The following is a 69,375-nucleotide window of genomic DNA, read 5'->3' on the forward strand; positions in this document are numbered from 1 at the left end:
CATTTGGTAAAAAGGCTTTAAAAAAAACAAAGAAAAGGTTCTACATCTCTTAGAACAGCTAAAGATGGGAGCAAAAACAAGTGTATTTAACAACAAAGCTTTGTGTTATTAGTTATCAGGATGAACATTTCAGCGTTTTCTCCTTGCATTGTGCCTTTCTGCTCTACTTTCCTATTTTTCTTTGGTTTAATTTTATTTCTATGTGCTAAAGGCTAATAAAAAAACAAAATGTGATACACAAATGGTCCCCAGGCCGCACTTTGGACACCCCTGCCTTACGTTAGGCATGTTTGTTACAGAGTAGCCTTTGGTCCCATGAAAAAATACCTGTGCAAACACTCAAGAGAACCAAAGCGCACAAGTATCTTTTTTTTTTGTGTGAATGCAATCCTAAGTGACACCTGTCACACAAGCTTATAAGTGCTGTGAGGACCTCCAACTAATATTCAGCCATCGCAGGAGTTAAATTATTCATCGTCAGCCCTACAGAGATACTGTAGGTGCAGGCCGTACTGAGAAAGTGAAATATAGAGAGAGAAAACTGTACCTTTTTTCAAGGACTGTGTGTGAGGCGCTTCATTGGTACATGTCCATATTGGTGACGCCGCCTGTAGAGGTCCAACCTGAGCAGCCAAATAATGAGCCTAATAATGGAGTCAGATGTGAGGCCAAAGGTGGTGTGGGTAGACACCACAAAAACCAAGATGGACAAAGCAGGAAAGGTCAAGCAGAAAGACAAGCTACATACTTGACTTGCACGGAAAAAAAACAAACAACGCTTCCAATCAAAACACCATCGCATATGTTGAGAAAACTGTAGCTTTATTTATGTTACCAATAAGCACACAAGGCTTTGGTATGACGCAGCAGCTGAATGACACATCTGCTCCTGTGTGTGCCGCATCACATGCAACTGGGATTGAAGAGGCTTCTTCTCATCTCTGCTTGCAGGTGAGCGTGCAGGTGATGATGGCCCCCAACACTGAAGAGAGTTGGTTCAACTTAATGGTGCATCCAATATCCAAGCCCTCTGCAGTTATTACATTAGAATGCATTGGAAAAGGCTCACAACTGTCCCTGTAGAACATTTCTGCATAAAACATGCATTACATTCCTCACTGAAAATCTTGTAGGAGACTGTTGGCTGTGAGAGGCAGTGCGGAAATAGCATTTAGAGACCTAAAAGGAGTGAGTTAAAGTAGTTTTCATGACTGTGGCTTACTTGTCTGTCAGTTTTAGACCAAAATAAGGTGTCCGAACTAATACTTATCATTATAAAACATAAATGACACGTCAATCCTCAAGAGTGGCAGAGTGGTCACAGTGCTGTGTTTAGATTACACTTAGGCGGGGAGTATAAAATGAACTGCAAATGCCCGACTTGCCGCCATCACGAGGCGCCGATGGCCGCGCTGAGATGAGCCTGCTGCTCCCCGGGAAGTGCGGTCGCAGCCGCTTGGAAGTCCGCCGCGTGCTGCTGAGCGACTTGTTTCAAAAACGTAGCCAGCATGCTCTTTGTTTCTGTCCACAAAAAGAAAACAAAACAAACAAAAAAAAAAGAGTCAGCGTTGACAACGCTTCAAACATCCACACAGCACGAAAACTAGCTTTAACGTTTACCTTGATCAACCTCCTTGTTGCCAAGCACGTGACATGATGAGCTGACGATGGGTTTCATCAGAGTCACAATCTGGAAGGAAGGCACCAAAGATTAAGAATTCATGTTGTTCATGTGACGCTATAGCTCATCGAAAAGCAGCATATAGTCTTTCCACCTTGTGACAAATAACTAGGATTAAAAAAAAAAAAATTGACTGCATGCTACCAGAGCAGGGCTGTGTGAGTAGAGCATGGCCAGGCAGCTGAACACGGTCTTGTTCTCCTCCATATCCTCTTTGAGAGGAAGACGAGCAACCAGAGCTGGGACAACCTGTCAGAGACGACATAGTGACATTTTAATGTTTAAAACTGGGAGTCAGGTGAGTCGAGAGCAGAGGACATCGAGTGGGGACTTAATGTGCCGTCTGTCCGACACACAGCTGCAGATATCTGAGAGAAAACAGTGCGCCATAAAAAGAGAGACAGTGTCCCACTGCTGCAGGTCATGTCGTCATGCTTAAGGGAATTCCACGTACAATGAAGACTCCCAGGTACGACAAAGAAGTGGACTAGGAGGTATTTCATACCTAATTACTTGCCTAATCGGCCGAGGCTGGGAGATTATTCAAAGTTACGAAACACTGGTTTAGAGTGTCACAAATAGCAAGTTATTTTTTACATTTTTAGGGCTTTTTATGGGTGTGTCCATTATTCGTCTTTTTTTTTTTTCCTCCACACTCTGGGACCTACTATACTGGAAAAACAAATCAAAGCGCCGCTATATCAGTCCCCAACCACTGGGCTGTGGGCAGGGCTGAATCCGGCCAAGGGAAACTTTCAAGCGCAATGATTAAATAAATTAAAATATATATGTATATATATTTATAAATAAGTACATCACATTTTATGTAAATATATATCAATTTTGGAAATGTGGACCATTATTTTATTTAAAAAAATAATACACAGAAATCCCCCAGGTTTTGCATGTTTATGTTGTTTTGTTTCTGAGAGCACTTTGTTAGAGGCAAGGGTAAGGTTTAAAGACCGTACTGAGTGCTAATGTGCATATTTGTTCAGTGCACAACTTCAAATTAACACTGGCTATTACCCCACACATCCAACAGCGACATTATAATTTACTCAACAAAACAAACTCCAGGCTCGTACTGGTGGATGGTGGTTCTGTATTGATTTTGTGCTTTTAACTTGTTGCTGTTCCTGTCTTAATTTGACGTAATACATCAATAAATAGCATTAGATTGCTATAATGTACAAGTTTTGAACTGAACTCGCGAATGCCGGTGTGATGTCATTCACAGGCAAGATTTGGCCTGCAGGCCACCGGTTGAAAAACCCCAGTCTAGAGGTTATCCTTGTGATGCAAGGTCACCTGCTCCAGCGGGACCACTTCCACGTTGCTTAGGATCATCCTACAAAGGGCAGCACACAAGTTGTCGATCACTCTGCGGTCTGACTCTTTCGCCAGCAGGTTGGAGAAGACTGACAGCATCATGGGATAATCTCTGGGGATGTCCCCACTAAGGAAAACATTATCTGGGGACGCAACATTGCCCATAACCATGCACTTAGTAAAAAAAGAAGGATACGGGACTACGGTAGAACCAGCAGCTTGGGCAAGACATCCCAGTCCAAACACGCTGTTGTTGCGGACCTCCGGGTCACCGTCTTTCACTCCGGTTACCAAGACTGGGAGGAGTCTTTTGTGGAGTTTGCCCGCCAGTCGCTGACCTTCAGGCGCGCTGATGAGAGCCTGCAGAATTTCTCCAATTGTGCCCAGAGAGAAGGATTTTTCTGCCACGGTGCATGATGATTTCTTTGGAGAACAAACAAAAATAACATGCATTGAATATTTATTTCTTATACTGTATTGTATTAAGCAGCTCAACTCTTTCCTATGTTGCATTTCTGCATCTATGGTTACATCATACATGCCCTTCTTACATTCCTGGTACCCTTCTGTGTTGTCATCACAAAAAGTCAGTCCAGACTCACAGTTTTGCTGAGGATGAGAGGCAGCAGGTCATTGAGGAAAGGTGCAAAGCTGTCCGCAGGCACGGAGGCAGCCAGTAAGGGGATGCCTTCACCAGCAAACTCTTGGAGCATGGCGTCGTACTCCGCCTGTCAAATCAGCAGGAAGTGTTTAAACATGCATTGTGAAGAATGAAGGGCAGTTTTTTTCCATGTTGTTGTGGTAAATTATAATAATAATAGCTAGATGTTGTGAATGGGTTTGTGGTGAAATCCCTCACTACAAAAAATTGACAACCTGTTGCTCTTCATCATCAGCGTCATCACTGTCTTGACATGCAGTCTGGATGCAGATAAAAACATTAATTTGATTGATATTACAGCACATTAACATTTGCTCCACCAATGTGGGAATTTCTCTTAGCCTCACCTTCTTCTTGAGCACGTCACAGATAACTTTGCTGACCTCCTTGAGGCGCGTGGGGTCCTCAAAGGCCTTCTCCTTGCAGGACTTTATGACACCGTTCATGGTTTCCAGGATTCCCATCACAACCTGGCGCTCGTGCTCCGTGCGCACCGTCTCCAGGAAGCACGGCAGCACCACATCTAGCATCTTCAGTAAGGCTGGAGTAAGGGTGGATTTGTTTACTGCTCACCTTCATAGCACTTTTCATATCTTTATTTGCTATGCACAGTGGTACCTTGGTGATTCATGTCAGTGGGATTCTCTTGCCACACTTTGTGCTGTCCTCTGCAGAATTGGCCCATGGCTCCAAATGCTGCTCGGCGAACATCCTCATGTGGATACTGGACAAGGGGGGTATTTTTTGAAAAAATATATAAAGAATTAAAAGTCACACAAGTAGAAGGTGACACAGGGTGACTTACGTCTCTCATCTCAAAAACTTGCTGAAAGCTTGACTGCAGGTAGGGCTGGAAAACAGCACTGCCAAGGAAAAGCATCAATAGCAATAAATACTGTTTAAAAAAATAAAAAAAAAAACACCTGCTGATATGTGACACATATGGAATTTAGGCATGCAGTCGAGCTGGAGATGATAGGTTCAAGCTACCCTATTATACCGCATATAAGACGACCATTTTTCCACAGAAAACATTCAGAAAAAAACATGCCTTCTTATCTTAGGGGTCTAGAGGTTTACTGTATACATACTGTATGTTTATACTACGTTGTCCCTCGCTACATCGTGGTTCAAACATCGCTCCTTAACTCTATCACGGGTTTCCAAAATAAATGAATTCATAAATGACCGCTGTTTCGTGGTTGACTATGACCTCTTATTGGTCAAAACATACTGAAAGACAAGTTATACACTAAGCAGTACTCAGGTCACTCGGTATCAGTAATGCTACAGTGGTGAGACATGACATTAGATTAGATTACCTTCACACTGCATCAAGTCAGCCATGGCATGTCTGACATGATAAGAGTGAAAAAAGGTTCTCCTCCCATTCCGTGTGGAAGTGGTAAGGTTTTAGCTACTTACTTTGTCCTTCTTCCGCACTCCGTTTGCAACCCTTTCTTAACTTTATCATTAATACACTGGAGGCTAACTAGTTAGGTCAGTAGCATGTTATAGTTAAAGCAGTCTCGTGTCCCTGCAGTGATTCCATAGCCTGCGTATTACTGTTGAGCAATGTGGTGTAAACAAAGCATAACAGGAGTGTAAAGGTGACTATAGGGGTGTTACTTCATGTCTACAGGGCTCTAATAATGTTAAAAATCATATTTAGAAAGTCATAAACTAGTTTTCTATGCTCCAAGTATGAAAATATTAAATTTATTAACATTGAATCCTACTTTAATTCACTTATACACAACGGACGACTGTACATGCCAACCAACTGTTGATTAGCTATGAAATTGCAAGGAGTGAGACAGGTTAAGGAGGAGGGAGTCTCAATAATGAAAGCACTACACTTCTTATCATGTTATCGCTGTCCATTTCACAGGAGCAGATCCTTTCACATGTTCAAAGATACCATCTTTATGCTTCATGATGGTCACTGCCTGTTTCAGCATCTTAGATCTGGCATGCAGCCAATGTTGATTTCTCCCCTGAGCGTCTTTCACGTCCACTTTTATACACTGTCGCCAAACAAGTCTGCCTCACTGCCTTGGGAGCCATAATGGAGATTAAATTTAAGTAACTTAAGCTCCTGCGACCCAACCTCGGATAAGCGGAAGAAGATGTGTGCGTAACCACAAAAAGGCGAAACTCTGAATGCTGTAAACCAAGGGACCATCTGTATTGAGGCATGTCATCTACTTAAAGCAGAGGCCACACCGTAGTTTTGTTGAGTGCACTTGTTACCCAGTGTTGAAGGCAATCTCTCCTAGTGCATCGCAGGCATCCTCCTTCTCGTCAATGTAGGAATTCTCCACACTGAACCTGATGCATAAGAGGTGAAGAAGTAGACGGTGAAACTGTTTTAAAAAAAAAAAAAAAAAAAATTACATTCATGTTAGAGCAACATATACCCTGCAACATCATGGACATCCGTCTCTGGTTCATCTTCCAGAAATTCATCCGCATCTTTTTCCTCTCCCTTATCATCTTCATCGTCGTCCAGCAGGACAAATGTCTTGTCCTCTTCAAGGTGTGCCTGAAAACAGCAAACTGGTACATTTTTGTTTCACCTTTCATATGATTTCAATGTATATTACGATGGATGCTTCATACCGTGATGCCTTCGTTGGACTTGAGGGCAAGTAGCATGATGGTTGTAATGGGAGTGAGGTGAGGAGTCAGACAGTCCGGGCATACTGTGGATACAGCCGAGTAAAGACTGTACCTGATGGAGTGAGAAAGTGCGTTACAGTCAAGGTAAGAAACCGGGAGTTGACGACAACAACATACGTGCAGCGTCTTAGGTCAGGGTCATCGATAGAGTCGGTGAGTTTCAGTCCCAGTTGAACGCACTCTGCAGCAAGAGGGCTGAAGACATCTTTGCCAATAGTCCGAGCCAATACAGAGAGCGTGTCTAACAACAACAAAATACTAATAAACACAAATAAAAAAAAGTGAATACTGCTAATGTGGAGTCCACCTACCCAAAGATTGGGTTTGCAGAGACCTCATTTCCTCCGTGGTGGTGGTCAGGAAGCCCTTTAGGCTTTCAATCACTGGAGGGAAGTAAGGAACCAGCAGCTCCTTGCCAGCATTGGCTAGTGACATAACAGATATTAGGTGAACGCCACAGAGCACAGTCTGACCATCAGTTTATCCTAAATACAGTCATGGAAAAAAATATTAGACCATCCTTGTTTCTTCAGTTGATTGATCCATTTTAATGCCTGGTCCAACTAAAGGTACATTTGTTTGGAGAAATATAATGATGATAACAAACATAGCTCACAAGAGTTGGATTTAAGAGCTGATTTCTAGCAACTTCCATGGTTTTCTTCATCATAACCAAAACCACTTATGGTAGGTCCTTACATGAATAGCTATAGCATTGTACTGCCAAAATATTTAACTCCTATGAGCTATTTTTGCTGTCATTGTTATATTTCTCCAAACAAATGTACCCTTATGGTTCTTGGTAACAAAGCTAACTACAACTTATAATTTCTTAGCACATTGAATTGATATTAGTCTTTTTTACAAAATAAAAAGTATTAAAATGGCCCCCTGCGTCCTGTTGTACAGTATAGTGTACAGTACAGTGTGGTTAGCATGCCTTATTTTCTCTTGCATAATGAGAAATACTGTGTCTTAGAGATGTTGCTTTCATAGTTTCTGTACACTCACCGATGGCGCCGATGGCGGACACAGTGAGCTCTTTGATTTTCATGCTGTCTGTGCTGTTGAGGGCAGACAACATAGTGTCCATCAGCGTGGGAAGGTAGGGCTCAATTTCAGCTCCTGGTTCACAGAACACACAAGGAATTAATATAGTAAACACACACTGGACATCATTTTTAGACATGAATACCTGAATCTAACATGACCCTTAATAGGGAAATTGTCTCAGGACTTTTCCCATGTCAAACGTATTATCACGGTGAGCATAGCTTACCTAAATTCTCCAAGAAGTTCTCCAGTGCGTAAAAGGCCTTAGTGATATGACCAACCTTGGCCTGGTCCAAGGAGGAAAGGTAGCCGAGCAGCAAAGGCATCAATTCTTCACAATATTTACTGACGTCAGGCTGGTAAAAGAGGAGAAACATGTTTAAACACTGACATAACTGGAGCGTAATGAGGTAAAACATAGTAACTTAAAAAAAATTGTTTATAGTGATCGAACACAGCACATCACCTGTAAATGTTCAGAGAACTGTCCCAGGGCGAATAGGGCGGCGCTGCGCACCACCTGATTACCATCAGAAAGACTTCGGCAGACTGTCTGAAGCACTGACGACAGCATCCTGCCATAGTATTCATGTAAATACACAAGTACATGCATTCACTTCATGTTTAGCACCACATTCCTCACAGAAACACATCAGGCCTACTTGGTGCGTATATGATCTGCACATCCTTCAGCCAGCACAGCGAGACACATGAGGCCCCCCTTCCTCTGATAGGGATTATCACTGGCAAGGCAGGTCTGAGTCAGCGGCATCTATAAATTAAACAAATAAACATCAAGCTCTCATTTTCTCTGAAATCAGCCCAATAATTATCTGATAATTATCATGCACCCCTAGAAAATATATGATATATTCTATTCAGGTCAATATGGTATTTCAGGAACAATTGAAGAATTTAATTCAGGGTCACCAACCAGATGTTGGAAGAGTTTCTCAGGAGGCATACGGAGCGCCATCGTGTCAATAATCTGTGAATTAACAAAAATAAAGTCATGAATAAGTATGCTTTATTAAAGTACGCTAGGGAGCAGAACATATACTTGACATACCTGAGCAGCACAATGTTTAGGATTGTCATTGTCTGCGCTGTCTCCATCTTCCGCATCCTCCGGGTCCTCCTCTCCAGGCGGTGGCGCTGCAGTCAAAATGGGGAAGATGGCCTGCAGAATGGGAACCAGCAGCTTCTGCTTCAGCACCGCCTACAGCGAAAAAAGGCAACACAATAATGAGGGGAGTCATTTTTAATGAATTACTGTACGTACTGTTACTGATGTTGGGCCGAACCTTGCTCTTTAACTTGATGAGAAAGGAAATGCAAGAGAGAGCTTTAACTCGCAGGGAGTCAGTCAGCGTGGTGTCACTACCAACCTAGCGCAGAACACACATTAAAACTCATTTTTAAACTAAAATTCCTGCAAATAAAGTCACCGAGCGCTCACCTCCAAGCAGAAGCGAACCACGTCTGCGACGTGAGGCACAATGATGGACACCTCGCTCTCCATCAGCTCGTTGAACACCTCCATGGCCTCGCTGGCTTGGCTCTGACGGAACACGGGACACACGGCACAGCCATGTTAAATAAAAAGGCAATAAATACTCGCCACGTGAACGACTTTACCTGATCTGCTTTAATGAGATGTTTCAGAGCGACAATCAGACTGGGGATGATGGAGCGCATCTGGTTCTGAAAGGCAGGATGCTGCATTTTATTTGATTTTATTACAAGCATAAACATAATACTAAACATAAAGTGCACCTGCACAATCTAAGGATAATCATAACACAATAGCTGTATGAAAAATAAGTGGCAAACAACAACTATATACCCCTCTTGCTGTTTATAATGTATAAACTGTTTATAATATGCTGTACATGCACCTTAAATGCAGAAGGCATCGAAGCTGCAGTAATGTTATTATGCATTATTATACGTTATTACTAACGTAATTTGTAGCAGATGACACAAGAGGAGCCTTTACATTGATCCATTAAATTTAGTTTACTTAAAGTTCCTAGTTGTAGGTTGTTGGTTTTTTTAAACATTCTATTTTGGCTAGTCACCCAACCCACTGGCAACCTGGAAACTCCAGGAAGCACCTATAATGACTTCGAAGCAACATAAGAGAAAACAACCCGAAGGCCCTCCGAGAGGCGGTGTGGAAGATGAGCCAGATAGGACAGACCAAGCGTGAACGACTGGAACGGTTAACGACAACGAGAAAATCCTCCGGAGATGCACATGTGGATGGGAGAAAGTGACGTCACGCAGGGGCGTACACATCTACCAGGGGCAGATGAAATGTAGAAAGCAGACAGACCAGCATCCTCGCACAGCGCGAGCAGATCAGACGATAGGGACCCAAAGCCAGCTCCCAGGACCCAACAGTGCTGGGACGTCTGAGGTGGCGAAGGTAGCACTGTGAGGGAGGTGGACCCCAGCGGAGACGAGAGCCCGTCCGAAAGTACAGCCCACAAAACCAGCAGCAAAGGAGTCAGCATGTCCTGGAAGATCAAGTGGCCAAAGGCTAGCGACCGGGCAGGCTGGCAGAAGCTCAATGCAGAGTTGAGTCATTTGTTGGAATTGACACTGCGAGGAGTCGTCGAGAGCAAGCTCAATATGTTTGGCGAGATTATCTTTGAAGAATGCAAGGAGAGGTTCGGCGAGGTCAAAAAGAGGCAGCCCACAGCCCCAGGGAAAGGAAGGAGGGAGAGGGACATCGAGCAGCTTGTCGGAGACAAGCGGCAGCTCCGCCGGAACTGGCGGAAAGTGACACCTGAGGAGAAAGCTGGCCTTAAGGAGCTGTGGGACGAGCTCAGGCAAAAGCTCGCCAGGCTGCGCAGAATGGAGAGTATCAGAAGGAGGGGGAAGAAGAGAGAGAAAGAGAGAACCAGCTTTTTTAAAGACCCCTTCAAGTACGCTCGGCAGTTGCTGGATGAGAAGCGGAGCGGGAAGCTAGATGCCTCCAAGGAGGAGCTGGAGAGTTACATCAAGAGCCAGTACAGTGACAACAGACGAGCCATCCCGCTCGGCTCCCCAGGACATGTCCCACGCCCAAACCCACCTGCAACACAGTTTGACACCTCCCCACCCAAGTTGCGGGAAGTGGAGGATGTCATCAGGAAGGCAAGGTCAGCGTCAGCCCCCGGGCCAAACGGGCTCCCGTATAAGCTGTACAAGAACTTCCCCCAAGTGGTGAGGATACTATGGAGACTCATGAGGACAGCTTGGAGGAGCCAGCAAGTGCCATCAAAGTGGCAGCATGCAATTGGTGTATTCATACCAAAAGAGGAAAACTCCAGTCCCATCAGCCAGTTTAGAAGCATCGCCCTGCTCAACGTGGAGGGGAGGATATTCTTCTCCATCCTGGCCAGGAGAATGACCAACTTCCTCATGGCAAATTATTACATCGACACAAGCTGCCAGAAGGCTGGAATCCCTGGTTTCCCTGGATGCATTGAGCCCTACTCCATGATTTGGGAACAAATCCAGTTGGCTAAGAGGGAAAAGCGGGACCTGCATGTTGTGTGGCTAGATCTCGCCAACGCATACGGTTCAGTGCCACATAAGTTGATAGACTTCGCCTTGGACTTCTTCCATGTTCCAGAGTGTGTAAAGATCATCACCAGATACTTTGACAACCTGCACATGTGCTTTCCGCTGGAAGGCTGCACAACTGGATGGCACCGCTACAACGAGGAATCGCCATGGGATGTGCCATCTCCCCAATCCTGTTTGTGACAGCCTTCGAAGTCATCCTCAGAGGGGCCAGGCAGGTCGTTGGAGGGATCAGGCTACCATCAGGGGAGAGGCTCCCACCACTAAGGAGCTACATGGACGACGTCACGACCATCCTTCAGACGGCACCATGTACAACACGACTCCTTGAGCGTTTTGATGAGCTGATCACGTGGGCGAGAATGAAGGTAAAGGCAGAAAAATCAAGAAGTCTGTCAATAAGGAAAGGAGTCCCCCAAGTCAAGACCACCTTTGTGGCGGGAGGAGAGCCAATTCCACAGCTCCCTGAAAAGCCCCTCAAGAGCCTGCGGAGGCAGTACACTGCGGACTTGTCTGACAGACAGATGGGAAAGCAGGCCAAACAACAACTTGCCGAGGGGATGGCAAGGATAGACCAAAGCCAGCTGCCAGGGAAGCGCAAGGTGGGGTTCTACCAGCACACACTATACCAACATGTGATGTGGCCACTTAAGATCTGCGAGGTCCCCATTTCAGAGGTCAGCAAGATGGACAGCCTAACCAACAGATACATCAGGAAGTGAATGAGATTACCTCGCTGCTTCTCAGGTGCAGGCCTCTTTGGATGGAACATGGTGGAGCTCCCTTTGAAATCCATCAGTCTCGGGTACAAGCAGGAGAAGGCACGCCTTGTACTTGAGATGAAGGACTCTGCTGACCATCTAATAAGGAGTGCAAAAGTCCCAATCCGCACAGGCCGTAAATGGAAAGCACCTGCCGAGGTAGAAAACGCCATCTCCAGCCTGCAACACCAAGAGGTGATGGGGTCAACCCAGACAGGTCGCACTGGCCTAGGCTGGGCAGCGCCACGACAGTTCTGGTCCAAATCTACCATGAGGCAAAGGAAGACCATGGTGGTGGACGAAGTCACCAGGGTGGAGCAGGAGCACTTCCACATAAAGGCGATATCCCAGGGCAGCCAAGGAGCCTGGACACAATGGGAGGCTATCGTGCAGAGGCGCATCAGCTGGGCAGACATTTGGAGGACACCACAGAGCAGACTAAGCTTCCTGATCAGAGCAGCCTACGACACCCTCCCATACCCCGGAACCTCACTCAGTGGTTCGGGAGTGAGGTAGGCTGTCCGCTGTGCAGTACCACCAAGGCTAGCCTCCAGCACATCCTATAAGGATGTAAGGTGGCGTTGACCCAGGGACGGTTTAGGTAGCGCCACGACCAGGTGCTAGCCAAGTTGGCAGAGCACCTTGAAAGATGCAGGGTGGCTGCAAACCGCACCCAGACAAAGGTAAGGCCGGCACTAGCTGCTTTGGTCAAGCCAGGCGAAATGCGCAGAGCACCCACGCAGGGAGTTACCATCCTGAGACGAAGCAAGGAGTGGCAAATGCTGGTGGATCTCAGAAGACAACTGGTGTTCCTGAGAGAGATCATAACAACTACTCTCAGACCAGATATTGTCATGTGGTCTGCAGTGGAGAGATCAGTCCACTTGATCGAGCTAACCATCCCCTGGAAAGAGGGCATGACAGCAGCCCACGAGAGGAAACACCTCAAATACTCCGAGCTGGGCGGCGGAGTGCCGAGAGGCTGGCTGGAGAGCCAGGGTATACCCTGTGGAGGTCGGAAGCAGGGGCTTTGTTGGCAAGACGGCAGTCCAACTGCTCCGCAGTGCTGGGATGACAGGGACAAGCCTGTGGAAAGCGGTGAAGGAGCTGGGAGAGGAGGCTGAGAAGGCGAGCTACTGGCTGTGGCTTCAGAGGAAGGAAAAAGGATGGGGGCTAACACCCACTTGAGGGCAGCTGCAGGGAGTGGCGGGGAAACGTCCCCATACGTCACTGCCCCCCCGCCGGGAGATGTACTGGTATCGGGGGCGAAACATCTGTGAACAGCGGCCTCCAGCTGACGACCCTGCAGCTGCCCGCATTGGGACCGGAGGAGGTGCGACAGGCCGGAAGGTCGAAGCAGGAACCAACAGCTGACCTGTACAACAATCTAATAATATCTTAGAATTCTCATAATGCCTATTATCAGTCTTCATTGCATATTTAATTTAATTGTAACTTTACTTGATTTTATTTAATTGTAACTTTACTCAATTTAATTAAGTTAAATTGAATAAGACTAAATTAATTTAATAACACAATCATTTAATTTTATGTAATTGTAACTTTACTTAATTTTATTTAATTTAATTGTAACTTTACTTAATTTTATTAGGTTAAATTGAATAACACTAAATTTATTTAATGACACAATCATTTAATTGTATTAAATTCAATTTAATAACACTAAAACTAAATTAATTTAATAAAATAAAATAAGTGTAATGAAGACTGAATAATAGCATTTAATTCCATTAAGTTCAATTGAAGTTAATTTCAATTTAACTTTCCCTTATAAAATAGAATAAAATAAAACATTTATTTTATTCTATTTTAGTTTCATTTATTCTAGTGGACTTTAGCAAACTATCCTGCAGCTACATCAAGTCCTGGGAAAAATACAAATTTGTCCAAAATAAAGAAGATAATTGAGGATGACACCCTTTTCTCCCGCTCAACTACAGTGAGCACAAAAAATGTTCTAAATAAAAATGTACTATAATTTGTGTTTTGCACACACACAAAATCTCCCAAGGTAAATGAATTAAGTCCCAAAACAAATAGTACTCGACTCACACTTGTTGTTGTACCTAATTTTGCATCTGGTGACTGTATGTAGGCACTACAAACACAACATAACATGTCGTCTCACCATGTGTTCGGTGCCAGTGTAGGCCGTGATGGCGGTGAGGGTGAGGATGCAGTAGTAGAGGGCTGTGGGGTTGTTGTGGTCCTGTAGCACGGTGCTAAAGAGCTGCAGCAGCTGGCAGTAGTGAGGCTGGAAAGGCTCAGGGTTCGACTCGACCACCTTGTTGAGAAGCAGGAGTCCAACCTGCAAGGGAAAGACTTTTTTTTGTTTTTCCTTCTTTCCTAAAACATTCAAGTTTTTTTTTTTTGTAAAATGGCGCTGAACCTGTCTGTCATGCGGGTCGACACTCTCGGTGGCTTGATTGAGGAGCTGCAGCAGGGCAGGCCAGCTGTCGGGCGTCTCGTGTTTGACCATGACCGCACACAACTGGGAGAGCGAGTGCTGCACTGTGTGTCTGCAAGATAAAAAGCTAGAATTGATTGACTATCAACTAGTTTATGCCTTTGTAGGCCACTGACAGTGACGTTTTCCTTATCAATTTTTTATGTTGGCCTCTCAGCTATGCATTAATCGCATTTAATTAATTGCATTTAATCGGCAGCTTACTCTGTCTCCTGCATGAACGCCTGCAACACCACCGCCTTGAGGCTGCATGAAAAAAGAGGCAAAGGTGTCACCAACTTGCCTTAAGTCAAAAACAAGGATTCCAGTGACATCATCATCTTACCTTTCTCTGTCTGCAGGGCTTATCTTTGTCCACCGTTTCTTCACTCTAAGCCTCAGCATCACCGCAGCCGATTGACGGATCTAGGAGAGGCAAATAATGATGGACATGGCACTTATATGCCACTGGATAGAAATACTTTCCAGCAAATACCTGAGGGTTTTGGGAGCCACCCATGACAGCACAAAGGGCAGGGATGATGGCTGGGTCTTTGAAAGCTTGCTTCAGATGGATTGTGGCCTAAAATAAGTGTGTATACAACACACATCAACGCATACAAAGGACACCACGGGGCAGCCATACTAAGCAAGGCTCCATTTTGATTTGTTTAGTATGAAGTTCAAGCTAGCTCACGTTTAGCCATTTGTAAAAGTAAGACTTTTATGTCCTACCTGCTGGATAATAGCATTGTCAGGCTGTGTCATTTGCAGGAGGAGCTGCTCAAGTTCTTCTGTCATTGTGAAGACTTAACGTTGATTTAAGCACCCAAAAAATAACTACAAATATTGATAATAATACTGAATACACTGGAGTTGTTCTTTCTTGGTGTGGCTAACAGAGCGGCGAGTCTCCACTAACAACAAGCTATCAAAGGAAAAGCTGGTTTTATATCACTTGGATGTGACTTTGCTATTTTTTCACGCGAATATGAATGAAATTCCGGCGTTGAAGAAGTGAGTTAGATTTAGCCTCAGCTGTCAGCATGCGGGGAAGACCCAGCTTGCAGTACAACGTGAGTGGCGTTAAAGGGACAGGAGGATTTTTACTCACATGAAAATAAGCAGCGCCCCCAGCCGGACAGGAGGTCTATGTACAACAACAGCATCAACCATTGGCAGTAATATACTGTACTTGATTTGGGCTTTTACATTTTAATCAGATTTTGATTAATTACGTTTTTGTTACATAAAAAACCGTAATTAATTAAAATCTAGACTTTTGTAAGAAAGTTTGCTAACCCAGTTCAACATTTTATATTTGTTAATATCCAACACAAACATACTATAACAAACACTTAGAATTCTTTATTTTCTGAATTGCAGAGATGGAAAGAATGCTAAAATATTGTTTTCAAGTGAAATAAACTTTTCTGAAGTTTTATTCAAGGACAAGTACAAGTACAAGGCTAAAAATCTACTCAAGTCAAAGTAAAAATAATAGGGGATTTCAAATTGACCCAAAGTAAAAGTTACTTTTTTTCCTGTGCAGATCACATTTTATTAAATTTCTTGATTCATAATATTAATTTAAGCAGTAAATGTCATATATATAATAAATCTTTCAAAGTAATGTTTGTTCTTACTAAAAACAGCCTGCATATAATGCAGCTAATTATTAATATGAACTTTGGTCTCCTTACATTCCACTTTTTTTTACTCTTTTATTACTCTTTATTCTCATCAAATTTTGACTTTATTCTCATAATACCTTTCGATTATCAAGCAAATTATTTAAATACTGTGCTTCCATTTTTTGATCGTAAAACCTTCCAACTTTTCTTCTTGTAGGATTACAACTTTTGAATGATTAGGACTCTATTTAGTCTGCTATTTTTTCCATGTGTGCTGTTTTTTTAAGTTTACAAGGGGTCGCAAAAGGCCCTCTGGCTGCACTTTGGACAATCCTGAGGGAAATTAATTGCAATCACACTAAATACTGAATAAAATTCTCAAAACACTTGAAACACCTCTTGTTTTGGTGCATGGCAGTGCCATACACGTGCAACCCGTACCAATAAGCATACGTTTCTTGCATGGATTAGCAGACCGTGAATAAAAGTAAAACCTATGTCCTCTTTTTAAAAAAGAAAAACAGCAATCCAAAGCAAACAACCGTACAGGGTGACTCGAGAGGCCACAAAAGGTCTTCAGAGCGCATTCCAATGCAAATTTCCAGTGTCTAGTCACAGATGCGAAATGCTGATGTGGCCATCAGGCTCATATTGTCACCACTAAGTGAATCATTACCACGCCAATAGCACCAAGTAGGGGGCAACACAAACAGCGACTTTGATGGAAACGTACACCCTAATCTAAGTCATCTTTATGAAAAGGATTGCAAATGAGGGCAAAAGGGAGTTTGCGTCAACATGTTCAAAGTGGGGAGGCCGAGGGGTGTTGTTTGTGGTCACCGACTCATGAAAACAAGTCATTATGTCACAAGGAGAGATGCTCAGAACGACTACTTTTCCTTTTTTACCTTTATATGATATATGATTGTATTGTATTGTACTGATTGTATGATACTGATTGTATTTTTCGTACTATTAGCTCTGCTTCCTCCAAGCGTGCTCAAAATCATTCAGGTTTTGATTGACAGTCTACAGTGGCAATCAAGAATATTTTGTGTTTATTCTTTGTATTTTTTCTTATTCGAGGCACACCTTAACAGCCTAGAACTAGGCTTTACTTTGCTCTGTTGCATCTATTATTTTGCTTTATTTTGGTCATGGGATGGTCGAAGGGCGGTTGTCCAGTTGTACTTTAAAAACAATACAAAATAAAGTGTGGAATAAAACTAACTGAAACATTCATCTACTGTATGAACAACTTGACATTGTTGACTGTGAAAGCTGCAATTAAAGCGACATTAAGTATCTGAAAACATGATCAAATATACTTATTTTTGACGAACAAGATATTTGCTCTTACTGTGTTACACAAGTTAGCTTTCTCGCTTCTGCAATGTGTATTTAAATATCGGCTATATTATTTAGGATTAGCAAAATAACCTGCCAAAACATTTTGTTTTTTTTGTTACCTGTTTTAAGATATTTAATTTGTCTTATGTTAACCAAAAAAATAATCAGTCAGTTCATTTCAAAAATATAATTTGTCTTTTATATTTGATGTAATTGTAAAAACCTATAAATATAAGCTTAAAATCTTTTAGAAAGTGTGACATTACAAACACAAAAAAAGTATTTGTCTATGACGTGTTTGATTAGATTCATGTTGTCTGATTTAACTATTTTACTATGTGAAAGAGTGAGCCAGTGAGAGGGCGTCTGTGAAAAGGTGAGGGCAGCTGATTGGCTGAAATCTCAACACCCACCTCCACACCTGTCCACAGCCGAGGCGCCGCCTTAAAAACAGCAGCCAACAAGTTGGCGCGATTTACGAACACAATTTGGCCTACCAGGCCGGGTCACGGTGCTAAGTCTGTTGGCCTCTTTTAACTTTTTAAGCATAGCTTTTTAAAATTGAGCCCCCGGAGAAATGGCAGATTGGAAGACACAGATAAACTACAACTATAACCCGTCTTACCATGCTTATGCCTACGGCCTAGTCTACCAGCACGGACATGAACAGCACCACGCCGGCGCCGCCGACTACAGCAACTACGCCCCCGGAGTGGCACAGGTGTACTACGCCGCCGCCGCCAGGTCCCGCGAAGAGTCCCCGCCTCACAGCCCGGAGCAGCATGTCGCTAACGGCCATTGCCACTACCAGAGCTCCGGTGTCGTCTACTTCGGGGAAAGCCAAGCGAGCCGCCTCCTCCTGGCTGGACCCCACCGAGCTGCCTACGATACACCGGCTGAGGAGAGCAGGAGGGCCGGAAGCGACTCCACCAGCGACTCAGAGGCTTACGCCTCACCAGGTATGACTAGCAAAAAGTCCGGCTAGTAAGACGCTTTCATAGCTCACGTTACCGCGTGTCCACAAATGTATGGGACTTTGAGCACTTATGGATGAAAAAGAATCTTAGGTGTTTCTTTTGTCCACAATTTTAACGCTTTCCTCGTTTATGTCCGGACCAAGGGCGACATCTTGTGACGTGATTTGGAACTGCAGTAGTGCCGTGCTGTTCTCCCTGTCATATAGCGATTTTTTTCACTTGTTTTTTTTTTGTTTTTACACTAAGGCGCCTTGTCATTTTGAAAGACTTGCTGCAAAATGCCAAGTTTCCATGTCTTATACATGATATTTGACTCGTTCTTGCAGGAAGTCCTTTTAAACAGTAAGTAACAGACAGACACGGCATTATACAAAACTAAAGTAATTTATGTTATCCTCACATTCAGATTCATGGAGTTTTGGCAGCAGCCGAGAAGGAACGCTCCCGCAGACAGTCCCTACCACACAGGCAAAGAAAGACATCAGCGGGGAGGCAGACAGGAGTCCGGGTGCCACAGATGTTTCCAGCTCGTTCATGGGGGAGCCACCTTCTTACACAGATGTGGGCAACCACAGCAGCAACGTCTTTGCCCTACAAATGCCCTTGCCCACCCCGAAGAAAGAAAGCACCACCACCACAGAGACCCCTAAAGGCAAGGTGCGCGTGGCCTTCTCGGAAAGCCAGATGAACGCTCTCGTCAAGCGCTTCAGCGTGCAGAGATACCTCCCCCCTGCAGAGATGAAGAACCTGGCTGAGCACACGGGGCTTACATACAAACAGGTGGGAGGTGCACATGAATGGGGGACTGCAGGGGAGGCCAGGTGAACTACCTCTCATTTTGTATCATTGCTTGTTAGGTGAAGACGTGGTTCCAAAACAGAAGGATGAAGCTAAGGAGGCACCAGAAAGACGACAACTGGAGGTTGGAGCGCTACTGCACCGACAAGGACCGCAGCCCAGGACATGGACCTTTATTCAGCTATGTTCCACAGGTAAGAAAATCCCATTTTCCGCTGTCCTGTCTGGTTTCCTGTTTGCTCATAACAGACAAACACTGGCTTGGACACACAGCAATGCGTCCATAATGGAGGTTGAACCGTAGTTTGGTTAAGACCTTAAAGGCGAGACGTAACATACTGTAGTAACATCAAAAACAGAAAAATGTCATTCTGACTTCCTGTCTTGTCTTTCAGTATCAATCAGAAACCCAAAGACCAGCCTTTAAGAAGACTACTCCCCAGAACCTGTCCTTCTATCTGGCCTCCATGGGCAGCCCCACCGGGTCTGCTAATTACCCCTCCGGGACGCCCAGTCAAGCTATCATGCCCGCCGCCAGGCCCCAGGCAACCGGGTGGTCCCTGCACCCGGGCGTCAGCCAGTACGAATACAACCCTGGTGTGTTCCACTTGAGCGGCAACACCGAGCCTGACAGCAACTTTGAGGGCGCAGATGGAGCGCCTGTCACCAGCTGAAGCGCCTCAAAGTTATTCTACATACCGGCCAGTAGGAGGTGCTGTTTAGACTACTGTATAAATTCTGAGATTTTTTTTTTCAGGGTGGGTGTACATTGTTCATACATTTTTTTTTTAGCACCGAGTTTTATTTTTATACACAACTATTTAATACTTGTTGGTGTGTCCTTTTGTGCTTGGTAATACAGCATGTTTAGAGGACAGCTCAAATCTATGCACGTTTTTCTATAAACACAACTTAAAGAATGTGTCTTGTACATTCGGTTAGCTCAGTGAAGAGGCCAAATTGTCACCAAGGCAGGGCTGCACACTGGAAAATAACTGATGTGGGCAGAGGGGTGATTTTGATTGTTGATTTTAATTAAAAAATGGCTACAACCTTTAACACAAATTGCATTTGTTGTTTTTTCCCCCAATATGCCTTTTTGCAAATTTTCTGTTGAGTTTTTTTTTGTTTTGTTCAATTGTATTTTTAGAATGTGCTGTGAGACACCGTAATGCTGCACACACAAAAAACAATCGGAATATCAGTCCACACTATCATGGAACCTTTTTTTTTTTTCAAATACAGGAATCCCTCATTTATTGGGGTTAATTTGTTCGAGACCTGTGTGAATTTCCGCAACGTAGGCCTCCTTATTTACAAATTACTTTAATAATAGTACTTAGAGCATAGCAAACCTGTTTACATTTTAAGTACAGCCCTCTAGACATGAAATAACACCTATAGTCACCTTTCCACTCGTATTACCCAATATAGTAGACCTAAGAGAAAATAAGACATTGAATAAGACGTGCTTGTGTGTTGCTGTAAATGTGTGCTGATGCTGAGTGGTACGATGGGCGGCTCAGAGTTTTAGCTTGCCGTGTGTTATGGCCGCAACAGTAGCTCGTGTTAGTGATCATTGTGGCTGTTGTGAGGTAATTCAAACCTGCAATAAAAAGCTGCTGTTCTGGGGATCAAGTCTGGTGCTTGAATATTACAGTAATATTACTGTTGACCAGTGTTGAACACCACCTATCATCAGTGTCTTTGAACGTGTCTTATGAATGTCGGATATTTGTATCTTAGCTTATCTAGCAATTTTTATGCTTCAAAATGCTTGATTTAGGCAAAAATACATACAATTAGCCTAAATATGCGCATTTTTTAAGTAATAGGCTGCATTCAACCACAAAACAGCGTGATTTATTAATATATTGTTGGATAACCCTGACAGAGGGAAGCCGTGCTTAGAAACGACGGGTCGAGGGGTTAATTGCGAGCAAGCCGCATCACAAATGCCAACATTTTACCTGAACCTCGCTATCCGTGTCCCCCACCAAGCCCCACGGGAGAAGCAATTAATTACGAGTAGGAATTTACCGTGGAGTGAGCGAGCGTAGCATGTTTTTGACTCATTATTTTGTTTTTCTATTAAAAAACGTCAACTGTCCTTCTGGGATGTCGGCATGAAGAATGTCCCAAAGACCATGTGTGTTGTAACCCGGGCTAGCGGCCAAAAAAGCCATCAAAGGCAGTTATTACTAAATGGTATTTTATTTAAAAGATTATTTACATCACAGTCAAAGGTGGCCACAATGTCAATATTGTTCCCCTGATGCTGTGAAAACTACACTGATGTGTAGAAAGAACCAGATAGGAGGTTCACTCCTGACGGGGCTCATCCCTTTAAGATATCCCCCTTTGTTGTTATGCAATGACAGCTTCCACCGCTTGCACCTTTAGCATCCAGTAGAGGCCCCATGTTCTCCCATTACTCCAGTAACAAATGTGCAAAGTGAGATCCGATCATCTCCAGAATGCACAAAGCACTCCTAGTCCATCTTAAGGCTGCGGTAGATGTAGCGAATAAAAGCCAGTGAGGCCCAGAAGGACACGCTGCCCAGCATCAGTGAGAAGACCAGCGCTGTGAGCAAAGAGTAGCCGAAGAACTCCGTGCTCTGCACCAGGCCGCTCATGGCTGACCTGTTCGTGTAGTAGAAGATAGAGTAGACGAAGATGAAGAGGCCGGTAGAGCCTGTGCTCAGCACGCTCCGCCACCACCACCTGTAGTCCTCGCCGGACAGCAGGAAATAGGTGAGCGCCACGGAAATGCAGGCGCCCACTGAGAGGAGGATGGCGAAGACGCACAGTAGAATGCCGTAGAGCGTGTATTGCTCTCTGCCCCAGACGGTGGCGAAGATGTAGTACAGCTCCACTGAGATGGCACTAGAAATGAATGGTAAATTAGTCACTTACCACAAAACAACAACAACAACAACAACAACAACAGGATCTCACCTGAACGGCAGGAAGCCGCCGATGGCCATGTGCACAGCAGTGTGTTTGTACCAGGGCTGTGTGGGTATCTGCCGGGGGATGTTGCGGGTGCGGCAGGGAGCCTGGAAGCTGCCCGCTCGGTTCTTACCCACGATGCCGCCGATGACGGTGAGCGGGAAGCCTACCAACACCCAGACGCCCAGCAGGAGGAGCACAGTGGTGGCCGGCAGAGCCTGAGTGGAGCCGCTCCACCAGTGGATAGAGTTGACCACACTCCAGGTGAGGAACAGAGGAGCTTTGGGATGAAGACTTACATAAATATACAACCAATGTCTGACCTGTTTTTTTAGTTTTTAAGTAAAATTGATATATAATTAATATGTTTTTCCTCATTTCCTTGATAAAATATTGAAATAAATTCCTCTAAAATTCACTTTGCAAATGTAATTATGTGCAAAACACGGGTGGTGTTGAAGAGAAAGGTGTTGATTTTGCTGCCACATTGTCTTTGAGAACAGTCCTGTCTTCACAGAAGGTCAAAGTAACCTTGAATGTTCATTTGTCCCTTTCATTCATCATTTATGTGCATTTAGAATAGTTTTATATAATTGTAAAACTATCCAAACATGTTTTGTGTTAACATTTTTAAGAGTCAACCGCTGATGATAGCCGACTTCCGGTTGCCATTTTGTGAGCAAGCTAAGGATGCTGGTAGGACGTTATGTGATAAAAACACATTGGACTCACGCAGTGTATTAATAACGCGACAAGACGCGCGCAAAATTGCACGCTAATCGGAAAATGTACTCAAACAGAACCAAAATTGTGGCGTACATTTTCCACATTAACGGAAAAACACGCTCACTGGGGCAGACACTAACCAAGGTTCCACCGTACACATGCTTGGTAAGTATGAATAAATAAATACACAAATACATTTAAAATAACAAAAAAAAAGTACTGGGTCGTGACCTTATGACCATTGGTAAAGGTTTGGGAGGTTGAGAACATGTGAGAAACCCTGCTCTCACTCATTCTCAAACTGTGGTACGCAGGCTCCATCTAGTGGTACGCAGGAGATTGTATTTTTATTTTTTTAATACAAACACATTGGAAATGTACATGAAAGAATTGTACACATGCAAATGACAAATGTGTCACTATAAAAGGGGATGTGTCGCACCTGAGAAGAGAGATGACGTGAGGACGATGTTCCACACCCAGCGCTTGCCGTTTATTTGCGTGTAAAAGCCACACGACACGTAGCCCGACACGCAGCTGGTCAGAGCGTACAAGACGATGGCCGCCGAGTTGATGCCGCCGTGGTGGTGCACTTTGAACATCCCCAGGAGCGCCATGACGATGATTCCTGGAACACATGAGCAGTCGCCTCCTGTATCTGAAGATTGCGCATAGTGTGTGTGGTTGAGACGTAATAACCACCTGTGGCGAGGGTAAGGAACTGAGCCCCCACTCCGAGAATGGCACAGAGTAGACTTTTGTAAGGAGGAAACCTGAAGACGTCAGTGTGTATGGTCTTCCAGCCATTGTCTCCTTGGTCCAGGTCATCACAGCCCGCCTCCTCCTTTGCATTATACCTGTTGTACCATTAAACAGCATACATTACATCATTATAGTGTCATACCTGTCGCATTAAACATGCTAGAATGCAGGTATAGACTCTCAACCAACCTGGCAAAGTCGCTCCTGAGGACCCGCATGAGGATGATGATGACGAAGCCCAGCAGCAGCACCACCAGCACCAGAGAGTTAATTATGGACAGCCAGTGGATCTCCAGTGTTTTGGGGAAGAACGAATAGTCTCTGACGTGCTCTGGGTTGAGCGGGAGAGATTCAAACCAGCGCACGCTGTATGTGTGGGTGACCGTCAGGCCGCCCGCCCCCTCCTCTAGCGGCACAGGCTTGACGTCCTTCACGGAGACGCTGGCGAACGTGATGGCGTCGCCGTTGTAGTCGATGTTGAAGTCAAGGTGAGTCCACAGGCCGACCTGATGGAGACGAAATGATGCTTGCTTTAAAAAAAAAAAAAAAGTAAAATTGCGACCCACAAACCCCCGCAGAGACACGAACAACAACGTCATACTTTGTGGCTGTGAGGCAGGAAGCCGCTCTCCTCGATGTACCCTACAAAGCCCCACAATGGAATGTTATCCAGGACAAATTCAAAGTAGTAAAGCTCCTCGATGGCCTCACGAAGCTGGTCCATCTAAAAAAATACACATGCATTCAGCATCATAACTATTATAGTGAATGTCTACACTCCGGAGAGCCATTAATGCTTGGTCTGTCTATTGCTTTCCATTATGCTGCAACACACACATTCTGTACGATGACACTCCTATAGTTCTGTATTTTGTATGGAAGTGAATGCTACAAGCTAATTGCTAACTCTTTCTGGTAGAAGCCGGCAGGTCAGATGGATAACGCAGCTTTCTATGTGCATGCTCTCATGTTTTAATGCAGGGGTCTTAAACTCAACTCAACTGGAGGCCTCTGGGCGAGGCTTCAGTTACAGTAATCCCTCATTTAACGCCGTTGCTTGGTTGCAGACACGACCGTGATAAGTGAAGTTCTGCATAGTACATAGTTACATCACAAAAAACAGGTTTACGACCTTCTAAATACGGGTTTTAACACACTGTAAGACCCTCTCGACATTAAAAACATCCCTAAAGTCACCTTTACACTCAAATTACTCAATATAGTAGAGAAAATAAGCCGTTTGAGGCATAAATAATACTCGTGTTTGTGTGAGTTGCTGTAATTATATATATATATATATATATATATATATATATATATATATATATATATATATATATATATATATATATATATAAAATATTATATTTATATATAATATTTTTTTTTACTAATAATAGGCCATATTCAAGCACAAAACAAAATGATTTATGAATTAATATATTTGTGAAAAACCATGACAGAGTAAAGCCACAATATTCTAAGTGCAAAGTGGCGAGGGATTACTGTCTGGACACATTTCAACCAAGTCAGCCAACAGGAGGCCATTACGCAACATAACAGTCTGACTCATGGCGCTACAACCATCACACAGCAACAGGTCGGGAACACATGCACAGTACAACTACTACCACTCGTGGAGGATAATAATAAAACTATGTTACCTTTTTACAAGATAAGTGCTGCAAAGCATGCCGGGAAGCAGCGATGGGCGATATGCCGGCTCCCAGCATGGCTCGTGTGCTTATAGTGTTCCTCAAAAGCATAGACTGTTCCTGTAGTGTCTATATTTTCTCTTCCTCTTGAGAATTTAATGTTAATGCTGCTCCGTGAGTTCTGGCACATGTGCAAAAAAAAAGCCCGCTTTGATGACAAATCGACTTTACAAGCAAGAGGGATCAATATCCACTCCCATAGTCCAGTGTTTAAAAAGTAAAATGCGTTTTAAAGCCGGATTCAACTGAATTCATGACTCATTTTAGTGCATGTAAATGGACTGATTGTCTCTGTCATGTCCTCCAACTAAAACTACACAGTTTGATGGCGCAGATTTTACATGTTGATGGCAAGGTAACACAACCATTTTGCCCAACGGTGCGTTCAGAAAATTCTGGAGCATACCTGCTTCTCCGACAGCGCGAGCTGGCAAAGGGTTTTCTTCTCAACGTTCTCTCTGAACCGAATGCGATACAATGATTCGGCCATTCTGTCGCCATCTAGCACCTCTCCCAGGCTCAAGGACTTGTGATGCACCTGGAGGACAATTACCGGTAGTCATAAATAATAAACAAAGATGCTAGATATTGTACACTTGCAAGCTGTGATACCAGTACCACTGGTGGTATGCAGTATTATGTCACTTCCAATAAATAAAAAGTCCCTTTACCTCAAAATGTATTAACATTTTGGAATGTATCTATGAATTTCAAAATTAAGTGATTTAGTCCAATTGTTCTGGTATTACCCACTTTTTTGTGTACTTAACACATGCAAGACACGGCCTGCTTGGCTGTGGTAAATTGGTTTTCCTTATCTTCATATTTGATTGTAAAATGATGGCTGCGTGTGTGTTGGTTTAAACGACTGACCTTTTCTGGCCTGCAAACAGGCAGCGTATAGTAGTGATACGTCTCCTGGGGGTTATGATAAGGACCCACTTTGTTGACATAGAGGGTCACGTTGTCCCCTTGCTTATAGCCCAGTGTCCCGCCTGAGAAAAAGCACAGGATCAAGATGCAGAAGAGGCTCATCATCGTCTTCCGGCAGCCCCCTGGCGGGTGACCTCTTCCACGGTGTAAAATGCCTGCTGCAAACACAAATGCTCCTTATTTACTGAATGTGACATCACTTCAGTGAACACAGAACATGTAAATATTCAACCATTAACTGCACACACAGTAACTGTTAACTGGGTGCGACAGAATGAAAAACTTGTCCCGGCACTTTCATCAGCAAAACCACATTTTCAGTAGCCACTACACGTCATGTCAGTTGAATTTTGTTGTTTTGTCTCCTCATTAATCTCACCGATGTAGTAGCGAGCGCATGAGCGCACAAAGTAATGTCAACATAAAATAAATTGATAGTAAAAAAAAGAAACACATGGTTTACAAAATGGATACATTTACTCTTAATTAAAAGTATTTACATGTAGTTGATGTAGTAAAAATTTGTCAGAATGTTTTTTTGCTGCTCCATGCCAGGAAAGCTTTGCTTTTTTTTTTCTCTACATGCTGGATCATCTGCAAAAAAGCTGGTCAAAGATCCTCGCTATGATAGGAGTGCAAAAACACTAATTAAAGATCCTCTATATCATAGACTACTTGCTGTTTTTAACCACCTACTGCAAAAAAAAAATGCTCGTCAAAGACCCTCTATACATCAGGAACGTTTTTAACGACCCACTACTAAAACGCCAGTCAAAGATTGTCTTTATAAAAGGAGTGCTTTGCTGTTTTTAAGGACCTACTGTAAAAAACGCTAATCCAAGATCCTCTCTTTGCTGTTTTCAATGACCTACTGTAAAAATAAATAAATAAATAAATAAATGCTCAACAAAGATTCTCTATCTGCGGTTTTTAATTACCTCACCAAATGGCAAATATTGTCATGAAGTTATTAAGAAATATGTTTACACTAGTCAAAGATCCTCTACATAACAATAGTGCCATTTTGTTTAAGGACTACCTGCAAAAATGCAAGTCAAACATTCTCTATATGACAAGAGTGCTCTCTCTTTTTTCAGGACCTACAGCAAAAAGATCGAATATGCAACAGGAGCGCTCTGCTGTTTTTGAGGACCTCCCGCAAAAACGCTAGTCACAGATCATCTATATGGAAGGAGCGCTCCGCTGTTTTTGAGGACATAGTGCAAAAAACGCTCGTCCGCAAGGTAAAGAGCCTCAATATGATAGGAGGGCTGTGCTGTATTTAAGGAGCTGCTGCAAAAATAAAATCAAACAAAAAATGCTAATCCAAGATCCTCTATGCTGTTTTTATGACCTACTGCAAGAAATGCTCCGCAAAGATCCTCTATACGCCAGGAACGCTCTGTTGTTTTCAATGACCTAGGCTACTACTAAAACGCTAGTCAAAGATTGTATTTAAAACAGAAGTGCTGTGCTGATTTTAGGTTAGTTGAACAGCACTACACAAGTGTGTTTGCCATTTTTTTAAAAGCAGGTCGAACCGAAGACAATGATTTAATATAACTTTGGCTGTGTCTCGGGAGTATATGTACAGCTATGGTTCTGAAATACTAAATTAAACATCAATATTTCATCGCCCAGTGTGAATGGTGTGTGTTGCTGGCCCAACAAACCTGTCTCTCCGTCAGATTCCTCCAGGCCCCGGCCGTCTCCTCTTTGCTCCTACACTTTGCAAAGCTTTACAAAAAATTCTCGACGAATTTTTCGCAAAGGTCAAGCCTTAAACAGTCGTCCGGTCCATTTCGTCATATCATTTGACAGACGTGCATAAAATGACGACTTGAGGGACGCCTGACTACACGTCACCATAAAAATAAAAAATTACCAAAGATCCCTTCAGTTTTCCGGAGTGGGCGGAGAAAGAAAACACGCCCCCGTTGTTCTCTTCTCGTTTATACCCAATAAACGTCTCCTTTCCAGAAAATTTCACAAATAAATGAGTATATATAAGTTATATGTTACCAGAATAACACATTTGAGCACGATAACGAACCGTCGATGCGTGAAGTATTTGTTGTGTTGACCGGATTTCCGTGGCACCACAACGAACCAATCAGAATTCTTTTGAGAAACAAGTCCTGTTTAATCGCACTTGGAAGCATCGATCGGAAACGCTTCCTTGTTGTTCCTAAGGGTGCCTTCGATGGACAGATTAGTAATGCCTTTTGCTTCATTTCCCGCGAAACCGACGCACATTCTCGTTGCGGTGCACAAACACTTGGCGGACACCGATTGTAAGTGTTTTGTAAACAATCGCTGACTCAGTGCAAGTTTATCATTTGGATCATCCCAAAGCTGTCCATTCATGTCAGTGTTGCTGAGTACGATGTATGTCTCGTTGTAATGCTAATCGATAAGTTTGCCTGCGTGTTGGCTAGCTACCTCACGTCCGCGGTATTACCTTGCAAAACGGGACAGCTGAATTAAACTTTGTTCCACTTTTAAATACCCGTGTCATAGAATATATGTTAGATTATAAGTAACACATCCGCTGGGAATGTCCACTCAACCCATGTCCTTCTGACATGGAAAGTATCACATAGTCGTATATCAGTTGTACGCCATGCAAGCTAGCTTCACACGGTGTTGTGTTTCAGAGCTTTCCATTTGACCACAATGGGAATTCACGGACTCGCCAAGCTGATTGCAGATCAGGCTCCTGGTGCCATAAAAGAACAAGATATCAAGAACTATTTTGGTAAATGAATGAAGCTTCAATGGCTAAGATGTAATAACAAGGTCATACGTTGTTAAGAAGACGCAATAATACGTTTTCCAGGCAGGAAAATTGCTATAGATGCCTCTATGTGCATCTACCAGTTCCTGATTGCTGTGCGACAGGATGGAAACGTACTGCAGAACGAGGATGGTGAGACAACGAGGTACAGCCGCACACAAAACAAAGCAATCACAACAATCCCTAGATTTCTCACTTGAGTGTGTGTTCCAATTCCCAGCCACCTCATGGGAATGTTCTATCGGACGATCCGCATGCTGGAACACGGCATTAAGCCTGTTTATGTGTTTGATGGCAAACCCCCACAGCTGAAGTCAGGAGAGGTTAGTGTGTGACACAAGTTATTGCTATAAGGCTAAAATTGTCTAACTTTACTCTTCCTTTTGGCCTCAGCTGGAGAAGAGAGGGGAGAGAAGAGCAGAAGCTGAGAAGATGCTCGCACAAGCTCAGGAAATGGGTAAAGAAAATGACATGAATTCGACTGACGGGCGTTGGGTTGCACTGTATTTCTCTGTAGGACTAACAGTGTGTTAATCTTGTGTTCTTAGGGGAACAGGAGAACATTGACAAACTCACAAAGCGTCTGGTCAAAGTCACCAGGCAGCATAATGACGAGTGCAAGAAGCTGCTGGCCCTGATGGGAGTGCCGTACATTGAGGTTTCCTTTCTTTGTTTGCATTCATTGAAAAATCAACATGAATGACGGCACACTTTTTGTGTACAAAGGGAAGCTTGGGAAGAGTGACAAGAAGAGAAGTGGAGAGCAAGGTTTTACTCAAGTGATGGCTTGTGAAGAATAACATCCAAACTGGCCTGCAGAGCATTCTTGTCATATAGAAGATCTTTGACTACCGTTTTTCGCACTAGGTTCTAAAAACAGAAGAGTGGTCCTTTCATATCGAGGATCATGGTCCTGTTCCTCTTTAAAATAGAAGGTCTATATATTTGACTATCCTTTTTGGCACTAGGTTCATCAAAACAGGACAGTGGTCCTGTCAGATTGAGGATCTTTGACCCTTAAAAACGGCACATAGAGGATCTTTGGCATTTTTGGCACTAGGTTCCTAAAAATAGCACAGTGGTCTATCAGATTGAGCATTGTTGCAGTTAGTCCATAAAACGGCACATATGTAGAGGATCTTTGGCAATTGGTTCATAAAAACATCTTAAAGAAGATCTTTAATTAGCGTTTTTGGCACAAGCTTAATTAAAAACAGCAGAGTGGTCTTGTCATATTGATGATCTTTGACTGCCATTGCAGTTGGTCCTTAGAAACACCATATAGAGGATCTTTGACTTGCATTTTTGGCACCAAGTTCTTAAAAACAGCGGCATGGTCATGTCATATTGAGGTTCTTTGACTACCGTGGTTGCAGCTGGTCCTTAAAAACGGCAGATAGAGGATCTTTGACGGGCATTTTTGGCAATAGGTTCACAAAAACAGCATGAAGAGGATCTTTGATTAGTGTTTTTGGCAGTAAGTTCATAAAAGCAGCTGAGTGGTCCTGGCATATTGATGATCTTTGATCACGGTTGCAGTCAGTCCTTAAAACCACCATATAGAGGATCTTTGACTTGCATTTTTGGCACAAGGTTTTGAAAAACAGCAGCATCGTCCTGTCATATCGGGGACCTTTGACTAACATTTTTGACACTAGATCCATAAAAACATGGGGACATTTTGAAATTTTTAATTTACGGTGTTGTATGTATTTAAGTACACTCTATTATGAGAATCAGGATTTCTACTTTTCTCCTTGCATTATGCCTTTTTGCATGCTGTGTGCTGCAAATGGCCCCTGGGCCCCACTTTGGACATTACGGACATATAGGATCTATGACCAGCGTTGCAGTAGGAACAACAGAAGAGCGCTGCTGTCCTATAAAAGATAATTGGCTCATGTAATATTGTATTATACAGAAAAAAAATAAGACTAATGCCGTCCAGTTATTAGCTTTTGAAAAACCTGGCCGCCAGAGTACCGCGCTGCACATTACAAATTCAACCTAATGTTTGCAGGCGCCGTGCGAGGCTGAGGCCAGCTGTGCCGCTCTGGTGAAAGCGGGGAAGGTCTTTGCCACGGCGACAGAGGACATGGACGGGCTGACTTTCGGAACAAACGTCCTGCTGAGACACCTCACTGCCAGCGAAGCAAAGTAATGTCATTAAGTGTATCCCCTTTGAGAACGGTCACATGGTGGAATTGTTCAAAACATGACAGTAATAGAGTTTTCTGTTCATTTGCGTCGTAATGCAGCGCAGTAGTAAATATGAATGGAATACATGAGTGAATCTGAATATGTTTAACACGAGGGGGGAATTAGGGGGAATTCTCTGCAAATCTGCAAAGGAATCAGTTACTCATATTTCTTATTTGAAGACTCGACTGTCTTCCGTGTTGCTAAATACGGCAATACAATATTTAATATTGCAATTCTTGCAGTGAAAATAATAATCAAATGTTTATAGGAAGCTTCCAGTCCAAGAGTTCCACTTTACACGCATCCTGCAGGACATCAACCTGACCAATGAGCAGGTAAAGTTTATGATCATGTGGTATTTTGAATGACAACTTCATACCTTGTTGTTTCCCACTAAGTTCATAGACCTGTGCATTCTTCTGGGCTGTGATTACTGCGGCACCATCAAGGGGATCGGCCCCAAGCGAGCCATCGACTTGATCAAGCAACACGGCAGCATCGAGGAGATCCTGGAAAACATCGACCCCAATGTGAGTAATCCCAGTGCCGCTGGAGGGTTAAAAAAGATGGCTTTGTCTCTGATGTGTTCTTCTCATACCCTCCGTGTAGAAGCACCCGGCTCCGGAGGACTGGCTGTACAAGGAGGCCAGGGAGCTGTTTTTGAAGCCACAAGTGGTGGATTGCTCCGCAGTGGAGCTGAAGTGGAGCGAGCCGGACGAGGACGGGCTGGTGCGGTTCATGTGTGATGAGAAACAGTTCAGGTACGACACAAACGTACATGCTTTTACCCGTGCAGCTCCTCTTCTAAAGAGTTGATTGCGCATCCTTGCAGCGAGGAGAGGATCCGCAACGGGTGTAAGAAGATCGTGAAGAGTCGCCAGGGGAGCACACAGGGACGACTGGACTCGTTCTTCTCCGTCACTGGGTCTCTGTCGTCCAAACGGAAGGTAAAGTACATTGAATAGTGGAACCTCTCGGGTCCAACAACGCAATTTGTTCAGATTTGCCAGCAGTTTTCCCAACAATAAAACCTCCATTAACAGTACAGTCTGTGTCTAATATTGCGCTCACTGGGCTGAAATGGTTATCTCCCACATAGGAGCCTGAAGTGAAAGGATCGGCTAAAAAGAAGCTGAAGACTGGAGGAACACCAGGCAGATTTAAGAAAGGCAAATGAATAAAAAAAGTTGCGGTTAATAGTGTCACACACAAGTCTTGGTGTTTTTCCTTTTAAACTCATGTTTAAAGAGTGTTGTAAATCTCTTATGGAATTACGGGATTCAAGGATAGATTATGGATATATGGATATATCACCTGTCCTGGGTCTTCCCCGAGGCCTCCTACCAGTCGGACGTGACTTGATGCTGCGAGGCATTCTGACCAGATGCCCAAGCCACTTCATTTGGCTCCTCTCAATGTGGAGGAGCAGCAGTTCTACTCCGAGTTTCTCCTGGATGACAGTGCTTCTCACCTTATCTCTCAGGGAGAGCCCAGCCACCCGACAGAGAAAAGTCATTTCGCCCACTTTTACCCATGAGCTTGTCCTTTCGGTCACAACCCAATCATATCAATATCATTTCATTCAGATTAGATTTGTGTTTTGTTTTGTTTTTTGCTAAAATGTAACGGTCACGTTGTTGAAAACATGCCCAATTATCATAAAAAAAATACACCAAAGGTTACACAAAAAAAATCTTTAACTAACACATTTCTACATGTTAAAAATATAACTTTTATAGTTAGACACCTATAAAAGTTTTTTGAAGTGTACTGGTACTTCACATAATTTATTGTTCCATGAACGGCCAGCAGATGTCGCCAAATCACCACAAATATACATGCTCAACCTTTTTTCTCCCATTGCTTATGAGCAGTGTAAAACTTTTTTTTCAAGATTCAAGAGTTTTATTGTCATATGCACAGTAAAACAGGCAGTTATACTATGCAATGAAATTCTTATTCTGTTCATTCTCCCAAGAAAAGAAAGAAAACACAAGAAAGAATAAGAACATGAGAAACATATATACCAATAAATTAAGCAACAACAACAAAAGAGACATGAATACAAATAAATAATAAAGTGCTATGAGTGTGTGCGTGTGTTGTGTGCGGCATGTGTGAGTGCTTCGTTGAGAAGTCCGATGGCCTGTGGGTAAAAGCTGTTTGCCAGCCTTGTGGTCCTGGACTTCAAACTCCTGTAGCGTCTGCCTGACGGTAGGAGTGTGAATAATGAGTGTTGTGGATGTGTGCTGTCCTTGATGAGGTCGTGTGTTCTTTGTAGGACTCTAGTTTTCTAAATGTCTTGCAGTGAGGGGAGGGCTGCCCCAACAATGTTCTGTGAGGTCTTGATCACCCGCTGGAGTGCCTTCCTATCACGTTGTACAGTTACCGTACCAAACAGTGATGGAGGCGGTCAGGATACTTTCCATAGTGCATCTGTAGAAGCAACTCAGGATTGTGGTGGACATGCCAAATTTCCTCAGTCTTCTCAGGAAGTACAGTCTCCTTTGGGACTTCATAATTTGTTGGGTGTTGTGTACAGTAATCCCTCGTTTATAGCAGTTAGTCGGTTCCACACCCGACTGCGAAGCAGGATTCCTTATTAATGGAATATTTTCGTAGTTAGAGCAAAGGAAATGTGTTTACGACCCGGCAAATCCCGTTTTTAACATTATTTGTCAAGTTCTTTTGGACATTAGCCAGCCTGCACTTGAAAAGGCTGAGGAGATCGTCGAGGACATTTTATCAACTCAACCCAAGTAGATTTTCATGAGTTATGCGGGTTATGGCCGCAACAGGAGACCGTGTTTTTATTAGGCACTATTGTTGCCAATCAAGTCAATATTACAGTAACGAGGGAAAGGCTTCTTGAGACGTCATCTGTACTTCTGTGAAGAAGGTGTCGGACGTTTCGCTCCTCATCCGAAGAGCTTCGTCAGCGAACTAATAAGTGCTGGTAGCCTAGGCCTTAAATACAGTACGAGTGGGCGGAATTGGTGTGCCAACACCCTCCTCCTATTGGTTCCTTACACTAAGCCTGGGCGGAGTTGTGGTCTAATCCTCTCCTGCCATTAGCACCTCCGATAAAAGGGAAGTGTCACTCCCTGAGTTGGGTATGAACGACTCTGATACTGGCTCGTTAGCATCTATTGTTCTGGCTCGGCCCTGGCTCCACCTCATTTGCAAGACTAAGAGCTGTGGGTTTTGGTCTCAGTAACCTGCTGAACACAGGGTCCAAATTAAACCTCAAACCACCATTCCGATTCAATGATGGGTTCTGTTGTTTGACAAAAATAGCTTCCTTTACTCCTCTTTCAAACCATCTGTTTTCTTTGGCCAAAATCTTTACCTTGCTGTCCTCAAAAGAGTGATTGGTTGCTTTAAGGTGTAGATGTACTGCTGATTGAGGCCCACTAGAATTGTCCCTGCGGTGTTGATAAAGCCTTTTTTGGAGCATTTGCTATTCCCCAATTATTGAAGAAACTAAGCAAATGCTCAATTTTTGGGGAAACTAATGGACAACTCCTGTACGACTGAGAGCCTACACAGACAAATATTACAGTAACAATACTGACACCGAGCGACCAGTGTAGACTACTACACTTCATCTTTAAATGCGTCTTGTGAATGCCTTATATTGTGTTTTACTTCATTTAGCCATTTTTATGCTTGAAAATGTTTTTTGGAACAGAGCGAAGCCACTAAGTTAGAAGCGCGAAGTGGGGGGGATTACTGTAACATAGAAAATGTTTGCCATCTTTGATTTTAATGCTATGATGCACGATTCCTTGATGTTGTTATCTCTTAGATGTGTTTATGATGTGTGAATCGATGAAGGTAAGAAACACATTGGCTTTGATTTGCCAACCAATCCGGTTTATATTTATTTATGATGTTACAAACATTACTATGACATCGCTTAGTCAAGAGCTGCTCCTACAGTATCTGGTGCCACTGCAGTCAGCAGTAGTCAAGCCTTTAGGGTAAGTTGAGACAATATTTGGAGGATTTACTTTACTAATCATACACAAAGCTAACACGATGCAGCAACAGGCCTGTTAATATAAGGCCTGTGAATGGTTCAATGATACAAAGTTGCTGGACTTGAATAATTGAAAATTATTCAAGTCCAGAAAAATGAAAAATATTATTACACTAATAAGGATAAAAAAAAATGTCACCTAATTTAATACAAAATATATATATCTGTTTTTTAAAAAATGCATTTTAATTTAAAAAAATGTATGACCTTTTTGGAACTTAATTTTTTTATTCATATGAAATTTTAATTTAAAAATAATGTACTCTTTTAGAACTTATGTAAAAAGTGTAATAAGATATATTTTTAAATAATATATATATATATTTTTAAATATAAAAAACCCACTTGATTATAGTTGGTTTTAATGCCGTTAAAATTGAATAAAAAAAAAAATACCACATTTTTATTATACTTGTATTTGAAGGACCATTTTGGAACCTAAGGGTAAAAAACGTAACTTCATAAAAAATAAAAAAAGAAAAGGTTTGGTCTGAAATTGTTTAAATAACTAGAAAATGGGGTGGGGTGGTGGGAATACTTCACTTATATGAAAGTGACCCAAAGCTCCAAAATGCAACTTTGAGTCCTTTTAAATAAAACTTATAAAAAAAAATAACTCTTCACATCACACTTTAAGGCAATTTAATTTAAAAAAATGAATCCTTGATCAACTGTTTCTTTGATTAAAAACATCATAAATAAAAAATAAAATATATACAAAAAAAATCCTGGAACTCTTATCTTAATTAGAAAACCAATAAAAAAATCCTGAACTGATGTCATTAAATTTGTCTTGCAAAAATAAATAACAAATGCATAAATAAATCCAGCGTGTAAAGCATGTATTTGAAACCACTGACTGTGTTTATTAGTGTGTTTTGGTCCATGGGCATGCGCTGATTTCCACTATGTTGCTCCTATAGAATCCACATTGGGAGTGGACTTTCTTGGGGTCATAATGGAGGCAATGAAGACTTTAATCACGCTACTACTGACTGTTCTCCACATTTCATGTGAGCCTCTTGTCATTTATTAAATGTACAAAACAAACATGCTTCTATATTAGCGCTTATGATGATTTACCTCCGCAGTTACCATCGATGTTAGTGATAATTTGGCAAACTTTAGAAACGCCCTTCCAGTGAAAATGGAAGCCCTGGATGGAACATGTTTCTATATCCCATGTAAATTTACATACAAGGGAGACCAGAGACCTAAGTCAGTGTGTGGGAAATGGACCCACGCGAACAGTACGAAGGTAAGCATGGTTTATGACAGCTGTCAGGAGTCCAATGTTGGACCGCTTGTTTTGACTGGACGTCTAGACCAGGGGGACTGCACCGCTGTGCTTTACGACGTGACTCCGGAATACGCACAATACTACTTCTTCACAATTGATTTCACAATTGAGAAAGAATTCCAATTCATGCTGTCTGCAAATGTTCACATAAAAGTTGCAGGTAAGACTTTTTTTTTTGCTTCACACATGTCTAAAATCAGAATTGTGCTTTTCCAAACATACTGTGCCACTCTATTACAGCAGTACAGCACGATAAACTCATCCATCCGTCCATCTGGGAAGCTGGAGCCTATCCCAGCCAAACTGAGCATGTCAAATGAGAAGCATGCGTCTCAAATTTTTATTTTTAAAAATCCAAATGTAGAAATGTAGGTTTGGGGAAAAAAAAACTTAACAAAATACACAGAAATACAACTTTTCATTTGTAAAAATTAAATTACCTTAATTAAAAAAATATATATATTAATTTTGTATATTTTGTAAGTTAATTTTTCAAGTACTGTAAATTATAATTTTCTATAATCTACAAATAAAACTAAAAATGGAAACAAATGGATATTAAAAATATTTAAATGAGTTTTACTGAAATAACCCTTATTTTAGGGTTATAAGATTTAGGGTTTTATGTAATTTTAGTTTTATTTACATTTTTATAGTGGAAAATTATTTTTGTTGTAATACAAAAACTACAAATAAGATTTTAAATAGAAAAAAATAGCTCTCAAACTAATTACTAATTATTAAACAAATACTGTATAAAATAATCCTTATTTTAGGTTATAAGGTTCAGAGTTGTATTTCATTTTAGGGTTATTTAAGTTTCTGTCGTGCAAAATTATAATTATTTTTTAAATTTAATTTAAAGAACTGTATATTTTTTATTTTTAAAAAGTTCCCCATTACAAATTAAATTTTAATTTGTAAAGCTTTTAATTTGATAAAAGTGTGTATATATATATATATATATATATATATATATATATATATATATATATATATATAAAATAAAAATAACCGTTTTTTTTTTTACTTTTTGAAAAAAAAATCAAACTTCTGCAAATGATTTTTTTAATTAAAAAAAAATGTTCCATGTAATAAATTAGAAATTGTAAATTTGGTGCAAAACTTGTAATAATTCTGTGCCAAATCATTTCTTAATTGTGTCACATGTAGACTGAGTACTTGAATTTTGGTGTCCCTAATGATGTAACTTCTAGCACATTTATTGAAATATGAACCTGATTGTCATTTTGGCTCCACAGAACACCCCCCGAACACGACCATCACCCTCCCATCAGGCCCGCTTAAAGAGAACGAGTCCATCACCGTGACCTGCTATGCTTACACTCCTTGCCCGGAGTCGCCGCCTCAGCTCAAGTGGCATCACAGTGATGACAACCAGCAACGTGTGGAGCAGCTCCCAGATGGAACCTTCACGACTAAACTCGAGGATACGCTGACTTTGACAGCAGAGCACCACGGCTACAATCTTGAGTGTTCCGCCGTTTACAACCTGAAAAGACATTCCCAACAGACCAGGAGCAGTGTAACTCTGAGTGTTCTCTGTGAGGCCCCGGCTACAGTATGCTTCTTAATGCCCAAACATGACACAAAGATAACCTCTGTACCTCTTCTCCTCTTAGTTGACCCCAGGGACACCGTAGCCTCCATCAGTCCATCAGGTCCGGTGCCGTTTGGGACCCTTGTGACCATGAGATGCTCAAGCCGGGCCAACCCTCCCAGCAACTTCACCTGGTTTATGACTGACAAGAATAACACACTAATCATTGTGTCCTGGGGCGAAGTTTGGCACTTGGAAGTGACCCAGCAAGGAGATTTTTACTGCCTGGCCAGCAATTCTCTTGGCCAGCAAACGTCAACAATGCTCAGGGTAGCGATTACAGGTGGGCATGTATAAACAATACGGTTCTTCAGACAGACTTAACACTTTTGTGTCTGCAGGCCAGCCTTTTGAAAGCCTTGCCGACCAGCCTGAAAAGAGTTTCATTCAGCTGATTTTCGCAGGAGTCTGTGCTTTTCTTGTGATTTTGTTAATCTTGGGACTCTTCTTGGCTTGGTAAGAAAACCCACTTACCGTTTATTTATACTTCTCTGCAGTAATGTAGCTATCGTAAATCCCGGCATATACTCTAACACGGACCCACTACATTTAGAGGAAAACACACATTTGTACGTATATAAGCCGCACAGGTGTATAAGCTGTGCGTGTCCACGTCGTAAAATGGTATAGTGTGGCACGCACAAGTCCGTGATGACCAGTCAGCTCTTTATTTGACAGGAGCCAATCATGAGCTGAAAAAAACTCAGGACGAGCTTGTCAACCCATTGGAGGTCGTTAAAATAACAGTCTGACTCAGGGTTTCATCTTACAAACAACATTGAACATCACATGACGACTTAACACTCAAATGTTATACCTCAGAAATATACAAACATGTACCATTCCGAATTTAAAATGAAAAAAAATGAGAAAACCATTTCTATGGAGGAGCAAAGAAAGCAAATAAAATGGTGGATGCACTGCAATGTTGCCTCTGTCCGCCAGACAGAGTCAGAGGAACCGTAGACCAAAGCCCAGAGGGAGGCTGACGTCATTGCAGCGCCCCAATGAATGCGTTGCTCCGACACAATGCCATATGGTTAACTCATATTGGGACATATTTTTATATTTGTGTGACCAATTTAGTGTTGTTTGTCAAGTGTTGTTTGTCATGTTACGTTGTTATTGTCATGTTCTGTGTGCTGCTCTGCTGCCCTCTTTCTACCTTATGTTGCAGTACACCTTCAAGCCGATACAGGTGTAGCCAATTAGCACACCTGTGGGCAATTGCCAACCTGCTTCTTAAGCTGCAGTCTCACCTTCACTCATTGCCAGATTGTTACCAGCTCTTCGCCTGCTACCTGCGCCTCTCAGCATGGTGCTGTTGCGTCTACCTACTTTCTGGTCCCTGTTTTGCCTCTGACATTACGTATACCCCTTATTCCCTGCCAGGCCTTTTTCCTGCAGTGATGAGTGACTCGAGTATTTGCTATTCCTGCTTGGTTCTCAGCAGCGTTTTGTGTTGGCATTTTTGTCCTCTCTGCTACTCTTTTTGGCAGCTCCCTTATGTTTTTTCCCCGTGATCAGGTCCGGGTGATTTTGTGTTGTACTTTGTATTTTTGTTTTCCCCACATTGTGGATTACTTTTGTATCATAAATAGTTACACGGACTCTCTCGTCTCCGCATCTTGGGATCCAAAACCCGGCCTAGGTCGGATACTGTTACATATTCTGACCACCTGCGATTTCCAGCAGGTTGACAAGCTCGTTGTGAGTGCACTGATAGCTCGTGATTGGCTTCTGCCAAAGAAAGAGCTGCCGTTTCCTCAATGACTCGCAAGCGGCACACTATTTAAACAATGAGTAGTAGTTCTGAAGTAGAAGAGATGTCACAAGATTAGAATTTTGACAGAAATTAGCTGCACCGCTGTGTAAGCCACGGGGTTCAAAGTTAAAGAAAAAAGTAGGGGTTGATACACCCGACTTTACGGTAGATTGATGGGCTGAGAGATACATGAAAGAAGTTTACATCCACTCATCACGGGCTTGATTGTTTAAACAGTTTGGTCATTTGAACGTACGTATGTGGATGCACTGATGGCTTTTACTAAATGATACTAGGTGTGTTCTTCTCCAGGTGGTTTAGGGGTTTCTTCTCCAACACGTTTTTCGCATGGCTTTGTCCTGCTCAGGTTTGAAACAACACTTTATGAATAAGAAAGTTAAGGTTTTACGGCATAGGAAACTGAATGGGCACTAAGCAAGATTTCCCTGTATTTTATTTGCAGAAAGAAGTGCTTGATGACCTGACACTGGTTGCATACAGGAATGATGGCATCCACTTTGATGGGAGCAACACCAGTGTGAACACACCTGCCAACCATGCACAGGTCCAACAATCCGCTGAGCCCCACGCTACTGTGTGCGCTATTTAAATTATTCCATCCATCTTCTTCGCTTTTTGGAGGGGGCAGCAGCCCAGACTTCACTCTCCCCGGCTACTTCGTCTAGCTCCATTTGAGAGACATATTTCTTCTCCGTGTCCTGGGTCTTCCCCGAGGCTGCCTACTGGTGGGGCGTGTCCTGAACACCTCTCCAGAGAGGCACTTGGGAAGAATCCTGACCAGATGCCCGAGCCACCTCATCTGGCTCCTCTAAGTCCCAGTTTCTTCCAAATGACAAATAACGGTGCTTCCCACCTTATCTGTAAGGGATAGCCTAGCCACCCCACCCCAGGAATGTAGATCCACCGGTAAATTGAGAGCTTTGCCTTTTGGCTCAGCTCTGTCTTCACAACCTACCAATGCAGACGCCATACCAATCCGCCTGGCGATCGCGTTCCATCCTTCCCTCACTCGTGAACAAGACCATGAAGTCCTTAAACTCCTCCACTTGGGGCAGGATCTCATCCTTGATGACACCCTTTTCCGGACGTGATGATTTGAATTGGTAAAGTTCTTTTGGCAGCGCAGTGGATGGATGGTTAGCATGGCATGAAGGTCACAGGTTAAAAATCCTGTTCCCTCTGGTGGCTAGTCTCCACCCTCCCCTCGGTCCAAACACTTGGCAGGGTGATTGGAACATGGGCTCCAGTTTGGTTAAATAATTTTGCCTTAGGGCCGCATGGTGAGTGGTTAGCATGTTGGCTGCACAGTCAGTAAAATGAGGGTTTGAATCTTCACGCAAATGATCCATGGTAGGCCTAAATGCTTTTATCTTTTGGATTATGTGGTCTGAATTTCAAAAGCTCTTTTCTACATTACTGTCTCATGTCTTGTTCTGTGTGCTGCTCTGCTGCCCTCTATCTGCCATGTGTTGCAGCACACCACTGAGTCTACCAAGAGAAGGTAACTGCAATTACCAGCCAGCCCTCTTAAGCTGCAGTGTGACCTGCACTCGTTGCCACATTGTTACCTGCTCCTCCCAGCCTTGTACTCTTGTGTCTAGCAACTCTCTGGTCATTTTGCTTCTGCTTAGTTGTAATTATCACAGCCTCCCCTGCCAGGCCTTTTTTTCCTGCAGTGGTGAGTGCCAATTTTTTTGCCTGAGATTCCTGCTAGGTTCTCAGCAGCGTTTTCAGTCGTGTTTTTCCTCTCCGCTACCTTTTTTGCAGCACCTTTTTAGTTCCAGTGTTTTCTGTGCCAGCAGCGTCTTTAGTTGTTTTTTTCCCAGTGACTAGGTCCGGGTAGTTTTATGTTGTACTTTGCATTTTTGTGTTTTCTGTATTTATTTTTTTTTCACCTTGTGGTCACCTTTTCGTTACACGGACTGACTCATCTCTGCAATTGGGATCCAGTACTCTTGGCTTTAGCCAATCGTAACATAACGTGTTGATCAATGAGCAATGGTGATTGAGTGCATTAAATGAAATTGTTTCTGTAAGTATCCTGACTCGCAGCATGTTCTAAAAATGTATTGTTTTCTTTAATTCAACACTGTGCTACTAAAATGTGCTACGTGTTTATTCTCATAAATAGAATTTGACTTTATTCCCATAATATTTTCACTTCATTCTCATAATATAATTTTTTTTTTTAATTTCCCAAGCTCTTTTCAAAAATTACATTTTGGTTTGTTATATTAAAACGTTTTTTTCTTTAATATTTCAACTTTATGCTACTAAAATAGTTATTTTTCCTCATAATAGTACTTTTCTCAGGGCATAGAATCGATCGCAACTGGTCTGTTCGGGTTGTCTTAGAAGATATTTCGCCTCATCAGTTTGTTCTCAGTCTAGAGCTAAATTGAGAATATTCAGTCTCATATTTATTTTGAAAGTTATGACTTCCTCTCGTTAGATTACAATTTAAGACAACGATTCTTCCTCCTTTGGGTTACTTCCACGTACACTGACCAAGCATCAATTATGTTCTTGCTAAAACCAGATAAAATGAACACCGGATGTGGCTCATACCTGTGAAGAGGAGTAGCATTCTACCACATGCCACTAGGTGTCAGTAGTGTTACTTGGATAAGACGAGAGCCACTGCAGTTAATAGAACAGTAAGTGAAACCAACAAGGAACTCGGTGATAACGTTTTTCCCTCAGTGCTAATAAAAGACAATATATACAACTATAGTTATTTCAATGATACTGCGCCCTCCCTTACTAGAACCAGAGAGGATACCAGAATCGAAATGAAACACTGAAAAAAGCACACGTGAATAGTCTTCACAATATAGCAGGAGGATTTACTGGAAAAGTTTTTAATTGAAGAGAACAAAGCAATACTGACCCATTTCCCTTTTAAATTGTCAAAAACGTCAAAATCCGAGGCAAAGCTCTTACCCTGCGTTTGGCACTTCTGGTCCGGGTGGTGGAGGAAACCTGCCACACCTGTATCAGGGGTCCCAGCAAAAGACCAAAAATGGCGGAAATGACACTTATGCTTCTACGGCACTTTTCGGCAAACAGGCAGCAAACTGAACTAACTGCACCCCCTTGTATGCTGTTAGCATCGTATGTGAAAAGCTAAGCTAAACTGAACTTGTTAGCTACCCTGTTGCCAACGTTTCAGTAAGAAAAGTAGCTATTGGCTGTCCTAGCAGTGGCTAGGTGACGCCATCGTCTAATTTGCATACATTTGCATATGTTATAAAATACTGTAGGAAAAAAGCATGACCTCAGGAGAGACAAAACAAGTGAGTAAAAACACCTTAATTAGGTTTAAAACAAAAAAATACTTGATACTCGGTTTGTTGTTTAAAATTATCCATTTCATCAAAATAAAATAACTAATATTTAATCTCGGCCAGTTCTCCCGTCACACGTTGGCTATTGACAACTTTTGAAAATGAGCACAATTGAACAGCAAACAACAGATTATGCTGCGCTTATTCTATGGCTCACATATTATATTCTATATATTATATTGACATATTATTGGCAACACTGATTTGCTACTGTACCTCTAAAGGTGACAAACTAACCCAATTGCACCCCCTGTTGGTATCAGTGTGTCACTTCACTTAGCGTGTCAAGTATGGATTGTATTTGGAGATCCCTGCGTTCTAACTTTACACTGGCAAAATATATTGTTATCGCCATAAGCAAAAGCCAAACTACCTTGTTTTGATTACCGCTGCCCGTTTAGGCAGCAGATAAATTGCTACCTCTTCTGCGATCAATCATCACTTCAACAACGTCGCAACTAGTGCTAGCATTTATGCAATTAAAAGAAAACTTTATAGCAGAAAAATACATTGTTAGCCAATAAGTTAAACCTAAATGTTTTGATTACCCTTCACTTTTTCTCGTCCTCCTCAGTGCAAGTCTTCAGGGAGGGAGCGCTCGCTATCGTCCTCTTTATATAACCGCATGACAAATCCATCATAAAATTGTTGTGAGATTGTTTTGACCGATAGGCACCTTGAGCCCCGAAGGAGCCAAACAAGCTAATAACTAGCACACACACCGTAAAGAAAAACCCCAGCTCCAAAAGTATAGCAGACATTTCCTTCTGCTGAAGCTTGTAATCTTACTATTTTATATTTCATAGGCTTGAACTAACAAGAGCGGAGGGGTCAGGCGTCGCCCTTGAATCAATTCATACCACCTCCCCCTGCATGTTATGGAGGACTGACAGGCGGCTCTTCACCCCGTGGAGAAAAAAAACTCTTTAAAAGTCTTATTTGGAGACAAATGCAAGGCAAGCTGTACACGCTGCCTGGAGGATTAAGTCCAGCTTACACGCTACAGCACCTCACTGGAGACAATGTGAGATCCATCTGCTGGAAAAGTCATCCCTGACCTTCTCAGGACTTATCTCGCACGGCTATAAGCACATGTTCACCTGTTGACGTGAGGCCCCAGGCTCACACTTTTTTAAAATCACATTTCTGCCCTGTTCAGCGAGGAAGGACCGAGCGAGGAGATTTCATGTGGAACACGCAGACCACCCGCCCCAAGGTCCAATTTCAGGGTGCCATTGCTTTTTTTTCTTATTCTTATTATTACAGACTTTTCTCTATACGCACAGTACATATGGTACTGCATCCATGTTCTTGTTTACTTTGACCTCTCTTGTCCACTAAATCCACAGCGCTGACACATTTATAGAAATAATTCATAACCACCCCCATTTTTCCCTTTTTTTTCTCCTTTTTATAAGAGTCACCTCTTCACTTGTGAGCCAAAACTTGTTTTTTTTTTTAAACTGAGCCGCAAGCACACATCATGTCGTGTTCTCTCCCCTCGCAGTAAATAAGATCCTTTAATGTGAATGGAATGACGGCGAACGTGTTGGTCTTGCTGATGTGTATTTTATATTTAATACAGAGTGGTGGCTCATTGTGGATGCGAGGTGTATAGACAATCTTGCCCAATAATCCTTATAGTTTTGAAAGAGCGCCAACATTTTCATTGGCATAATTGAGCCCTGTGAAATCTACCTAGCAACAAGCGCCCGTGCAAACTTGTGCAGTGATGACCCCTCCAAAATCGTTTAGAATGAATAATTTACTGTATTTTCATTCACACACTGGTGGCGGTAATCTACATCTGTAGTTACAGCTGCCCTATCGTAGTCTGATGGAAACGTGGCTTCCAGTTTTGCGCCTACGGCCTCTCCGACATGTCATATAGTGTGGGCAGCACTGGAGGCAAGGTGGGTGAAGAGCCTTGCCCAGGGACGCAACAACAGTGACTGGGTGGCGGGAGCGAGGATGGAAACGTTAACCTTGCGGTTTCTGGATGAGCTGCTCTACTTCCTGAGCCACCCAAAATATTACATCAAATATTTCAAGTATACATTTTTTATGAGAATTTGGTGAGAATATTACAAAAAACAATTAAAAGGAGCCCTACTACCTACTACTGCTTGTGTTCCCACAAATCTCCTGCGAGCGGAGATTTGTGTAAATTTGTGATTTGTATTGTGTAAAACTAAGACATGAATAACATCAAATTAAAAGCACAAAATGAATGCCGACCCAACATCCACCAGTTCAAGTTCCAGCCAAGTGTTTCCAGAAAGATTATTACATCGTTGTTTGATGTGTGTGGTACAAGGCAGTGCGCTAGCATGAATTAACTTGAGACAAATGTGCACATTAGCACTCAATAAGTCATCAAAACTTACCTTTATGCATTCCCACATAGTATCAGCATTTGAGACCAAATATGAGGTGAAAGAAAAATGGTAAAAATACAGTAGTAGTCTATCTGTGCGGCTAGAGAAAGTTAGCACACGCACAATGGACATGCGTCAAGTGAGACGGATTGTAACAGAGAGAATCCGGTCACTTTTCAAAATAAAACAGGGGAAAAAATGAAATAATGGAAATTATCTTTTATTTCTGTGCGGCCCGGTACCAAATGACCCACGGCCTGGGGGTTGGGGATCACTCCTGTAGCTCAGAAGAGTCTAATTTAAGAGCTGATATCTAGCAACTTCTATGGTTTTTTTTATGACAACCAAAATCACTTAAGTTCTTACAAGAACAGCTACAGCATTGTGCTGCCAAAAAAATGTAACTCTTATGAGCTATTTTTGTTGCTGTTGTTATATTTATCCCAAAAAATGTACCTTTAGTGGTATCAGGCATTAAAATTAACAAGAAACTGAAGAAACAAGGGTGGTCTAATCATTTTTTCATAACTGTATATACTGTATGAAATATTACAAGTATAGAATTGAGTAGTAATATTACAAGTAAAAATTATGTCATTCTGCAACAAAAACAAGTTTTTTTCAATAAATGCTCAATGTATATAGTGTATATATATATATATATATACATATATCGTGCATATACTGTATGTATATATATAATAATGACAATAGAAATGATCTGTTCCAGGGTCAAGCTGTGCCTCTCATTAAAACTTCCTCTGTATATTCCTTTTGTCCCAATTTTTGTCTCTGAACACCCCTATTCATGGCTGCTGGCACTGGGATAAATGTTTCAAACGAAAAAGCCAAAGAAAAAGCGTAACTAAATCCAAAATGTCAGTTTGAATTTCGAATTTAGAGATTGTGTGATTTTTTTTTAAATTACGACAAAAAACTACGAGTCAAGAGTTTTAATTATTAATTTAAAAACATAAAAAAAAAAACAATTGTGTCAGTTTACAAGAAAGAAAACTTCCCAACTTTTCAGGAATAAAGACTCAATATAAAATAAAAATTGTTTTAATTAAAAAAAATTACAATTTAAATAATGTGATTTTTAAATTTGTTTTTCCTGCTTGGTTCTTATACTGCCTGGTACTGTGCAAACAAACAGGGAATATTAACCAGTGTCAAAATGTAGCCCTCTTAACAACTTCCTGTGTATATTCTTTGTGGGCTCTTCTCATGTTCTTTGTCTCTTCTCATCCCTTTTTGATGCTGTTTGTAATTTTGTAGTAAATGCAGCCAGAGTCCGTCCCCATAAAGCTTAAGTAAAACAGGGATGGAGGTTGAAATTCCGAAGGTTTGTGCAAATTCTGCTACCTTTGTTTTAATGAACAACACCAACAGATATTCTGCCTGACTTCAGAGGCCATCAAGCAATCCAATCCCTAAAGTTCCGCATGAACCCTTGCACATTCAGTCAGCAGTGTTGCCACAGTGTGCTTGTGCGGCAACGAGACGTTCACACTCCACCAAAAAGTCTTCCTAGTTGGCCCTCACTGCAGTCTTCCGCTGATAATATCACCGTCATGGCCCCCCGCCCTGCGTGCTGTTTATTTTCCGAACGCACGTGTCCACAACATGATGGCAGCCATCCATCCCGGCGAGCCGGCAGCTGAGCGACAGACTCTTAGCGCGAGAGGCAAACCCACAAGGTGATGATTTGCATTTGTTTTTTATTGCAGTCATTAGGACTCCCCCTGCTGCGGGCCCAGGCACTAGTCTGCGTGACAGAGCTCATGTTTAATCTGGGAGTCAGGGGGAGGTGTGTTAGCAGCGAGGAGCACAGTCCCGATAAAGCAAAAACACGCTCGGCGTGCGCAGTTGTCATGTGTGATTAGAGCTGCGTGGCACATGGCACCAGTTGTGGGTCATACATAAGAGTCCTCGATCATGTGACCTCACCATTCACTCTCTTTGTCACATGACTCAATCTACGGATACAAGCATTGGAGCACATCAGGCCACGGGAAATAAAAATGGAGGAAAATGTGCCTTCCTCACAAGCTGTAAGCAAGAGACTTGTAAAAATGACCTCATCATTGGCTTTCATTGGAGTCACATGACCCTGAGACACTGAATGGAACACAGGTATTGGTGGAAATGTCAGCAGGAGACATATAAAAACAATCTCATCATGGACATTCGGAGGAGTCACGTGATCTTGGGACACAAGTATTGGGACACGTGCCTGTGACGATGACAGGAAGTGAAAATGGGAGAAAATGTTCCTTCGTCTCTCGGCGGGAGAAACATACAAATGGCCTCATTGTGGAGCCTCGTTGGAGTCACATGACCCTAAATGGCACTAATGGACAAATGTGACGGGGAGCACTTGTCGGAAATGCAAATGGGAAAAAATTTGCCCCCCCCCTTCACAAGCTTGAAGTAACAGACATGTCAAAACAAGCTCATCATTTACCCTGAGACAATAAATTAAATAAAAATTAAATAGAATATATAGATTTTTTCTTTTAATGTCTAATAATGCCTTTTTCCCAGGGGCGAGCCAAAAGAGGGAGGAGGGGGATATTTTGTCACATTAAAGCGAACAGCTGTTATTGTCATAATTGGGAAAACAGACAAATACAATCAAATAAAATGTCAAAACTGACAAAGTTTGCAAAAAAACCTCCCCAAATTAAATAAATAAAAATTAAATTAAATTAAATTAAATTAAATTAAATTAAATTAAATTAAATTAAATTAAATTAAATTAAATTTAAAAAGGAGCACCTCCACCTGCAGGAAGACAAAATGTTCCAAAATGCGCCCACCACCGCTCATAAAAATGTCACATGACCCAAAAGCAGTGGTTCTCAATTATTTTCTGTCATGCCCCCCACCCCAGGGGACAGAAATGTTTTCAGGCCCCCCACCCCCATCTGAAATACAATTGGGAAAGTGATGATATCTATTTATTTATCTGTACTGTACAGACTGAACTTGAAACTTAAAACCAGGAAAATGCAACAAGTGTATTCAAGAGTCAAATTGCATGTTGAGTACAATGAATTTGTACATGTTGGCAGGTCTGCAGAGCCCACAGAGCCCGCCCCACTATTGGAGAAGCACTGCCCTGAAGAAACCAAATGGACAAAAGTGTCAGGACACGTGGATATTCCACCCAAGGGAAGTGAAAACGAGAAAGAAAGCGTCCCTTTAGAAATGACCTTACCTTGAGTGGAGTCACATGACCCTGGAAGGAAACTCCAAACCCCATTTAGAAAATCAGCTGTAAGAGTGTCCACTCATCTTTTTTAACATGCTACCCGCTACTCAGAATGTTAAGTGTGACCCAGACTGTGTATGGACTATGCTGTGGTTGCGCTTTGGTGTGAAAAGTGCCCTGAGCCAGCAATTACTATTCAGATATAAAATAAAAGAGAATCGAGTTGAAGTCTAAACTAATTACTCTGCGCCAAGGCCCTAAAGGGGGGGGGTTGCAAATGCTGGCTGAGAGATATAAAGAGTGCAGTCAAGATGGTGTCCACCTGAGTGGGTGCAGGAAGTTCATTATAATGCCACGCCGCCTGTGTGGCCTGGAGTCGCTGGCGGTGCACGAGCCGTCATTACATGCGGACGCAGCGGTGGCAGAGTTCATCGCGAGGTGGCGGAAGCCTCCCAAACCGCCGTGATACCACACCCTTTATGCTCGTTAAAGCACAAACACGTCGTCTCCCTGGCCTTTTCTTATCGGAGCAAGCCTGTCCTCACTTGCTCCTCAATCAGTGTGGCTCCAGCCGCTGGGACTCTGCCCCGATGTGGTTGCTGGAGCAATTACCCAACTCTGGTAATCTACATCCCATGATGCACTGCTGGAATGACAGGTCACCTCATGATCTTGCCTATGTGCGTCCTGCAAAGGTTAAAAGTATCATAAGAGCTGCTGTTGTTTTGCTTCCTTCACAGCACCTTGTTATGTTGGATAGCCTGACCGCAGTTTAAATGCTAAACTTGATGTATCCACTCCGCGATGGAGAAGAATGCACTTTCAGTCGTTTGTCACATCGGCAAACTGTAATGCGCTTTAGCAGCGGCGTGATTAATAGAGCCAAGCCACAAAGACTCTCCACGCTTTAGCAGTCAATCTATGTCTGCCTCCTGTTATATTTCTGGATCAAAAACAAGAATGCTAATGGCGACGTTCTTCTGTGTGACGGGAGTGACAGCCTGACAAGCTCAGCAGTCCAAGACAATATCAGTCAAACTTTGGAAGAGAGATGCATGAGCGCTAGGAGTATTAGCGCCGTTCTGACAAGGAAACATTGCAAGGATGAAGTTGTAGTTGTACAAATAATGTGTTACTATTACGAGAAAGGTGTCGTAATTTTAGGAGCCAAAAATAGTTTCGACTAGAGATGAAACCTTACAAGAATAAAGTTGCAATTTTACAAAAAATAACATAAGAAAAAGTTGAACTTCACCAAGAATAAAATACGACACGGATAATTTTAATAAAGTGGTAATATTATTGCAAAAAGAAGTTGCAATAAACATATGAGAAAAAAGTGATAATTTAAGAAGAATTAAGTTAAGTTATTAAATTTTACGAGGATAAAGACATTATATCACGAGAAAAAGTCAGTATGCAAGACTAATGGTGTGAAAAAGTGTTTGCCGCCTTCCTGATTTCTTATTTTTTTGCATTTTTGTCACACTTGATGATCAAAGAAATGTAAATATTAGTCAATGACAAACACAACTGAACACAAAATGCAGTTTTTAAATGAGAATAAATCAATTTTTCTTTCAGAAAGAAAACCCTCAAATTAAAATGTTTACAATGTGATGATTTTTTTTCTCTTAACTCAATGACTTTCCTTGAAATTTTACTTTTTTTTTGGCGTGGTGGTCTTTGGTGGCACATAAACAGCAGCACTTTGAGATTTCCACTCGAAAATGTGAAGTCGGAAGCACCAGAAGCGCTCCCAGATCACTGTGCCAGCCTCCACCTGTCAGTGGATCACCAACTTCCTGACTGACAGGAGCCAGCAGGTGAGTCTGGCGCCCCCCAAGGATGTGTACTCTCTCCACTGCTCTTCTCCCTTTATACTACTGATTGCACCTCTGAGGACCCTTCTGTGAAGCTCCTGAAGTTTGCAGACGACACAACAGTCATCAGGCTCATCCAACGGTGAGGAGTCTGCATACAAATTCCTTGTTTGTGGAAGCATAATTGGCCAATAAAGCCGATTCTGATTCTGAAACAATTGTCCAGCAAGTGTTTTTAATGGGACAGCCAAAAGGCCTTAGTCCAACCTCTGATTGATGAATTGATTGATTAAGCGGTGTGTTTAAAGACTTGTGTAGGGACTCGTTGGAGGCCTCAAACAGGACTTGCAGTGTTGAAGCGTATGACAACTTTAATGCCTTGTAGACACACAGTATGCATCTAGTGTGTGTGTACATGCTGAAGACAATTAATCAACAAGACAGCAAGCCTTTAGAGAAACTACACATTAGTCAAATATTGCCCCTGACCTTTCTCTCACTTGCTCAATTTGCCTCCTGCCTGGTTCTCAATAAATCAACTGCAGGCGAGAAGATGAGAAGGTAGTCTGGAGGAAGTTTCTCTCTCCTCGCAGCTTGTGGAAGCCTTGACGAGACAGGAGTTACTGTGCGGGAAGCAAACAGATTGTCAACGCTCCTCGCCGCACACATCCATATGGATATTCCACCTTGCTGACGTGCTCACTCACAGCGGCTGGAGACAGATTTTTAATAATACCAGATGAGACAATAAGTCTAAATCAACATGTCGGAATAATAACTCATTCCCCCGGAAATGCCAGGACAATAAGGCGGCAGCTGTTGGCTAAACAGGAACATCCGCGGGGATCATACGCGGGGATTTAATACAATAAAATGAGCGTGTGATAAACACGACACCCGCCTGTTACATTTGCCACTGACGCCACACAAGACCGTCTACCTGCACACCAGCTTCCTCTACAGGAGAGAACAATCGGTCCTGAACGCTAAATGATAGGAGATGACTGACTGAGAGACAGCATGATTTGCTCCCCATCAGGACACTATTATACGGAAAGCTCAGCATGACGTAATGTCTCAGTACACCAGACTTGTGACGAGTTCACCTGAGAACTCAGGAGCAGGGCCTGCACAAGGTTGTTCCAGTTTCTGTTGTGAGGTAATTCAAGCCTGCAATAAAAGCCTGTTATTCCCACGATCGACTGTGTGTCAGTAAACATTATTGACCAGTGTAGACTACTACATATCACTCACAACGTCTTTGAAGGTGTTTTCTGAATGACACACTTAGTATTTTAGTTCATTTAGCCATTTCTGTGCTTGAAAATGCTTAATTTTGGCAAAGAATATGTAACATTTGCTTCAATGTGCATATTTTCCGCAAAATTCGTGGCGAGGGAGGGACGACTTGTACAGTCATGCATAATGTCAAATTCAAAAACCCTCAATATCAGAGGTCCCCGGTGTGGCTGGGGCGAACCAGGCGGTGGAAAACTTTCAGAAGCAATGATCAAAATGATTAAAAAAATAGCTTTGTAAATAACTTTTTAAAATGTAAATGACGGCTATTATTTTACAGGTTTATTGGAAAATTACATATTGTTAGAAAGTCCATCGTTTCATTATGTTTGGCATGGATTTATTCCCATTTTGTTCGGTGTCCTTGAACGCACCACACGTGTGCTATGAGACATAGAAAGTTATGTGTTTCTCCGGGGCTGTCACAAATAGACCTATATTTTTCCCCATTCTTCTTTAACCTTATCGTTGTCCCCAAATCTGATGCTGTGTGTTAATGTATAAAGGTGAGCAATGCGTTGTTGAATCTGTGTCGAGTGCTGTAGTTTTCGTATTTGGTTGTCAAGTTAATTCATGCTAGCATACTGTCAGTCACCTCAACCACACGTCAGACAACGATGTCATCGTCTTCTCTCTGGAAAACAAATTCCAAACTCGTACCTGCGGTGAGTCTGTATTCATTTTGTGCTTTTAAGTTGGTGTTGTTGGAAGCTACTCTTCTATGACCCTCTTTTAAGACCAACTGCTGTTTTTACGGACCCCCACAGCAAAAGTCCGAGTGAAAAATCTAGTGATGTGTCGGTCGCGAACGAATCGGCTCTCAGAGCCGGCTCGCGTGGTTGGGAGCCATTTGGGAGCCGGTTAGTTTTTTTTCCTCGTCTTTTTTTCTCTTAAAAGGCGAATCTCATTGGTCAAGATGTGTGGCGGCGTCTTACGTCCACACTAAGACAACAAAAAAAATTGAGGAGCCACTTGGGAGCTGAGCCAAAAGAACCGGTTCTCTAAGAAAGAGCTAAAATTTCCATCATTAAAAGGATCCACTACTGTATATCAGGGGCCCCCACTTTCAGAAAACAGCAATGATTTAAAAAAAAAGACTATATTTGTAAGTAACTACATGGTATTTTATGTTTGTTTGGGTTTTCTTGGTAATAAGGGTGATTATTAAAAAAAAAAAAGTATTTTACATTTATTTTACTGTTGGGCTTTTTTGTAAAGTCGTTGCAAAATCTCGTGAGTCGTGAGTTGCATTTTTTTGGGCTCTATTTTCTCCCATTATGTCTAGGGTAATACGATTGTAAAGGTGAGTATGGGGTGTTATTTCATGTTTAGAGGGCTCTGATAATGTTAAAAAACCTATTTAGAAGGTTGTAAATAGGTTTTCTGTGCTCTAACTACAAAAATATTCAATTTATAAATAAGGAATCCTACTTCACTTATGTTATTAACAAGCGGCCTCTCTTCACAATGTGGTGGGTTGTCTGTTGGGCTTGTTTTCAGAGAGCTGGTCGCTTGTTTGCACTTGTTTTCTTGTTTCCAGATGAGCTGCAAGCATGACTCATGAGGGAAATCAGTCAAGAAAAGCTTCATCGTCCTTCTCCCACCTCTTCATGGACGCGTGGAAGAACAGGTGTTGTTTGCTGGGCTTTAATTACACCTCTATGCAAAAAATAAATAAATAAATAAATAAATACCTGGATTATCATAATTGAAGCGTACTTTTTCCAAATGAAAAAGAAAAGCAAAATGTATTACCCTGCGATGGACATGACTTCTCCTCATGAGATGATTAATTATTTATGAGTTATTTATGAGAGTGGCTTAGTTCAGGATCTGCTGCTGGAAAACTTGGATTAATGGATCAATTCTTGAACTCCTAAAACAAAACTCTCGTACTTAAAAGTGCTAGAGGCATCTATTGCATCAGCTATTGTCCGCTGTGTCCATGCAAACTGAATAGAGGCTCCTTAAATCCTTTAATGCTGCATTTTAATTAAAATTTAACTTTGGCCGGCAGGTGAAGAAACATTCTGTGCAAATGATAAAATAATAAATTATAATAACCTGAGTCATATAACCTGATTTATTATGTGGCCAGAAGGCCACTTTTATTTTTTGTTTTTTTGTGAATTAATATAAAATAAATGAGTGAATACGTTTTTAAATAATGTATTGTTTAATTATTTATTATTATTTATGTGCTGTTATTTATTATATATTATTATTTATATAATGCATTTTAAAAATATATATTTTATCTATCTTTAATTTTTTTATTAAAAAATATTAAATTAAATAGATTGAGTACTGCCAACTATTTTGTGTCACTATGATTCTGGTGTACTGTAGTTTTTTACTCGAAAGAAAAAAAATGAAAAATTGCACTTTTACAATAATTAATTTTAAAAATGTATAATGTTTTTACTACTTTTAAACTCAACAAAATAAATATAACTACATTTCCCAACAAACATATAAACACTCTTGTTTTTGCTCCCATTTTTCATGAGCTGAACCCAAAGATCTAAAAGTTTTTATGTTCGCAAAAGGCTCAGCTCTCTCAAATCTGTTTAAATCTGTGTTAGTAAGCGTCCATAATTCATACTTCATCCACCTCACAGGTGTGACATATCAAGATGCTCATTATTGCACAGGTGTGCCTTAGGCTGGCCACAATAAAAGGCCACTCTTAAAGGTGCACTTTAACTGTATTAATTGTATTTGCAGTGGTGTCCAAGGTGCATCCCGGGAGCCATTTGAAAAATATAATTTAACATAAAAACAAACAAAAAAATCCAATAACAACAATTGGAAAAATCAGCAGTGTAAAAAAAAGTTGTAGTGGAACAAGAAAAAGTTGTAATTTTAGAAGAATAACGCTGTAATATTATGAAGAAAAATAGCTTAATTTTAGTCGTGAATAGTTGAAATATTGAAGACAGACGTAATTTTTTTTAAGTCGTAATAGTATGAGAAACTAATAAAACAAATGTTATGCGAATGAAAGTCAAAATATTAAGACCAAAAAGTCGTCTTCTAACGAGAAAAAAAGTTGCAATTTTATGAGAATAAACTCGTACTATGAGGAAATACAGTATATCATTTTAGTAGTATAGAGTTTAAATATTAAAGAAAAAATACATGATTTTTTAAAAGTTGTAACGTGAAACAAAATTAATTTGTCATTTTTGGAGAATTAGGTCGGGGGAAAAAAGTTACTATTATGGGAATAAAGTCAAAGTATTATCAGAAAAAAGTCATAATATTCCAAAAAGATTATTTGAGAAGAAAGTTGACATTTTTGGAAAATTAAAAAAAAAATCAACAATGTCAAAAATGGGGAAAAAAAGGAGCAAAGACCGAAGTTCATATTTATAACATCCTTTTTCACCTATATCACAGAGCTAAGGTGCAGTTTGTTCTTGAAATATGTATAACTTCTTTGCATACATGTCTTGCTTTAGAAAATATCAAAGTGGCAAAGTTGCATCCTTGGCCCTCGGTGGAAATATTTGGTCACCCCTGGTATGTTGCATACAATTTGATCAAATATAATCATTTTCTAACTGTTGCAAGAGTTTTTAGTATGCATGAGGACGTCCCTCCGTTGGCACTAAACTGGCCTAAAAAGGTTCGTTTGTTTCCTTAGGTCCTAATCAGGGTGAGATCAGATTACAGTCCTTTTCACACGCAGCAATCACACTCATTATTTCCTCGGCTGGCGTGATAGCAGCGAACACATTGCGCCTGTTGTTGTTTGTAGTAAAAGGTGTAAAAAGGCTGCTTGTTCATCAAAGCTGGGGTGTTATTAATTAGAGAGTTGCCTTTGTTCTTAAAGGGTCCCTGACATGATTTATCCACTTTGCTCAAATATGTTATATATTGTTTGTAATTATGTTCTACATTGTTTGATTTGTTGAAAGCCAACGTTAAATTCGCAAAAATTACATTTATAGTTGATAGCACCAGTCATGATGAACTAGCTCGCAGCTCCGCATCATTTCCGGAAGTGACATAATGAGGATAATACCACTCAGTGAAAGCAGAGTAAGGTAGTTTGTTGACTTCGTTCAGTATATTTTTATCAAAATAGTAGTCATGCCAACATGATGTGTTGCTGCTGGATGTTCACAGTATCTCGGTGATCCTCTAAGTTTGCTTTCTTTTCCAAAACACGAAGGCTGAACAACAATGGACGAAGCAAGTGCAGATATTGAGAGACAGACTGACGCCCACCTTGAGTTCTGATCTTTGCAGTGATCATTTCACTGACGACTGCTTCGAAGGAACACCTTTACAGGAAGTGTTTGGCTTGAAGGTACAGTATGAACGCGTTTTGAAAAATGTTGCTGTTCCGCCGGTACACAGGAAAAAAACAAGACAATGAAGAACGACCACTATGTCAAAGTTGGCACAAGAGAGTAAATCATGTCTTGTTTACATAATGTCCTCTAAACACTTTTCCATGATAGCGAAAGGGCTGCAAAGCATTATACATGTTATATAAACATCTTTTGACAGTGATATGTTAACAGTGGGCGGCGGTGGAGATCGTGGTAAACATTTATCCTCGACATACGGCCACATATACATTCAAACAGGCTATACAAAAAACTTAAGAAGCCGATTTAAAACAAGTAAGTATCTCCAGATTAATTTACACTTACCATTCTGTGTTTGGAAGGCGACCAATCTCCATCTCTTAAAGCTTAAATCCATGTTCTGTAAGTTCTTGATTTCTTCTTCAGATGTTTATTCCTCCTCGAAAACTATTGACACAAATCTTCACTACAATCACTGTAAACATCCTCAGTCTCGTACACCGCTATGTTTGTGGAGCTGATGATACCACCCCCAGTACGTCACTTCCAGAAATGACACTGAGCTGCGAGCTATTCCGTCATGGCTGGCGCCATGAATTATAAATATAATTTTTGCAAATTTACCGTTTGCTTTCAACGAATCGAACAATGTAGAACATAATTACAAAATCATGTCAGGGATCCTTTAAAGGGCAGCTTCATTGCCAAAACCTGGATATAACAACAATGCTGCTGCACACGTACTTTCTTTGCTGTGTTATTATTGCCTGTGTCGGCAAACAAAAAGATTCCAGGCGGCGAAAACATAAATGTTACATAAGAGCTAATGGCGGCGGCATTATGGAAGTGTCGCGCCCCGGCGAGGGGCTGTAATGTATCAGGAGACGTATTACCTCGGGGGAATGCGGCCTCTCGCCATAAATAATGCAAGGCAAATACATCATGGCCATGTGTCTCTTTATCCAACATGTGTAGCTGTCAGCTTTGATCAATGGGAACACACCAGCGACACTAACACAACACGTTTGGACGGAGAAAGGAACCATCACGCGTGTTAGCCCTCAAGGCCCTGCTCCGTGTTCTACAGCATGAAAACCTGGACAACTTTCAAAAGAAAGAGGAAACGTAGCAAGAACATGACAGAAAGGAAAGTGTGAAAGGATCAAGTCACTGGAAGATGGTTGGAAGGAGTAAACGTGAAAGAGGAAGAAAGATGAAAGGAAAGAAAGAAATCAAGTCAATAGGAAAGCAAGGTTGGCGAGAGGATGACAAAGGAAGGAAAGGAAGAGATTAACCAAGGAAGAGAAAGAAGAAAACCCAAAAAAGGAACGTAAAAGTGTAAAAGACAAGTAGTGATGGAAAGAAAGGAATCAAATCAACAGGAAAGCAAGATTGGGGAAAGGATGACTAAGGAAGGAAAGAAAGAGATTAAGGGAAGGAATGAAGAAAGAAAGCAAGGAAATGAAAGATGAAAACTCAAAAAAGGAACGCAAGAGTGTAAAAGACAAGTAAGGATGAAAAGGAAGGCATCAAGTCAAATAAGGAAGTCAACGAGGACGGATAGGAAGAAAGAGATTATGCGACTCGGAGGGAAAGATGGAGGCAAGGAAGAAATGAAGGAAAGAAAAGAAATCAAAAGATGATGAGTGTCAAAGCAACAAAAAAAAGGAAGGAATTAGGATGGAGGATCGAAAATGGGGAGTTAGCAAAAAAGGTATGTTGTCATGTACATGTAGTCAAGTTAGGTTGCACATACAGGAAGGTAGAGTATCCTGTCGATGTGTGCTGGATGGATGAAAGTCATTTTAGGTTGCACATACAAGCGCATGCATCCTGTGGATGTGTGCATTTGAAAGTCTAATTCCTGCTTTCTCTTCTCTGACATCACTCCTGTGTGGTGATCCACGGAGACGTCCCGCCATTTTCACCTTCACATCAAAAAGGTGCTCATTTGCATATCCATCCCACCTATGGACTTTTACTAGTGTGATGATTGGATACCTATTCATTACTTCAAAACATTTGTGCTCCCTTTTTTTCTCCACCCGGGTCCTTCTCCATCAAGGCACGTTATTAATTACGAGTGTATAACAGCAGGAAAGCAATGACGTCGAACTCCTTTTTGGTTTGGAGGCTCCCCTCCCCGTCCACTCAAAAAACACCTAGATGTCTCCTTGTCAATAATTCCCTCAGATTTAAGAACCCTCCTTGAACTTCTTAAACCCGCTCATGTTCACTCGGCGTGTGATTAGCATCGGCCAAATCACGACCAATAAAGCCCGACAACTTCTTCTCAGGCGTCTTTTTTGATGTAAAAGTTATGGAATGTTCTCCGTATTCCGAAACCCTCCCCTGGCCCGCTGCCCGTTGAGGCAGTGATGGGCTATGATCAGAGATCCATTAGTCATGTCTGGGAAATGGGCTCAGGGAGCAGAGGAGTCTTGAATTGATGGCTAACTTTGCTTTTCCACGCATACATTACAGCCTCATTTGCATATCTGTCTGATTGCAGCGGGGGGACGTGCATGAGACATCCATACCGACAGCGCTGTGGAGTTGAACTCCCTCCAGAGGAGCTTCCACGCTCGGATGTGTTAGCGTCATCCAGCCCAGGCTGGGACCGGGAAGCAGCACGGAAGAATATATTTGGCTGTCAGGTAAGTAAAGTTGACTTATTTATCCATACGCTGGCCCCTCCCCGTGCATCACTTTGGCCTCTTCTTCTTCTTCTTCTCCTTCTACTGTTACCCCACCTGACTTAAATGTGTCCACGCTCATCACACTCAACACAAAGCACAAAGGATAAAAGGAGTAGTAATGATACCATGGCAATGTTGCTGATAAGATGCTGCCAATATATTGATATTTAAAAGGTTATAACAATAATATACTGTATACTATAAATATTTTAATAATAATGATAAATAATTATTTTATATATAATACGTTTCTGGATATTCAAAGACACACATATTGTTTGATTATTTATTGTAGTTATAATATTTTTTAATACCGTCATGGCATTCTGCTTACAATGATAACTGAAGTTCTTGGACAAAATGTGCCCTTCCTTAAAGAGACAGTGCACTCCTATTGTGGGTATAGTCATTATTTTTTTAAATTTATTTATGTTTTATTCATTTCCCTTCTATCATGTTTTCTAAAAATAAAATCTGCAAAAAAAAAGCCATAAATTTTATGCAAATTAAACTGAAAACAGTACTTAATAATTAAAAAGGAAAATAAATAATGAAATTGTCCATTAATCATTAAATACATAATGTGAAATATAATCAGAAATAATTATATTGAACTTATTTTTTTTAATTCATGGCTAATGTATAAAATAATAAAATAATAAATTACAGATTTATTATTTACTTATTTTATTCTTTTTTTTTATGCCTTTTAGGAGTACTGAAGTATTACCAAGAGGTAATATGTGTGTTTGATGTGTTTTTTGTGACTTTAGTGTAAGTTAACAATTTCAAATGGTAAGTTTTTATTTTTTTTAATTGATAAGAATACTAAAATACATCATGTATTTCCATATTATTATTATTATCTTTTTAATTTACCGCACAAAAAATATTAATTATGTTTATCAATGAAATGGCTTACAGGATTTTACTGTGTGAGGAATCGGAAGCCCATGTTGGATCCCTACCCACATTTTGGGAACCCCTCACTCACTAGCAATCAGCATGATTGCGCGGGGAGGGGGGGAGAAATGAGTGCGACCCAGCTGCCTTGAGAACATCTCATATTAAACGTGTGACGCAGAAGTGGTGTGAATGGAACAAAGCGAGCCATATTACACTTTCATTTCCCTTCATTTTTATACGCCGGCGGCGGCTGAGCAGCCCGCTAATAATCCAAAATGCTGCAGCGTAAACTTCATGTTCTCATCTGGGGTTTTTCAGCTTTGTCAAATATTCTCTCAATTGTTTGCGTGCGAGCAGCAGGTGTGCAATACCACATTTGACTTTACAAAGTGCTTGTTGAAGGCAGAACAGGCAGTGAAGAAGAACACACAATGAACACAAAATAGCTTTGGTTGGCCTTTTATGGGAACAGGGAACCATATTTGGTAACTCCATCCATCCATTTTCTATGGATGGTTGGAAGGACTAAATGTGAAAGAGCAAGAAAGATGATGAAAGGAAGGACGAGAAACGGAAAGCAAGGTTGGAGAAACGATGACATAGGAAGGAAAGAAAGAGATTAAGCAAGGAAGAGAAAGAAGAAAACGCAAAAAAGGAGCGTAAAAGTGTAAAAGACAAGGAAGGATGCAAAGAAATGAATCAAGTCAACAGGATAGCAAGATTGGAGAAAGGATGGCAAAGGAAGAGATTCAAGGAAGGAATGAAGAAAGAAAGCAAGGAAAAGAAAGAAGAAAACGCAAAAAAGGAACGCAAGTGTGAAATACAAGGAAGGATGGAAAAGGAAGGCATCAAGCCATCTTGTGGATGTGTTCATTTGGAAGTTTTAATTCCTGCTCTCTCTTCTCTGACATCACTCCCATGTGGTGATCCACAGAGACGTCTCGCCATTTTCACCTTCACATCAAAAAGGTGCTCATTTGCATATCCATCCCACCTGTGGACTTTTGCTAGTGTGATGATTGGATTTTCTATGCTGCTTATCCTCACTAGGGTCACGGGGGTATGCTCGAGCCTATCCCAGCTGGCTTTGGGTGAGAGTACACCCTGGCCAATCGCAGGGCATTTATAGACAAACAACAACCATTCACACTCACATTCATAACATGAATAACATGCAAACTCCACAGAGAGTTGCCCAAACGCAGATTCAAACCCAGGTCTTCCTGATCTCCTGACTGTGTGGTCAACATGCTAACTACTAGGCCACATTTGGTAACTTTTTGGTCATTTTTGTCATCATCATTTATCATTTATTTAAATGTATCAGGAATTCAAAATAATCCTATTTTATTTAATTTTATTACATTCTGTAATTTTTTTTAATTATATTTTTTCTCATGTTGGCTTATTTCATTTTATTTTATCTTTTTAATTCTTAAAAATTTTTTAAAAAGTATTATTTTTATTTTTTTATTTGCTCTCTAAACATAGAAAGTTAACAAACTTTAAATGACAAAATTTAAGCAAACAAAGCATATGTAAATGAATTATCAGTGCATTGCTATTCCTTTTCAGGCCTGTTGAAATGGACCTAAGTGATGTTCTTTAATGGAACTTGTTAAGCGAGTCCGAAACTAACAAACCATACCACTTCACAAAATCACAAAAGTAAAAGACGAGTATTCAAATAAATTTAATGAACGTCAGCTCACATGCTATCTATAGCCGCTAATAAGTGGCACACGCGAGGCGCGGCATGAATGCGCAATTTTCTAATCAAAATCTTTGACATTTTCCAGCGATTAATTGCGACAAGAGCCGTAATTGAATGTCAAAACAAGTGGAATGCACTCTGGACTTGCCAAAAGCCAGAGATTATGACTAAATAAATAAATAAATAGCTAAATAAACAACGCGCTTCAGGAGCTGCAGAGGTGTCACGGTGAATCCAAATGAATTCATTCCGCTATCTGCTAATTGCATTGCGTGTCATTAGCGACGCTCTGAGTGAATAATGGCTTGTTTCTCTTCCTGTCTGCCCGCAGGCATGCTACACTCTTTACATTGGATTGTTTATTTCATACATCTAATCAGTATCATGAAAATACACACTTTCAATGTACTTCTAGTGGCTCTCTTGAGAGTTTACCTGACATACTGTAGTTTCAAGGGTGAGCTTTATTTTTGCACCTTTTTGTTACTGGAAAAGGTTCAAACAGGTGACTCCAGTAATTAGTATTATGCTGTACCGTACAGAAATTAATGTTATTGTTCAGAATCTGATTGTATGTATGCATTTGTCTAAACTAGGGGTGTCTGAAGTGCGGCCTCGGGGCCATTTGTGGCTTGAGGCTGTCGGCACATTCTGAAAAATACAATTGAACAGAAAACAAATTGAAAAAAGCAGCAATTTTATGAGAACAAAGACAAAATATTAAAACAATAAAGTCATAATAGTATTAAGAGAAAAAATAGCATAAGGTTGCAATATTAAAGGCTAAAATATGGAATTAAAAAAGTGGAATAGATTTGAATATTAGTTTCATTTTAATAGTAATTTAATATTTTAACATTATGAGAAATAAACAAAACAAAGAATTGCAATTTTAGAAAAATTACTTTGGGTAAAAGTTATGATGTTATGATAATAAGAAAAAATATTACAAGAAAAAATGTACGACAAGAAATTTAAATATTTGTAAAAAAAAAAAAAAAGAAAGAAAGAAGGAAAAACAAGCAAAACAAGATAAGTAAAGTAAGGTCATATAAAAGAGGCCTCGCATCCTTTCATTTTTCATTTTGCGGCCCTCGATGGCAAAGTTTGGACACCCCTGGTCTAAATTTAACGCTTCTACTCGTGAACTGCTGCGACGAAAAGGGTGAAATTTTGTCAAAACATTCACTCCAGCTGTGTGGTCTCTGTTATTATGTATCAGACAACCACACAACCGTGCTGTTATTAAACCCAATAAGTCGGATTGACTGGAAATTTCTCACACAACTCTAAATATCCCTCATTTATCAAGGTTAATTGGTTGCAGACCCGGCCGTGTAAAGTGAATTTCCATAAAGTCCTTATTTATAAATAGAATACTTTCATAGAGCATAAAAAAATCTGTTTACGACCTTCTAAATACGGTTTTTAATATTATTAGAGCCCTCTAGACATGAAATAACAGCCCTATAGTCACCTTTACACTGGTATTACCGAAAATAGTAGAAATAACAACCAAAAATAAGCCATTTAAGACATTAATAAGGCTCGTGCTTGCTGTAGATTACAGCCACAAATAATTCAACATGCAAAAAAAGCCTGTTGTGTTTCTGGCAATCAAGTCTGGTGCTTGTGTGTCTCACTGATCATGACAATAACATTACTGACACCTAGTGACCAGTGTAGGATACGACATATTCTCAGCAGCTTCGAAAATACATCTTCCAAAATATGATAAATTTGCATATTTTTGTGACCAATAATAGGCTGTAATCAACCACGAAACAGCAATGACTTATTAATTAATATATATTTGAATAACCGTGACAGACTGAAACCACAACATTTGAAGTGCAAAGCGGCGGGGCATTACTATATTAAAAAATTAAATGTCATCCTAGTTGGAGCTACACATTTAAGTCCAAATGAAAAATGGCAACAATTATATGGTGGCTTGATATTTGACTTGGCAGCAGGATAGCTAATGGCAGCCACAGTGGAGTGATGCTCTCGTGAAGCCGTTTTTTTTTGTGCATGTCTGACCGCTTCTGTTGACCTAATTCAATTTTCTTTTCAATTACCTGTAGTATATTAGCATTAGGGCAGCCGCTAGTGTGGCATAAATCAGCCCGGTGAGGCCCCCGTGGCGACATCGCAGCAACCCCCCCAACCCCCTGCCGGATGATGTAGCGCCACATCCCCCGTCTGTCTCGCTTAAATCTATTTTGGATTTTTTTTTTAAATTAAAAAACGAGGCACATTTCAGGGCCCCTTCAAAGGAACATTATGTATAATTACGAGCACTCAAGCTCTCACCAGAATGATAGCCCAGCTGAGAACAAAGCCCACAGAGTTTTGGAGGATATAGATTATTATTCTGGGATGTAATTAAAAGGCTGAGGCAAGTGTCCTTTTGTTTTGAATCACAGTGCCTGAGAGCTTGTGACAGGTCCAGTCAAGCGAGTATTGCTTTAGAGAGGGCGGTGGTGATCGACTGGACCGTGTCACCTCAGCGTCCCTGCGAGGTGAGAACATAGATTAATTCACCGGGGAAGAATTTAGAGTCAACTAGGCCTGAAAAAACACCCTTTAATCAATATTAAGAGCAGTGAACTTCATGTGAGAGGACACTGACGACCTGTCATCAAGGTTCTCTGCGTTTATTTAACTGACAGCTCCAACCGAGCTTAACGACTGATGGCCGATGTGAGCAAGCTAGCGGCATTGCTCACTAGTGCCCCCTGAGGTGCTAAGCGGTCTTGCGTGTTCAGATGCTCTCCAAAAACATCAATGCTGTTGCTTCTGAAATTAATTGGACACATTGCATTCATTTTTCCATTCCAAGCCTTTTCCTTTGTTGTTGTACAGATGTCTACCATTCTCCAATCCAGTCGTTTGTGGTCTGGATAGCAAATGATTTCCACTTCCACTATCCTGCTATCTTCTGTGTTGTATGGTAAATGTCATTGAATGTAGATATATGGGTTCCTATTTCCAGTACTTGTCTTGCAGGCCCTTGCAACGTGACAGTGATGTCAAATGTTGATGTGTCCTCCTTTTTTTCCTTGTTGTCATGGTGATGTGATCTTTAATATTTATCCAGATCCTTGATATCTTTGGCAACAAGCACTCTTGCCTCTTCTATTCCCCCATTAAGCTTGATGTAGATTTTGCCGTTGGCGCCCCAAGTACCTAGAATCTTTCCCTGCTTACTCAACTCTCATGCTTTCCTTGCAATGTCAGCGTTGGGTTTTGCCAGATGCTCAGATGTGATTCAGAACGAGACAGGAGTCGAGGATTTGTGGTAAAAACCGTTTACTCTTCACTGAACAACAAGCAACAACCATTTAACAACAGTTGCTCCAACAGTCACGTGGGCCCGAAATTGAGGTTTGTGCAAAAATGTGACCTGCACATTCACCACGATGCAACAATAACGTAACATTATGAATTAAAAACATATATATTTATGTTGTGACCTACTTGAGCCACTTCACTGCATTTATTTGCTTTTTTTTTATATTGTGTTGTGAGTTGAGTTGCAGCATTGGCCACAGTAGGCATTGAGAACAAAATTTCATTAATTTATTATTTATTTAGAAAGAGTTAAATTATTTTTTGTTATTTATTTTAAATACAGATGTTCCACTTTCATTGTGTTCTATTATATGTTTTAAAAATGACATGATGGTTTAATAATGCATTTTAGAGCTTATAATACCGTGATATTTTTGCCATCAGAATCTCATACCGGCCCATGCCTACAGTGTACATCGAAATGGTTGGTATGTAGCCACAGTGCTGCCTTGGTTAACGTCATTAACCAGTTCCAGAAGGTCAGACTCAAACCAAAACGAACTCTAACCAAAGCAAATCTTTCCATAGAAAATAATGTAAATCAAATTAATCTGTTTCCCGACACCCAAAAACCTTAACATAAGACACATTTTACGGACAATAATTATAGTTTTACACAGAGAAAATGATGCAAAAATAATTACAAATGACAAATGAAGGGACAGATGACCATTTAACATCACTTTTACCCAGTTTTGTTGGAAAAAAACCCACAAAACCATCAAATAAGAAAATAAGACACAATAAACACATTATTCTGCTGCAACCACAATTTGCAAAAATGTAAAAAAAAAACATAAACTAAATATCAACATTCCAATAAACTTTGCCGTTTAATATAAAAAAAAAGAAAAAAAACCTGAAATCTGTGTTATGGATGTAAAATGAGACACACAGAAACACAGTGTCACCCTTGATGGGCCACTAGGTTGTTAGACTGTTATGCGGAATGTACGCATGTGTGCGTGCAGGCGATGACACATTTACATACCTCTGAAATGACGGCGGTAAAATTCGGAGGTCTTGCACCCTTGTCTCAGTACGGTCCATCGCTTTTCTCTTTTGTGCGGTCCATGTGTTTGGTACGCCTTATATCTCTGGACAACTGTGATACAAATGCTGTTGTCTTTAAATGGCACCCGCGGCCCACAGTTCATTGCGTAATCACATGCACGTATGGCGAGATTTCGTCTTGTGCGCGTGATCCAAGAAGAAACAAACCGGATGGTATTTCGGAGGCTAAACAATCGGGCAAACGAAAGCCAAGGCAAAATCTTAGCAAAATTTTTGGTTGTTAACCAAAATACGTGCTAACTGGAGCAGATGTTAACCGAGGTACCACTGTATGTAACAAGCATGTTGACGTGAAATGCACCACGATGGCCTTTTTGGATTTATTGTCACGGTGCGGTTAGGTGCCGGTCTGGGAACCCCAAATGCAGAGGCTGGAGGCAGGTAGGTGAGCACAGAATTTATTCTGTTCCAGAATTCACAACATAAAGCGATGGTGACAAAACAGGTTCACCATGAAAAAATAGAACACAAATAATGCCGGTTGGAGGCAGGGTCTGCTGAGCGCTAGCAAGAGACTGGAAACAGTACGAGGCTGAGGGACACACACGGCTGGAACGTGGTGTAGCGAAGGAATAATCCGGCGTTCTCCAGCTGTCAGTAGTCAGCCTAAGTAGTGGCGTAGGCACTCAATTACAGGTGCGTTCAGCAGCTCCGCCTCCAGCCAGGAACTAAGGATCTGGACAGAAACACAGAAAAGGCACGGGAGACGGGGGCAACCAGAAAGAGCCCGTGGAACGTGACATTTATGCTGCTGTGTTACCGTCATTTTTATCATCTAAAGTGGGGAAAAATTGATTCTGAGAAGTTTTGTACGATGACAAGAAAAAAAAGACTTAATTAGTCAAAAGTAAAAGCCATTAAATATGCTGTCTCCCATGTTTAGGTACTGCATGGGGGCACTAACCCTCCAAACTATTTTAGTTTAGTTATATTCCGCCCACTTCCTGCTCTGAAGATGCAAGCCACGCCCCACATTAGCCATGCTGATTGTCAGCTAACAATAGCGATTTGGCTAAGTTTAACTACTAACATTAGCTATCATTGTTGTATACCATAATCACACAATGATGGCTCGCTTTTCTGAAACTTCCGGTGTACATGTGCACATGCCGTGGATATCTTGACAAAGTTTAAATTCAAATTGTGACAAATACAGACAGAAATCTGTACTTTTAAACCACTATTGGTATCTGCTAGCCGGTGGTGGTGTTTCTTTAGTTGAAAAAAAGTGTAGTTTGGACAGCACCTTTAATTGAAGTGAGTTGCCACAATTAGCCTGATAACTGTTCTTTCTAATTCGGACCAGTTATGTCTAACACATAAATTAAACTGTAAATAAAAAATGTCTTCATTATTTGTGATTTTCTTATTTGTTTCAAATTCTAAAAAATATATTTTATTGTTAATTTATGTAAATGTATTTTATTTACTGTGTTTCAGATTTTTTTTAATTTAACCAGTTTGTCTATTGACAATAAATTAATATCTGCAAGTACCATAAAAAGTGTAACATTTTCACACTCACTTAGCGCCTGAATATAATATTCATACGCTGTCCCTTAACGTTTATTTGTGCATTAACAACAGCAGCAAACACAAGCCATTACCGTCAATGGGATTTAAGCACAGAGCTCATTATATTTAACGCTTCCCTCTCTACCCGCGTTAAACTGCCACGTCTCCTCCAGTGTTAACGTATTAGTTTTTGCACTATTTAACGTTTATTTAATTGGAATCTGGCAAGCAAGAAATGAAGCTTGTTGGCGGCGAGGAGGGACAAAAGCTGATGGAGGCAATGAGTTGTGCTTTATTTGCGTTATTTAGCGTAATTGGGCTTTTTAGCCATGCTCAACATTTCTGTGAGGTAGAACGCATATGTGATTGTGTAAGTTTGCCCTAAAACAGACGCAGATAGATGACCTCAAGTTTGTCTCTGGCTCGGCAGCTTCTGTTGGAAAGTACACTTGCTGGCCACAAAATTAGGTACACCTGCACAATGGCATGTTTTTCGTAAACCACAGGATTCAAACAGAATTTTGCAGATGTTCCTAATGTTGTGTCCTGTAAGTACATTACAATTAACAGTGTCACAATGTGACACTATAAAGTCCGGCTCTTTAATTTTATAGCACCTTCTAAAAGGAGCGTTAGAGGGAGCCGTAAAGACGTAACACAGCCCCTAAAAAGTACTTAAAATTGAGTTTGTATTAATGATGTTTAACGTTTGTGGTCTTACACCAAGACAAAGAAGTTGTTGTTTATCGCACCCAAAAGGGAAATTCAGGACAAAAGCTAAGTATTTAATGCAATTGTCTTATTCTACAATGATTTGTTTGCCATTGCAGCTGCTTTGTTGTTGCTGCAGGGAGATGCGAGACAAACAAACTTCTAAACTTCTTAACGCCTTCTACAGTTGTATCTCATAAACTGGACACAGTGCGTGATCTGAAATCAATAATTCATCACTTTTGGTATTTCGTTAATGTTTTATATTTTAAAATGTAAATATACTCTGATTTCAGCATCTCAAATGTAAATATTTTTAATTTCCTTAGTCATCCATGAAAGCAGACCAATTATCTTGGTGGTTTAGACAAAGCAAGATATTCACACACGTCATCATTTTTGCCTCTTTTCTAATATGTTGCACCCATGACGGGTTATTTAGCAGTTGCACAAAGTCAAGTGTCAGGACTTGTTTTTTTTAGGGTGCTTTGTTTGGGCACTCGAATGATACACTACATGGCAAACTTTTATTACGTGCAATATTGTATGAAAAGCCAAAATTTTAGCGAAACATTTTGCCAAAAAAGAATCATGCAAAAGCTTGGACGTACAAAAACTGACCGTAATTAACAATTTTTGATCCATACAAAGGAAGCAGACTTTAAATGTATTGAAATTAAAAGGCAACTGTGAGTAAACTTCGAGTATCATTTGAGTATCTCATTGCAGGGTCGAGTGTCATGGTTTTCGGTAATCAAAATATGGTCACCCTGGCTAATATGAAGCTGACCATTGCATTTGTTTCCAGCTCAATGCCAATTAGTGAAAACAAGCAAAACTTGAATCGTGTAAACTGTCCCAGTGTTCCCTTTCCCGTGCATTCATTCAACAATTATGCAAATTCTCTTATTTTTGATCTCGTCCTCACTAATTGTGTCTCCAGGTGATTTTTTTTTGTCCTTTTATGTTACATATTTATCTAACATAAAAGCGTCACAGCTAGCCTTTTTTTTTTCTAATCCCCAAAAATATCACAACAGACAAAAGATAGCAGTTATTCATTCAAAGCAAATGAATCCCAATGCGGTGCAAGATACGTCCCATCCAGGGCTATATCCAGGGTTGCCTTGCATACAATGTCCCCCTAATTCATCAGTGTAATGGCAATGTTTCTGTGATGAACTAGAATAAAACTGGACTACACC

The 69,375-nt window shown here is 41.2% G+C and overlaps 6 protein-coding genes and 1 long non-coding RNA gene across 11 annotated transcripts in view; 4 read left to right on the forward strand and 3 right to left on the reverse strand.

Moving 5' to 3' along the window:
* Nucleotides 1-813: 813 nt before the first annotated feature.
* ipo4 (importin 4) lies at nt 814-18,226 on the reverse strand. Of its 3 annotated transcripts, XM_054766294.1 has the most exons (31): nt 14,949-15,317; nt 14,710-14,796; nt 14,560-14,639; nt 14,439-14,480; nt 14,157-14,286; nt 13,896-14,075; nt 9,048-9,113; nt 8,869-8,970; nt 8,714-8,797; nt 8,479-8,628; nt 8,344-8,397; nt 8,072-8,181; nt 7,876-7,984; nt 7,636-7,765; nt 7,368-7,481; nt 6,668-6,781; nt 6,474-6,597; nt 6,297-6,408; nt 6,095-6,219; nt 5,928-6,005; nt 4,480-4,537; nt 4,293-4,398; nt 4,022-4,215; nt 3,890-3,934; nt 3,616-3,741; nt 3,210-3,436; nt 2,993-3,125; nt 1,826-1,930; nt 1,621-1,690; nt 1,386-1,521; nt 814-982 (listed from the first exon to the last, which is right to left on the reverse strand). In XM_054766294.1, the coding sequence occupies exons 1-30, from the start codon at nt 15,012-15,014 to the stop codon at nt 1,391-1,393; spliced, it is 3,252 nt and encodes a 1,083-aa protein (XP_054622269.1). In that variant the 5' UTR covers nt 15,015-15,317; the 3' UTR covers nt 814-982; nt 1,386-1,390. The 3 variants fall into 3 exon arrangements, with proteins under 3 accessions (XP_054622269.1, XP_054622271.1, XP_054622268.1); XM_054766296.1 differs by lacking the exon at nt 14,949-15,317 and adding an exon at nt 17,823-18,226 and having other exon boundaries at nt 814-1,521; XM_054766293.1 differs by having other exon boundaries at nt 814-1,521.
* nanog (nanog homeobox) lies at nt 17,641-20,153 on the forward strand. Its single transcript, XM_054766297.1, has 4 exons — nt 17,641-18,156; nt 18,581-18,954; nt 19,032-19,166; nt 19,368-20,153. The coding sequence occupies exons 1-4, from the start codon at nt 17,775-17,777 to the stop codon at nt 19,644-19,646; spliced, it is 1,170 nt and encodes a 389-aa protein (XP_054622272.1). The 5' UTR covers nt 17,641-17,774; the 3' UTR covers nt 19,647-20,153.
* A 995-nt stretch (nt 20,154-21,148) lies between these two features.
* On the reverse strand, nt 21,149-28,171 carry tm9sf1 (transmembrane 9 superfamily member 1). 3 transcript variants are annotated; one of them, XM_054766308.1, is made up of 9 exons: nt 27,734-28,170; nt 26,001-26,215; nt 25,534-25,665; nt 24,014-24,136; nt 23,602-23,918; nt 23,353-23,507; nt 23,093-23,278; nt 21,931-22,204; nt 21,151-21,858 (listed from the first exon to the last, which is right to left on the reverse strand). In XM_054766308.1, exons 2-9 carry the CDS (start codon nt 26,163-26,165, stop codon nt 21,465-21,467), a joined length of 1,746 nt encoding a protein of 581 aa, XP_054622283.1. In that variant the 5' UTR covers nt 26,166-26,215; nt 27,734-28,170; the 3' UTR covers nt 21,151-21,464. The 3 variants fall into 3 exon arrangements, with proteins under 3 accessions (XP_054622284.1, XP_054622283.1, XP_054622282.1); XM_054766307.1 differs by having other exon boundaries at nt 26,001-26,218; XM_054766309.1 differs by lacking the exon at nt 24,014-24,136 and having other exon boundaries at nt 21,149-21,858; nt 26,001-26,218; nt 27,734-28,171.
* A 58-nt stretch (nt 28,172-28,229) lies between these two features.
* On the forward strand, nt 28,230-32,290 carry fen1 (flap structure-specific endonuclease 1). Its single transcript, XM_054766310.1, has 12 exons — nt 28,230-28,354; nt 28,718-28,818; nt 28,900-29,002; nt 29,078-29,180; nt 29,251-29,314; nt 29,406-29,515; nt 30,878-31,014; nt 31,328-31,394; nt 31,458-31,589; nt 31,669-31,820; nt 31,892-32,006; nt 32,159-32,290. Exons 2-12 carry the CDS (start codon nt 28,737-28,739, stop codon nt 32,234-32,236), a joined length of 1,143 nt encoding a protein of 380 aa, XP_054622285.1. The 5' UTR covers nt 28,230-28,354; nt 28,718-28,736; the 3' UTR covers nt 32,237-32,290.
* Nucleotides 32,291-34,985: 2,695 nt separating this feature from the next.
* Nucleotides 34,986-41,911, forward strand: LOC129174394 (myelin-associated glycoprotein-like). The gene is made up of 8 exons (XM_054766378.1): nt 34,986-35,042; nt 36,025-36,114; nt 36,193-36,561; nt 37,664-37,966; nt 38,045-38,305; nt 38,364-38,478; nt 40,100-40,154; nt 40,251-41,911. Exons 2-8 carry the CDS (start codon nt 36,060-36,062, stop codon nt 40,395-40,397), a joined length of 1,305 nt encoding a protein of 434 aa, XP_054622353.1. The 5' UTR covers nt 34,986-35,042; nt 36,025-36,059; the 3' UTR covers nt 40,398-41,911.
* LOC129174395 (uncharacterized) lies at nt 37,469-44,204 on the reverse strand. The gene is made up of 3 exons (XR_008567445.1): nt 42,752-44,204; nt 38,030-38,164; nt 37,469-37,914 (listed from the first exon to the last, which is right to left on the reverse strand). It is a non-coding gene; the product is annotated as an uncharacterized LOC129174395 (long non-coding RNA).
* Nucleotides 44,205-52,260: 8,056 nt separating this feature from the next.
* cdh19 (cadherin 19, type 2) overlaps nt 52,261-69,375 on the forward strand; it is a 73,242-nt gene continuing 56,127 nt past the window's right edge. The window contains exons 1-4 of the mRNA XM_054766037.1: nt 52,261-52,378; nt 52,464-53,502; nt 56,053-56,190; nt 58,707-58,851. The gene's annotated coding sequence lies outside the window, so the exon portion shown is untranslated. The remainder of the gene's footprint in view (nt 52,379-52,463; nt 53,503-56,052; nt 56,191-58,706; nt 58,852-69,375) is intronic.

This window comes from Dunckerocampus dactyliophorus, chromosome 21, assembly GCF_027744805.1.
Source record: "Dunckerocampus dactyliophorus isolate RoL2022-P2 chromosome 21, RoL_Ddac_1.1, whole genome shotgun sequence".
In the NCBI taxonomy this organism is placed as follows: domain Eukaryota; kingdom Metazoa; phylum Chordata; class Actinopteri; order Syngnathiformes; family Syngnathidae; genus Dunckerocampus; species Dunckerocampus dactyliophorus.

What these genes read in the sequence shown, in the direction of transcription:
- ipo4 (XM_054766294.1), bottom strand. Translation starts at nt 15,014, where the DNA reads ATGACAGAAGAACTTGAGCAGCTCCTCCTGCAAATGACACAGCCTGAC. An exon ending in AGCCCTGCAGACAGAGAAAG is followed by an intron (nt 14,481 to 14,559) that starts GTAAGATGATGA and finishes TTTTTCATGCAG; the next exon opens with CCTCAAGGCGGTGGTGTTGC. An exon ending in GAGATTGCCTTCAACACTGG is followed by an intron (nt 4,538 to 5,927) that starts GTAACAAGTGCA and finishes TTTCCTTGGCAG; the next exon opens with TGCTGTTTTCCAGCCCTACC.
- nanog (XM_054766297.1), top strand. Translation starts at nt 17,775, where the DNA reads ATGGCAGATTGGAAGACACAGATAAACTACAACTATAACCCGTCTTAC. An exon ending in CGGGGCTTACATACAAACAG is followed by an intron (nt 18,955 to 19,031) that starts GTGGGAGGTGCA and finishes ATTGCTTGTTAG; the next exon opens with GTGAAGACGTGGTTCCAAAA. An exon ending in TATTCAGCTATGTTCCACAG is followed by an intron (nt 19,167 to 19,367) that starts GTAAGAAAATCC and finishes CTTGTCTTTCAG; the next exon opens with TATCAATCAGAAACCCAAAG.
- tm9sf1 (XM_054766308.1), bottom strand. Translation starts at nt 26,165, where the DNA reads ATGATGAGCCTCTTCTGCATCTTGATCCTGTGCTTTTTCTCAGGCGGG. An exon ending in CTGTTTGCAGGCCAGAAAAG is followed by an intron (nt 25,666 to 26,000) that starts GTCAGTCGTTTA and finishes ATTGTCCTCCAG; the next exon opens with GTGCATCACAAGTCCTTGAG. An exon ending in CTCAGGAGCGACTTTGCCAG is followed by an intron (nt 23,508 to 23,601) that starts GTTGGTTGAGAG and finishes ATGGTACAACAG; the next exon opens with GTATAATGCAAAGGAGGAGG.
- fen1 (XM_054766310.1), top strand. Translation starts at nt 28,737, where the DNA reads ATGGGAATTCACGGACTCGCCAAGCTGATTGCAGATCAGGCTCCTGGT. An exon ending in AGATATCAAGAACTATTTTG is followed by an intron (nt 28,819 to 28,899) that starts GTAAATGAATGA and finishes TACGTTTTCCAG; the next exon opens with GCAGGAAAATTGCTATAGAT. An exon ending in TGGGAGTGCCGTACATTGAG is followed by an intron (nt 29,516 to 30,877) that starts GTTTCCTTTCTT and finishes TAATGTTTGCAG; the next exon opens with GCGCCGTGCGAGGCTGAGGC.
- LOC129174394 (XM_054766378.1), top strand. Translation starts at nt 36,060, where the DNA reads ATGGAGGCAATGAAGACTTTAATCACGCTACTACTGACTGTTCTCCAC. An exon ending in GACTGTTCTCCACATTTCAT is followed by an intron (nt 36,115 to 36,192) that starts GTGAGCCTCTTG and finishes TTACCTCCGCAG; the next exon opens with TTACCATCGATGTTAGTGAT. An exon ending in TTGGGACTCTTCTTGGCTTG is followed by an intron (nt 38,479 to 40,099) that starts GTAAGAAAACCC and finishes GTTCTTCTCCAG; the next exon opens with GTGGTTTAGGGGTTTCTTCT.